Below are 72,089 nucleotides of genomic sequence, written 5' to 3' on the forward strand. Positions count from 1 at the left end.
ACTATAGCTAATACTGATTTATAATATATAGGAAGTTGCTAAGAGAGTAAATCCTGAGTTTCCACCACTAGGAGAAAATACTTTTTTCCTTTTATTTCTTTTTTTTCTTTAAAATTTTATCTATATGAGTAGATGGGTGATAGCTTAACCAATTATATTATTTATAAGATATGTAAATCAAACTATAATACTGTATACCTTAAATGTATATCGATACAGTAATATATGCCAATTATTTCTTGATAAAAATGGGAATAAAACAATTATTCCACATGTCTCATTTGGAAGGTTAATGGGAATTACATAAATAGATAATGGCTTTTTTCTTAAGTATTAAACACACTATTGATGAACCAAGGAAATGACATTAATCATGCAAATAAGAAAATAAAAAGCTGAATCTGCAAAACAAAATGTTAACAATGGGCCACATTTAAGTTGTAGTCATTACATTTTGTGAGCTAACAATAGATTTCTTTTTTTACCTAAGAATTGACAATATTATTTTTCTTTTATGGTGTGAAGGTCCCATTATATTTTTATAATCACTTTTTTCCTCAGTATAGTTACTTTTCTCATTTCAAGGTGTTTGTAAGTATTAGATGAGATAATGCATGTAAACTATTCAGAAAGACGCCCAGCCAGGTATTAATGTCCAATAAGTGCAACTTCGTGTTTGTTTACTGCCTTTTTCACTCACCAGGATACGGGCACCATTAGGAGGGAGGCTTTTATCTGCTTTAAGTGCTTGCTCCAAGGAAATAAACCATCGCCAGGCAAGTATTAGGTACTCAAAAATAATGTTTACTTAATTTAATCCTGCACATGTTGTTTATCTTTTTAAGAAAAAAAATATTTCACTCTACTGTATTTTCCTTTAGCTTTCTTCATAATCAGTAGTGATGTCTATGGTTGCATTGATCTCTAAAGTAACTGAAATAAAAAAATCAGCCATGCCTCAAAAGCTCAAAGTGAAGAAAGATTCCCCCGCCCCTGCCCTTGGCCACCGACGTGGAAGACAGTGATGAAATTAAATCAAGCGCAACAGATGGCCTAGGAAAGTCTGCACATGGCAATTACCCATTCTCTGGACAGTTGGACACAATGATTATTTTGGCAACACCTTTTATGCTTCCACACTCTTTTCTTACTGATATAACTTGTTTCAGCTTCCATGTTTTACAAATTGGCATCAGGAATTCACTAGAATGAATACATGACTCTAACATGCCCTTCTTCTGCTACCCTCTCACACCCACTCCGTAGATAATTTGATTGAGGAGAAGTTAATTCAGTCACTTTCATTGCTTTCTAAAAGCATAAGGATGGTGGATGTTCCACCCATAAGTATAATTTATCTGCGAAACACAAATAACTTAAAGGAGATCTTCCAGTCCCCAATATTTTCTGTATCATCCTTCGAAAATTTTGTCACAATTACATTTGATCCTTAGTAATATAGCTACTCTAAACCAAACACTTTTATATTTTCCTCCTAACTAGTTTTAAATCTTTCTCTTCCACTGAGCATAATCACAAAAATACAGAGCTTCACACAAACATCCATATCTATTAAAGCAAAGCAATAAGCAAATGAACAATAACAAAACAGAATGAAAAAGTAATTTTTAAAATATTTTCCAGAATTATCAGCCTGACGGCCCAGCCTAACTTTCTGGGGTGCTTGAAGTGTTCGAGCCTGCATACTAATAGCTTTAGATAACATAAATACAAAGCTAGAATGGCCTTCTCTGGCCAGCTAGAATTATAGTTCCTATTCATGATGCTTTGCAATTTATAGTATTTTGGGGAGTGGGGCCAAGGGACAATAACAATGTTGAAATGTGAAGTTTTCATTCTGAGGGAAAGAATTAAAAGCTGGAGAATCAGAATGTTCCTTGGTCTTCCTACAAACACACATGAAGAACTGAACATTTGTTTAGTAATTAAAAGTTTCTGAGGAAACATGACGCTGTTTTGTAACATTGTCTCCCAGTTTATTATAGGTTTATGTCACCAATCGAAAAAAAAATTGGAAGATAACACATGATGCTAGTAAGAAATGTTTATATTCCAGGCACCTCACCTTGTCAGTCTAGTCCTTTATTCTCCAGTAAAACAACACATTTAACGTTTGTTTTCTAGGTCCTCATCAATCCTGGATAGAATTTTCTGTATTCCCTTTGTAAGAGGAATCCTTACTTCTTTTATAGCCCTTCTTGTCCAGCTCCGTGCCATTCTTTAATATTATTACTTTTCCAAATTTCTCAAAGATTCTTGATTATGTGCACTGGCGAAGATATTCAAAACCCGTTTTTCACTGTGATGTAATGAAACTTGATGTTCACCTGTGAAACTCATTCTCATGGGCAGTCCCAAGGTTATGTAAAATTCCTCAGTCCCACACTGTAAAGTCATTGCTTTCTTTTGGTTAAAAAAACAAAAAAATAAAGATAGGGGGTAGAAAAACTCAGCATCATATAGATTTTAGTTTACTACAATTTGATTAATAAATAATGAGTCTAACAAACACACAAACAACTATTTATTTTGTGTACTTTTCCCCTGAAAAAGGATGACTGAAGTTTATGTGAAAAAAGTAACATAAAAGAAAAGCTAAGAGTTCCTGAAAAAGAACTATGTGGGCATATTACACCAACCAAGGATTTGAAAATGCTATAATTTCTCTAAGTAAATACTGCTACAGGTATAAGTCTGGTTGGATCAACCAGTGAATTACAGTAAAAAATCTAGGCTCAAGTGCATATGAAAAATTTAACCCTTGATAAAAATGCTATCACGAGGCGAAAATGCCGAGACAAGGAAACAGATCACAAACGAAAGAAATGGAGGACAAAAAGCGACTGGATATAGAGTTCAAAACCACACTTATAAGGTTGTTCAATAATCTCCTAGAAAAGGCCGTTAAAATAAACTAGACCTATGAGGATATGAAAAGGGATCAACTAGAAATAATAAGGGATCACCAAGAAATAATAAGGGATCAACAAGAAATAAAGAATACATTGTCTGAAATAAAAACTATTATACAGAGTCTTAAAAACAGAATGGAAGATAGCAAGAATCAAGTCAAAGATTTGGAACATAAAGAGCCAGAAGACACTCCTCCACAGAAGCTAGAAGGCAAGAGAATCCAGAAAGTTGAAGATAATGTAAGAAACCTCTGGGACAACTGCAAGCAAACCAACATCAGAATTATGGGGGTCCCAGAAGAAGAGAGAGAGCAAGATACTGAAAACATACTGAAAGAAATCGTGACAGAAAACTTCCCCCACCTGGTGAAAGAATTAGTATTACAAGTCCAGGAAGCGCACAGAACCCCAAACAAAAGGAATCTAAAGAGGACCACACCAAGACAAATCATAATTAAAATTCCAAGAGCAAAAGACAAAGAGAGAATATTAAAAGCAGCAGAGAAAAGCAGGTAGTTACCTATAAAGGAGCACCCATACGATTGTCAGCGGATTTCTCAACAGAAACCATGCAGGCCAGACAGGAATGGCAAGAAACATTCAAGGTGATGAATAGCAAGAACCTACAGCCAAAAATACTCTACCCAGCAAAACTATCACTCAGAATCAAAGGCCAGATAAAGAGCTTCACTAATAAAAAAAAAAAAAGCAAAAGGAGTTCATCACCACCAAACCAGAATTATATGAATTGCTGAAGGGGGTTATTTCGGAAGAGAAAGAAAATAAAGATAAAAATTATGAGCAACAAATACGTAACTATCAACAAGTGAATCTAAAAACCAAGGGAATTAAAAAAAATCTGATGAACAATATTAACTGATGAATATAATAGAATCAGAGGTATGGGAAGAGAGTGAACTGACAATTTTCGGGGAAAAGGAGAGTGGGGGGTGTGGGAAGAGACTGAACATAAACTGTGCACCTATGGATGAAGACAATGGGGGGTGGGGAAAGGGCAGAGGGTGGGGTGGAATCTGGTGGAAGGGAGCAATGGAGGGGGGGAAAATGAGGAACATTTGTAATAATATGAACAATAAAGATTTATTTTTAAAAAAATGCTATCACCAATCATTGGGGCAAAGGTAGACTTCTCAAATAAGGGGTGCTGGGAAGCTATGATACCCATTTATAAAAAGATAAAAGTTGTGACCAAGCTGTGTAGCTCTGTGGTTGAGTATCAACCTATGAACCAGGAGGTCATGGTTTGATCCCCAGTAGGAGGTGAGCAGGTGGCAGCCAATCAATCAATGATTCTCTCCCATCATTGATGTTTCTATATCTCTTTCCTCCCTTTCTATCTGAAATCCATAAAAATATATTTAAAAAAGAAAAAAGATAAAATTTGTTGCACTATACACAAGAATAAATTCCAAGTGAATCATAAATCTAATGTCAAAAAAAAATGAAATCATATCCATACAACTAGGAAACTGAATACATTTCTCCATGTGAGGAAAGACTTTCTATGACTCAGATCTAGATGTAGTAAAATAAAATTTTGTAAGCTAGACTATATAATGTTAAGAAACTTATTTTTATATGAAAAAGAAAAATAATATTTATCAAAGTTGCAGTATATATGACATGTGTAAATTGAATAGTTTTGGGGTATGATTAAAAGTGTATCTTTTTGGCATAAAAATAAAAATGCTTTAGAACATGAAAAATTTTTTTTAAATTATTGTGGTATTTATGCAACTCTGTGAGTATACTAAAAACTATTGAATTTTACAGATTGAACTGAGGGGGTTAATTTTAAGTGAATCATATCTTAATAAATTTATTAAAGTCAAAGTGGATATCATCTTTCTAGGGGAGAAAATTGGCAAGACTTTTCTTAAACAAGTGGTCAAAGTTAATATCTTTAACAAGGAGTCAAAGTGATACCCTGTGAATTCAGGTAAATTGATCTATAAAGGACATAATATCACTTATACAATATCTCTGTCAAAATACAAAACCTGAATCTAATTATAAGAAAAGCCACATTGAAGGAGATTTTAAAAAACATCAGCCCTATACTACTCAAAGACATCAATGTCATAAAAGAAGAAGGCTGAAGGTGGGACTATTCCTGGTTAAAGGAGATTAAAGTGATAATATTAAATATATTTCACAGTCATAGAATAGATGAGAGCGGAAGCAAATCTATAAAGGACTTTGGGATAAATGGTGAAATTGAAATTAAAATATATGTCAGATAATAATTAATAGATCAATATTAAATTGTCTGAAGTTGAACATTTTATTGTGGTCTTATAAGGAAATCTCCTTATTCTTAAGAGATATACAAGAAAATGTTTCTGTATATGACATCATGAGTCAATATTTTTGCAACTTACTCTCATATATCATAAATTCTATTAAAAGAATACACATTATATGTAATATAATTACACAATCTGTAATAAATAATCCACACTCTCACACAGATAAATATATATTTGGAAAAAGGCAGAGACAGACAGTGAGAGAAAGAAATATGTGTCAACCAAAATTAACTTTAGACTGCAGTCCTATATAATAAAAGCCTGATATGCTAAATGTTCAGTCATCTGATTGTCCATTCAACCAATCAAAGCATAATATGCTAATGATATGCTAAGGAATCTCAACAGCTTGTTATGACGTGCACTGACCACCAGAGGGCACACAGTAAAGTGGCTGATCAGCGCACTGACCACCATGGGGAGGATGTTCTAACCTGTAGTTTAGCTTGCTGCTGTGGTCCAGCCTATTGGGACTGAGTGAGACGGGCCTGATGTGCCATGAAGCCTCCTGTGGTCCCTCCCCTGCTGGCCAACCTCCCACACCCCTCCCAGGCCCTGATTGTGCACCGGTAGGGTCCCTTGGTCTAGCCTGCACCCTCTCACAATCCAGAACCTCTGGGGGGATATCGGAGAGCCAGTTTCAGCCTGATCCCACAGGCCAGGCTGAATTCACGGGTGCATGAATTTATGCCCTGGATCGCTAGTGAATAATGAAAAGCATTTCTTTAACCTAAAAGGAGCTATAGCCTGGGAGACACAGATTTTAAAGTGTCTCCCAGGCTATATAGGAGGCCACCATTTAAAGTGAATGTTTCCTCTGAGGATCTCAATTAGGTTCATTTTATGTAAATGAGGTATCCAATTTGTGCAGTTCTGACTGGACAGGACAGATCTCAGTCCTTTAGTGGAAAGACAAATCCAGAGTTTCCCTGCAATGGTTGACTTAGAAGACAGAAACAAGCAGGGCATGTGTGGGAAGCCAAGGTTCTTCCTGGTATGCAGAGTGCATGAGATGCCCCTGCCAAAAAACGGCCACTAGACTCTTTAATTCATAAAGCTGGGCCCATGGTTGGCCATGGGGAGTCCATCTCAGCAGATAAATTCCTTCCATATATGATAACATGTAAAATCATGAACCCAGGAGGAGCTCATACTTGTACTATGTCTATTTTTTGGTAAGTTTTAAGTTTATTTTTTATTAGAAGTTTAAAATGTGTATTGTTATTTAAGTAAATAAGAGCACAATTATTAAGGATGGCATGAAATGTATTCATAGACAAAATATTTTTAAACCTTTGGTTTTCTAGTTGCTTCTCTTAAATTACTTGCAGTAAATGCCTGATCAGCACATAGAAGATGATCAAACACTGGCACAGAACCTCTGGTCTAGGAAAAAGTTGGCAAGCATCCAAGACTTCCTTTGGGGCCATGCCTGGGAGGGGTATTTCTTTTCCAGGGAAAATGACTGCACCATGGCTGGTTTGGCTCAGTGGATAGAATGTCAGCCAGCAGACTAAAGGTCCTGGGTTTGACAGACCCGGGTTGTGGGCTCCATCCCTAGTAGGGGGAAGCAGGAGGTAGCTGGTTAATGATTCTCTCTCATCATTGATGTTTCTGTCTGTCTCTCCCCTCTGCCTTCCTCTCTGAAAAAAAAAAAGTTTCAAAAAGAAAAGAACTGCAAATATTGTTTCAGTTATCACACATTCACTTATTAAAACTGAATTTTTAAAAATATTTTATAATTCTAGAAGTTAGATATTTACGTATTGGTTAATGAACACAAGAACCTACATTCAGAAGAAAACAAATTTAATGGACTTAGCAGAATGTTAGTTATCTATTCTGAAAATGAAAATAGTTTGTTGAATTTTTGTTGTTGTTGTTGAAAGCAGCTTTAAACTTGCTTCTTAAGTTCTAGTGAGTGATTTCCTAAAATTCAAACTCAACTTGGCTGACAAAATGGTTCTAGAAAGTTATTGCTTGGACCAAATCTGTTTTTCTATTCCCTGAGATGACATCCAGCCAAAGCATTAGTCACTAATAAAAGCAGCTAAGTGTTTGTCCATCTGAGTTGGCACTGAGACCTCCACACTCAGCATACTCTCATCCCTTTTAGAAGTGCATGGGTCATACACTGCTTATGTACCTAAGAGAGGCTGTTAGGGGCCAGAATATGCATCCCAGACTTACCTGCTTATCTTGGTTCTATGTAACATATGCCTTTAGCGTACATTTTTCCATTAGGGAGTAAAGGAAAATGTTTGCGTATTTTGAGATTCTAGCATGAAAAGAGCACCTCATAGCTGTTCTGTTTCAAAGTTTTGGGAATATGGCATTCCCCCCAACTCCCCCCCTCCGCCATCCTCCTCCCTTCTGATAATTCTACCTTCGCCTCCACTGATGCTTGTTTGCATCTTGGCAATGCCATCTGTCACTGGTTTGGAGCAGTTTGATTTGCTGTTATACTGCAGAGAAAATGTAAATGGATCCATTCTGGAACTTCGTACTAGCAGTATTTTAAAGACGCCTGATGAATTTCAAAATCCTTTACTTATTTTCCCCCTTTGTACCATCATAAAAATAATTGTTTTTATTTGATGATATATTTTATTGTTTCTCTCAAAGGTAATAGGAAAAACCTGACATGTATTTATTTCTAAAACCTTTCTTAAAAACCACATGTTCTGCCGAAACCGGTTTGGCTCAGAGCGTCGGTCTGCGGACTCAAGGGTCCCAGGTTCGATTCCGGCCAAGGACATGTACATTGGTTGCGGGCACATCCCCGGTAGGGGGTGTGCAGGAGGCAGCTGGTCGATGTATCTCTCTCATCAATGTTTCTAGCTCTCTATCCTTCTCCCTTCCTCTCTGTGAAAAATCAATAAAATATATTTAAAAAAAAAACCCACATGTTCTCATTCTTATTATAAACTACCATTTTACCATCACCTCACCTGTCACAATCCCCTGTGTGATGCTCTGGGAAGTCTCTATATGTAGAAAGTACGTCTCTAACTCAAAAGCATGGGGAAGGCATTGAAAGTATACATATCAATTGTGAATGTAGTTATTCTTGGGGTTCTTAAGTGGGATAAAAGGGAGAGAGATCAGAAAGGGCTTTCTGATACTTATCCTGTTGTTTGGTAATACTTAGATATTTTACAAAGAAATTGCTGTTTTATTATCATTTTTAAAAATTAAAAACCACACCCTCAGTGGGGGTTATGAACAGATTGTTTTGACTGTGATTTCCCAGGAACTGTAGGTCTGTATTCAATGCACATGCATATCATTTGGTGTAGGTAATATGCCATTGCTAAAGGAACAAATTCAATGGCACATGTCATAATACCCTATGCAAGAACAACCTACATAACAGTGTTAGTTTTGATTAGCATAAAGATAATATGTATGATTGTTTGGTTAAGAGTTAAGACTCTGCATATATTTAAACGTGATAACTCTAAAAAGTGTTAAAGTGTATTACATAGAACAACCCTATTTTTTCTCCCCACGCATACTATACTGTCTTAATTTTCCCTGAAAGTCTCCCTGAGGTTTTTCTCTACAAATCCACTCTCTGACCCTCAGGTCAGAAAATGAAGCTCATATTTCATTCCCGGTAATTCTTCCATGCACCAGCTTTATGGCTCCCACCTTGAGATGCCATTTCCAGAGAAGCTGAGTTATTATAGACCAAATGGAAATAAACTTAGAAATGTGTTTCTCACAATATTTCACAATTCCTAATGTAGGTGCAGACCCTGATTGATTCTGAAAAATTGCCATTAAAGTTCAAATTGAATGTGAACCATGGAACGCTTCCCTTCACATTAGGAAGATCTATCACAGCTCTGCATTTGGCAAGCGGTTAATTTAAAGCTGAGGTCTTAATCAGTTGAGTTGCCATTTGGAGATTCATAAAGAATGCAGATATGAATTTAGCTGGGATCAGTCTTTGTAGTCTTTCCATACCACAGTATAGATGGACTTTTTCTGGAACATGTGGAAATGCAGAGAGAGGTTTTTGTTTTTTTTTAACACTTCCTGACTATTCTTATTTTCATGTTAACATTTTTGAAGTGCAGTGGTATGGACACAGAAAAGTGTGCATACTTATCTAGTATACAGCTTATCTAACTCTAGAGTAGGGGTGTCGAACTCAATCAGAGAAGGGGCCAAAATCTAAAATCCAGCCTAAATCGCGGGCCGAATGGTTTACTGAACAGTCATAAACTGACAATGTCATAAACTGACAGCGGAGTGCAGTGATGACAGCGCGGTGCGGGCCACATTGCAAGGCCTGGCGGGCTGGATTTGGCCCGCGGGCCTTGTGTTTGACACATGTGCTCTAGAGAGTCGGTGCATGAAATTCATGCACTCAGGGGAGGGGAGTCCCTCAGCCTGTCCTGCACCCTCTCACAGTCCAGGAGCCCTCAGGGGATGTCTGACTGATGTGGGGAGCAGGCCTAAGCTATTAGTTAGACATCCTTAGTGCTGCTGTGGAGGCAGGAAAGGCTCCCACCAATGTCACTGCACTCGCCAGCCTTGAGTCTGGCTTCTGACTGAGCAGCACTTTTCCTGTGGCAGCAGCGCACTGACCACCAGGGGCAGCTTCTGTGTTGAGCATCTGCCCCCTTATGGTCAGTGTGCATTATACAACCGGTTGTTCTGCCATTCGGTCGATTTACATATTAGTCTTTTATTATATAGGATAAGCTCAATGGTTTTCACAAATGAGCACTCAAGTAACGGACACTCAGATGAAAAAACAGACCATTAACAGAATCCAAGTTTGATGTCGTCTGTGTCCATGCATGGATTTCCAGGAAGCTGCCACCAAAGGTCTCAGATGCTTTCATATCATCCTGGACACTTCTTATGAGAAAGCCTGAAAGACATAGGCAGAACCTACTGCTGTCCCCTGCCAACAGCAATGCATATGATTGCACCTGTTTGCCCCTGCTGCAAGTAAATGTGTTTTTTTTCCTTCTCCCCAGCCTATCCAATTTACTCGAGTGTCTCCTATTGCAGAGTTAAAATAGAAAGCTGCAGGCATTGGCAATTGGGAAATGCCATTGTTAGGCTTAAATACCCCTGCGCTCAAATAATAGGCTAGAATAAAGGGTGGGATTATCTTCACCCTTTCTGAGAGTCTCCAAAAGCTGAGAGGAACAAACATGATTTAACGTTGCATTGATGGAAAAACTGGGGTGTTTGATATCAATTGCAGGGATTCAGAAAAGACTCAAGTTTCTGCTTGGCTTTTAGATTTTTAAAAATGATATTTATGCTTTTTTCACTATGGAAACTCAGTATTCACAAATTTTGAGAGAAAATATGATGAAACCCATTGTCTTACGTTCCTGTTTCAATCTTATTTCATCTATGCCCCCCACCTCCATTATCCACTCTTTATGGATTACTGATATAAATCTAAAATAGTATATATGTTTATCCATGAATATTTATTATGTGTATTTAACATTTCTTATTTATCATGTCTAAAACAGGTATAAAAATAATGCCTTAACAACCAAATATTTAGGCAGCATTCAGATACTTTATTGCATAATTATTAAAAGCTTTTTAAAGCAGAGTTCTGATAAGATTTGCATATTGCAATTGATTGATAACTCGTTTAAGCTTATTTTAATCTATAATTCTCTCTCTCTCTCTCTCTCTCTCTAGCAAATTAGTTATTGAATATTCCAGTGGCTTTCCACACTATGGTTTTCGCTGATTGCATCCCCTGGGATTTATATAACATGCTTCTCTGTTCCCTGTTACTATTAGACTGAGAAATTTTGTAATGTGGTACTTTGTACTTCCATCAGGAGATATATAGTCCACTTTCTTTCCTTTTGAGATTTTAACTGTAGTTGATAATTGTTTCTCTTATATTTACAAAACTGTGATATTCTGACTTTTATTTTTAATATGGAATACTCCCTTTCTTAATTTTATTTTTTTAAATTTGTAATTGCAGGTCCCAGCCCTGCCACTAAAAAGTTGTGTAACATCCGGGATCGTCACTTTCCCTATCTGTGGGTGTGTAACTCTGGCAAGTATCTTGGGCAGTTAGTGAGAATGTGCATAAAACGCCTAGCAGACTTTGTTGCATGTTGTAGGAACCCAGTCTGCTAGCCTCGTTAATATTTACATCTCCCAGATCCAATATTTTCACACAAATAATCCAGTTAAGTGCTTTGTCAGGAGCCATATGGCCTGAGGAAGTAGGATACAAGAGAGAATCCTGTTTTTAAAGGCAAATACAGTTTTGAAAGTGCATTTTTAATGATCACTTAGCTGCCAAGTAGAAGAAAATACGGTGCAGCCAACATGAACTTTGGATGTTGCATAGAGAGAAGATGAGCATGCGATAGTGATTCAGTGCCTGAACTGAAATGACAAAGCTTGTTCTTGCTGTCCTTTGTCTTACAGCTATAGGAAAATACTAGCATATGAATATTCTCGGGAGGCAAACATTGTGCAAACTGATCTAAGATATATATTTTCAGAGTTTCTTAAAAAAATTCTCTCTCTCTCTCTCTCTCTCTCTCTCTCTCTCTCTCTCTCTCTCTCTCTCTCTCTCCATGAAGAATTTGTCCTGGAACAATGGATTGGATTCCATGGTATATAGAAAGAATATTTTATATTTCAGTCTCTCTGCTATGCTTTTTCTTTTCTTTTTTTTCATTTTTCTTTCTTTTTTTGCCCTCTTCTGGATGAATAGATTTCAAAATGCTAGTTTTTATATGGGGTACTATGGGAGTACAGAGGGGGTGATGAGAAATTTGAGATAGCAAAACAACAGAGCTATAAAGCTAAGAAATATAAACTTTGAGTCTTTTGATAAAATCTATCTTAAGCCTGAAAAAAAAATCCTTTTTGCAATTGGAATTTTATGGAAGCTTTCAAGTAAAAAATGGGTGCTTATACAGATGGCTAACTATGTAGGTGAGAATTTGATCAATTCAAGGTCAGTATCTCATGTCTCTTAAGGGCTTATTATTTTCACATGTTTTCATATCCAGAAAGCACATATTTAACCCAGGTTAGTCATTTTATATATACTTGCCCTGATTTTCTCATAAAAGGGTGAATTCTTGGGTTGCTGATAAACAGCTGAAAGGTGGTTTTAAAATACACTAAAAAAATTGCTGGATTTATAGTTTCAAATTTAAGTTAAAACAAACATGAATGTTATTATACCTATTATTACCCATGGTCTCTTTGTTATGAGTCCCATTGATTCATTAATTTATATCTGGGGTTGCTGATTTTCTTCTTCACTGGCAGGCCAATCCCCTCCACTCACAAAAACAAAGGTCAATTTTTAAGTTATGCAGTCAATATGAGTTGATCTTTGGCCCTCCAGAATCTGATCACCATTTCCACGTTAGATTATTTTAAATCCTTGGATTGGCACTAGAGAGAAAAAAAACAATTATCTATGAGATAAGCATGAGAGGTTTAGCTTCCCTTGCAGCTTCATGAATGGCATAGATCTGACTCCCCTGATCAGTTTCCCCTGCCTTGGATTTAATTGAGAATTAGTAAATTTAGGACACAAGCCATGGACAACAATTACAGTAATAGCAGCAGTATCTCCAAGGATCCAGAGATAGGAGCAGCAATAGCAGAAGCAGTAACGTGAATATTTGGTGCCAATACTGGCAGAAGAGAAATCTGGCATTTTTGGTAGTAGCAATAACATTGTTCTCACAGAGCTCATATTTGATGTGGCATCAGTTCTGTTGCTAGCCACTGCATGGTTCCTCCTTTTTCTAGTCATTTTCTAACCTGATTCTCTAGCCTTTCTAACTTTTTTGGGGTATTACTCATTACCTTCTCCATAAATATTTTGCTTAAATTAGCCAGTTCATTTCCTCTGCATGAAACAAAGAACCTTAACTAGCATCTGACACAGACCCTCAGGGAAATGTAGATGATCTGAGATTGATTTTCTAGACAGAGCTGAAATGAAGAACTCATGTAGTATTTGGAGTTAGTAGGGGGAATTCTGTCCATCTTTAACATGCAATGGAAACACAAATGTATCCTTGGTTAATTGAACACTAATCATCTGAATAGAAGTTATAATAACTTTCAAATGCATCTAAACAACATTAACTATCTAAATTGAAAACTTGGCATAGCAAACCTACATTTTGGTGTCAGTGAAAACATTTAAGTGGCATGAATTCCATGGGATAGAAGGTAAAATATAATATAATTTTAGCTCAACAATTTCCTCAATAGGTTTTTGTCTTTTGGTTCTAAGAAAATGTAAATTGTGTAATTTTGTTGTCATTTACCCTCATAAATAAGTTTAACAGGCATTCAAAGAAAGTAGTAATGCCTTGAAGAAAGTAGGTGTACCTAAGAGGCACCAGAAAGACACATTAGAAGAAAATTTGGAAATAGTAAAGAGTATTCAAAGAAGTGACTACATAAAAGACATAATTATGACCATGCACATATTCCCATCTAATTCATTGTTTCTCTGCATGAGAAAATAAAGAACGATTACAAGTGTTGTTGGTTCTAGAAAATTTCAAAATGTTATTCATATATGACATAATAACTTTGAAAAATTTCAGAAAATTAAGCTGTTCAGTTCATTGATCATCATGATTAGCTTGGGATGAAACCAGGCACCTTGTTGACAAGCAGAAAGTGTGGAATATATTTGAAAGTCTGAATGAGGCTACAGTGGAAGCATAAGATGATTTGGTGAATGAGTTGAGAAATAGTGAAACAAGATAGATCATGGGTCAAGGAGCTTCTGCTAGAATTGGTCTTTAAAATCTTCTGCTGTGAATAGCAGAACACTATTGCTACTGACCTCCAACCTCTGGAGAATCTATTGACACAAAGCAAAATAATAATGTCTTGATAAGTAGCTTGGATTTAGAGAGATGTCCTGGGAGCTGCTAGATATTCTGTTATCAGCACATAACCAAGAACTGGAGAAAGACATTGTACTACAGTAGATGCTCATTATTGGCCTGAGAATAAAAGAAAAGTGATTTGTGGATACTAAAGCCATATCCTTAAAAGGATCTTTTCATTATGCAGAGCATTTAATTGCTGTTGAAAGTGACCTGAATCATAACATGACCATTTAAAATATAATGAAGGCTGTTGATTATTTTTATTTTATTTTTTTCTCAATTTTTTTTATTAAGGAATTATATGTGTACATACCTTAGTTAGCTTTATTATTATTTTTTATTTATTTTTATTTTTTATTCCAGCCATCCCATTTCTGTAATTTCAATAAAAGAGAGTAGAATGGCCTGGATTTGACCTTTCACACTGCAGGCTGTTACAACCCCTCTTTTACACAGCACCCTGTCAACGCCCCAGAGGACAGCAGCATAAACTCTACCTCCAGAACAAATGTTACCATGATTTTCAATGATTATAGATTAGTATGATAATGTAAGCTGCCTGGAGCTTTTCTGACTATTTTTTTATTAGGTGACTGAAACTAGATCCAAAGGCATCTCATATTCACGGATAGAGAGATGACAGATAACATCCTCATTTAAGGTGAAGGAGGAAATCCAAAAACTTTGGGAATGGACACATAGAGCACATTTTCATAAACGATTTCTGTCACTCCAGTCACATTAGTAGGCAAATAATCCCCCCAAAATGTGAGAAGCACAGTTCTGTGTTTTGTTATTCCTTCTTTAGTTTTTATTTAGTTTCATTTTTCCTACTATTTTCTAAAAGGCATAATGAATGATAAGGATGATCATTCTTTGTGTAGTTAGAAAAATCAAGGCATGCTGAAGTCAGATGAAAAGGAATGTAATACATTTCCTCAGAGAGTCTGGTGTCCGGGCTGGGTGCAGTCACTGATGAAAGCTTGACTTGCTCCTCTTAGGGGAACATGATAATGCATTTCAGTTTCATGGGGGATGGTCTGTTAAGCTAACGTTGCTTTATTTTGAGTGTAACTATGCGAAGAAGGTTTTGTATGCTGGACAGCCAAACATAACAGATGCTTGCGGGACAAACAGGTAGATGGTAGTGGCCATTTATCATGTCCTTTGTGACAAACATCTAGCTCTCTTTTTATGGATGGGCAATTCCTTATCTGGTGAGTATTAGTGGAGACAGAGCCCGCCTCTCACCATGGAAACTGACAATGGCAGATATTAGTTTTCTCAGGGCATGGCATGAAATATTGTTTCTGTCAATCCAACTCACTGACTCTGAACTTGAAATTGGGAGACAAGGACAAAGAACCCATTATAGAAATGTGCAGCATCAGGGACAAACCCTTCAGGTGTAGAGGGATGAAAGAGCGGTGTTCAGTTTTCACATCCTCAGTGGAGTCATTATAACCCAGGGTGCCTTGTGCTCTGTGGCAATTACAGCAGTCCCCTCATTGGATTGGTGTTAACTGATTCTGACTGTGGTTTTATCGATGTCTCCCTCGCTTGTTCCTGCCAAATTTTCCACGCATATTTCTCTAGCCTTTCTGGAGTTGCTGTGAGTTATATTACACCATTGTGACAAATTCATTTTTCTTTTTAAATATGCCAAAATCAATCTCTGTAGCTAGCAACTAAGAACAATGACTGATTTGGGGTAATGCAAAATGGCATGCAATCTATGACAAGACGATAAATGGGCATTGTTAATAAACTGTTTAAAAATAGAAGTCTAATTTGTAATCATATGTGCTAATCTTGAAACTAACATTCTTTACTGTTAGTGTCCAGAACCACTCACCAAGCAAACAAGTCACAATTCCATTAGCCTGGTAAAAAGCTGTATGGAAATAAGATGATATTATCACCAAACCAGGTGAGAACTGGCACTGGGAAAAGCACAATCTGAAAGAAGTTATGGCTATAAAGTGAAAACCACAACTATAGGACTAAGACAAGTATGGGGGAGGGGATCAGAGAAAATATCCTGAACTCCATACCCTAGGCCTCCGGTCTCCTGTTGGGCCCTCCCATGGCCAAACCGAGGATCCAAATCAAAGCTAGTGATCAAGGTATCTACATCTCTTTCCCATGAAGGAAAATAAGAGCAGAGAATAGACTGGAGGAATATATCTTGAATAATGATCAATTTACTTTTAAAAATGAATTATGAGAAGTTTATTATATTTTTGTCTCATTAATTTATTACATTTATTTTTCCCCCATGTAAATACATACTAATCAGGGGGGGGAAAAGTCCAAGGAAAAGTTAATAAAAAGTATTTCTAAAGTACATGAAGAATTTTGAAAGTTTTATAATTAGAACATATAATTGCTGTTTATAATTAACATTGGTCCAGGAATGAGCAACAGAGTGATAGCATGAAGAGGATCATAAATCCTTTCATCAGCAAAATAACAATAACTGTTGAAAATTATTTTAAAATCTCTAGAATTTCTCCTAAGAGCATAGCAAATTGAGAATGATTTATTGAAGAAAATCCACTAAACTTAAGAGCAAGAATAGGAATAGACTCTAGACTTGGAGGATTGTAACTCACTTCCTGCCTGCTTGCATCTTAGCATTATGGAAATGCTACTGTAGGTGGAAAATAAGAAAAGGAAAAATAATGAGATATTGTTTTCCCCCTCCAGATTCCAGTAAGGGTCTTTAGTTTCATCCTTAGGTGAGGCATTTCTCAACCCCCTTGTCTTTATGATAGAGAAGCTCTATTCTATTCAAGTGCTTCTGAGAGTTCTGGGCACCCTTTTCCATCCAGCTACCCACTCTTAGAATGGGAGCTCTATGTCAGGTGCACAGGCCAAGAACACTGGGTCCTAATTACCCTGGCTAGGCTTGCTCACAGAGCAGAGTTTTCATGCTTAGAGAGGTGAGTTTAGAGGGTCACTACTCCTCCTGACTAGTATCTCACTCATAGAGTAGGGTGTCACTCCAAGAGCTTCCTGCTTTCCAGGTTCAGAACATTGGTAATAATTTGTGACCAAATGAGTAACAACAGCTCTGTAATTCTCCACAAGCAGACTGACTTTATTTGGCAAAAAAGCACAGAGAATGTCAGGTCTAACATCACAAAAAACAAACAAACAACAACAACAACAAAAAACACCCACAACAGTGGACATTATAGCTATATATAATTAACAAAAGACTACTGTTTTTATAATAACAAGATACCTGACATACCAGCTAGTTTAGCAGATAAAACTGGATAAAGAGGGAGCTAAGAAGAGCCTTTCTGCAGTCAGAGCAAGCCGGAAACATTAACCTCAAAGTCTACCTAGAAAAGAAGTCCTAATGTAATACTATAAGATGGTCTAAAAATTTACATCAAGACATTATTGAAACTAAAACAAATCAGCTAGTGACTAGAGCAATGGATTTCAACTTTTCTAATGCCAGGACCCTTTAATACAGTTCCTCATGTTTTGTTGACCCCGAAACATAAAATTATTTTTGTTGCTACTTCATAACTGTAATTTTGCTACTGTTATGAATCATAATGTAAATATCTGTGTTTTCCAATGGTCTTAGGTGCCCCTGCTAGCAGTCTTAGGTTCTATAGCAGGCAAACTGCTGCTGTAGAGCCTAAGACCATTGGAAAACACAGATATTTACATTATGATTCATAACAGTAGCAAAATTACAGTTATGAAGTAGCAACAAAAATAATTTTATGTTTCGGGGTCAACACAACATGAGGAACTGTATTAAAGGATCGCGGCATTAGAAAAGTTGAGAACCACTGAATTAGAGGAAGTGAACAGCTGGGTGAGTTACCAATAAAGGCAGATCAGGTAGTATTTCATGGATTGCAAACCAAGAGAACAGGGGCAGCTACCCTTACATAAAACAAAATAGATTCAAGCCAAAAAACGTAGCAAGAGGCAAATATCATTATATAATAGCAGGAGGTCAATTCCTCAAGAAATGAACAATCACAAATAAATATACACCAAACCATAGAAAAACATACATTTATACTAAGAAAATACTTAACATTTTACTAGTTCCCTCCTTAGTTAATGAATTAAAATCTTTGACACCAGAAAGAAAATAATAACAGCTTTGAAGAGAGAAATAGACAATACAATGGTAGGAGGGGACTTCAGTATCCCTCTTTGAGCAATGACAGAAATTAACAAGGCAACATTAGTCTTGAACCATATTTTAGTCCAAATAGACCTAGCAGACATATTCAGAACATTTCATTCAATAGCAGCAAAATCCACATTCTTCTCAAGCACACATGGATATTGGTCAGGGTAGAGATAAAATAGGCCACAAAACAAGTCTTATTATTTAAGAAGTTCAAAATCATACCATGTAATTTTTCTAACCAAATAATATGAAACTAGAAATCAATAACTGGAGAAAAGCTGAAAAACTCACAACTTCTTGGAAATTAAGAGCACAGTTTTGAACAACCAATGAGTCAAAAAGAAATCAAAAGGGAAATAAAAATATATTGAAACAAATAAAAGTAGAAACACAACATATCCTATAGGATGCTGTAACAGCAGTTAGAGAAGTTTATAGCAATAAACTCCTTAAGAAAAAAAGAAAAATCTTAACTAAACAACCTAACTTTATACCTGAAGCTACAAGAAAAAGAATGAATTAAACCCCAAGCAAGCAAAAGAAGAGAAATAAAAATCAGAGGAGAAATATAGAATAGAAAAACTATAAAAAAAAGATTAACAAAATAAAAAAATAGTTTTTTGAAAAGTTAGACAAATATTTAGCTAGACTAGAATAAAAATAGAAAAGACTGAAATAAAGATAGAAAAATGAACAAGTATAACCACAAAAATAAAAATAAAAAGTTAACTAGAGATTCTGTAAATAATTATCGTCCAACAACTTGGATTACCTAGAAGAAAATGGATAAATTCCTAGAAACATACCACCTAACAAGTCTGAATTATAAAGAATTAGGAAATCTGATCAAATCAATAATGAGTAAGGATAATGAATCAGATATCAAAAACTTTCCAACAAAGAAAAGGCTGAGACCAGGTGAATTCCTCAAACAGTTAAAGAAGTAATGCCAATCCTTCTCAAATTGATTTTTAAAAAAAATAAACAATATAGAACCTTTCCAATTTGTTTTATGAAACCTTCAATACCCTGATGCCAAAACCAGATAAGGAAACTCTAAGAAAAAAATTATAAATCTAATTTATGTGAATGCAAAAATTCTCAACAACGTATTAGTAAACCAAATTCAATGACATATTAAAAGGATCATATCCTATGGTCAAGTGGGATTTACCCCTGAGATACAAGAATGGTTCAATATACACAGATCAATTAATGTGATGTACAACATTACTAGACTAAAATATAAAAACCATATGTTCATCTCAGTAGATTCAGAAAACATATGTCACAAAATACAATATTCTTTTATGACAAAACCCTTGGGCAACATCATACTCAATGGTGTGAAGTTGAATGGTGAAACTTAAGGGCATTATGTTGTATTAAATAAGTCATACAGAAAAAGACAAATATTCTGTGATATAACTTATATGTAAAATATTAAAAAGCCAAACTTGTAGCAACAGAGAGTAGAATGTTGGTTACAAGGGGCTGATGGGTGGGCAAATGGGGATCTGTTGATTAAAAGGTATGAACTTCTAAGATGAATAAGTTTTTGGGGTCTAATGCATAGCATGGTGACTATAGGTAGTAACACTATATTATATATTTAAAAAATGCTAAGAGAATGAATGTTAAAAGTTCTCATGACAAAAAAGAAATGGTAATTATGTGACATGAGGTGTTAACTAACACTACCATGATAATCATTTTGTAATATATAAGTATATAAAATTAAAAAATATTATGCCTTAAATGTTCACCCTCTTCTATGGTATATATAGTATATATATGTGTGTAAAAAAGGCTGGTCAATTAGCATTGATATCACAGAAACAAACAATGCAAGAGTCCAACTTAAGTCACCGTCACCAGGAAATGGGAAGGGGAAGGGTATCTGAATGCATGTTATAGCTTTTGAAGAACAACATCAGGAACTGCACACTCTGAGGTAAATATATTTTATTAAAATAGTCCAATCAAGTTAGCAAGCACATAAACAAGCAAATAAACAAACTATAAACCACCAAAACAACACCTGTGGGTTAGATGTGGTGGTGGAGGGTTGTCAATTTTTAGAGTTGCTACAAAAGATATTATATTCTAGTGGCCCAGTGCATGAAATTCATGCACTGGGGGAGAGGGGGTTCCTCAGCCCAGCCTGACCCTCTCCAATGTGGGACCCTTTGAGGGATTTCAGGGGACCAGGCTGATCAAGGGAAGGCACCAGCCCCATTACCCCACTGCTACAGCCACTGCCAGCCACTGCAGCCACCAAGGTGCTTTCATCAACATGAACTCTAGTCCCTTCACTGTGAAAAAATTACAACTTTCTTTAGGCATTTTCAAGATGTATCTTTCATAGGATATGACTTTTTTTCTTTTTATCCTCACCTGAGGATATGTTCCCATTGATTTTTAGAGAGTGTAGAAAAGAGAGGGAGAGACAGAGAGCAACATCAATGTAAGAGGGACACTTTGATTGGTTGCCTCCTGCATGATCCCTGACTATGGGCGCCAGGCTGGGGGACATTCAGGAACCCCTGCACCGCATGCAGCAGTGGCCTCTGGGGTCTCCAACACCCCAGAAGCCAGCAGCTATCCCCCCATTGTGGGTGCTGGGCTGGGGGTATGGACCCAAACCACCACTTGGTGCTGGAGCATTCCCAAATGGCTGTTGCACTATGGTGACACAGGGATGTTCCCGCCCTACCCCCAGTTGCTTGATACCTGCACCCATAGGCTCTGAATGGCCAGGGGGCATTCTGATACCCCTGCCATTCAGGAACTAAGCACACGGGCCAACAGGCTAGAAGCAGCCTAGGTCCAGATGATGTTTCCAGGCCGCTCAGTACCTGCATATGAAAATTAACCACCTTCTTTGTTTGGGTTAATTTGCATATTCACTCTGATTGGCTCTGGGTGTAGCAAAGGTATGGTCAATTTGCATGTTCCTCTTTTATTAGTGTAGATAAGTATTGCATATTATATAAATATATATACAACATAAATATGTAAAACATATATTAAAGTATTTAATGTGTTATAATAAATACATATTTATATTTTATTATTTATTATATTATTTATTCTGTAATAAATAGTATGTTTATATCAATATCAATATAAAATATGAGTATAAATAATAGAACAGTTGCATATCTCAAAGAGCCTCTTTTCCACTTAATAATATTTATAGAAAATAATAATCATTACCAAGAAACAGAGGGAATATGGGTTTAAGCTTTGCTTCCCAGTGTTTTATATCCAACTTTCCTTTTTTTAAAATAGCATTCTAAATTAAATAGTAATTTAGAAATCAGATTAGTTAATACAAGGGCCATTAATGACATATATATGAAAATTATTGTTTTTATTAATTTTGGATCAGAAAGTGTATGAAATTATGTAATGTTATAGCTGGCAGGAATTTTAGTGTTTTGTGATTCAAATACCAATTAGCATAAAATTCAAAAGGTAAATTCTTTGTATAATCCTATATAATACAAGGCTAATATGCAAATAGACCAAACTGAGGAACAACTGAGTCACTATGATGTGCGCTAACTGCCAGGGAACACGTGTGGAACATGGCTGGCATCCTCAGCAGGCAGCAGAGCTTGGAACATGGTGGGCGTCAGCCACGGCAGGATGATGGAGTAGGTGACTGAGGGCACCAGACCAAGATGGGGAGCCAGTTGCTGTCATGGGGAGAGCCTCTGGTAGTTACTGAAAATTCTCTGCTCTGGCATGCCACTGTCCCGCCCGGCGCTTGTACCCGCTGCTGGGGCCAGCTGCAATAACTTTGTGCCATCAGTGGGTGAGAGCAAGGCCATTGCCATCAGTGCATGGTAGCAGCTGAGGCAGGAGTGGGGCTGCTAACAGAGAACTGCAGGCTTTGGTGGGAGGGATGTAGAGGATGGGCCAAGATCAGCCTCTGTGCCCACTGCAGTCTATTGGCACACAGTTCCTTCCAAGGTGCATGAATTCATGCACTGGGCCCCTAGTCTATATTAATAAAAGGGTAATATGCTAATTAAACTGGGTCAACTGGGCATCTTTCTGTCAGCTGATCCTTCTTCCTGACAAAGCCATGGTGACAGGGTTGAGGCAGAGGAAGTTAGGGATGATCAGGCCTGCAGGGGATGGTGGTTAGGGGCAATCAGGCAGTCAGGCAGAGGTGGTTAGAGGTGATCAGGCCAGCAGATAGAGTGGTTAGGGGTGATCAGGCAGGCAGGCAGGCAGATGAGCAGTTAGAAGCCAGCGTTCCCAGATTGGAGAGAGTGCAGGCCAGGCTGAGGGGCCCCCTCAACCCTCATTTGCACAAATTTGGAGCACCAGGCCTCTAGTGTTATATAACAGAGGCTAACACTATTTTTTAAAAAGATGATTTGAAACCCAATATATTATTCTTTCTACATCCTGTGTCTCTTAACCAAGATTGGCATTTGACCCATAGAAGTACCCAATAAATATGTGTTTAGTATTGAAAAACATTTGAAATGTACTAGGGGGGTATGTCTTAGTTTAAAAAAATTCTTTGGTAAATCTCTTTAAGTACAAATTAATGGTAACACTATAATGCTTTTTTCTCTTGAATCAACATTCTCATTTGAGTTTTTTGCAATGTGATAGATATTAAAGAACATGCTATTGATACGCTGGATTTTGAGAGTGAACAAATGAAAAACAAAATAAATCCATATATTTTCTTCTTCAGTCATATATTTGAGAGTCACTTACCAGAGATTTGCTCTCTGTCTAATGTAACTAGTCCTAGTCACATAGACAGTGTAGTACAGACAGCCATTCCTTAGGACTCACCCAGTCCCACAAGAGCACTGCCTTAGCTTCTCAAGCTGCATGATCTTCTGTTGCCACATGTGAAACCCAGCCTGATGTCTGTATGTTTCCGGAAAATAAAAAATGCTCATTGAAATGTGTGGTCAGCAGGCAGCCCTGAAGCAGGAAGGACTAGATTGATCTCTAGGTTCAGAGTCCATTCTGAAAATCAGATAACCAATAAATTTGGCCTGGCAATCCTTTCAATCCCTGTATCTGAGCCTTCAGGATGGAGATAATTTCTCAAACACATTCTATTGCTTTTGATGCCATCTCAGTCTGCACCGCTTTCACTCAGACTAAAGCAAAAACAATGCCAGGCAAATAAGACATAAATAAGTATTAGCTATATAATATTATAGCTAATACTTATTTATGTCTTATTTGCCTGGCATTGTTCTAAGCATCTTTGCACGCATGAGCTCTGCTATTTGTCACAACAAGTGTGAGGTAGATACTATTATTATTAGACTTAGTTTGAAAGTGAAATATGGAGAGTTGGAGTAACTTTTTGAATTTGAATATAAGTTATCTGGGCAGCAGTCTCCTTGCTGTAAACCACCTTGTTCTCCTGCCTTTCCTGCCACTGTATTACCCATCCACCAATTCTGCACCCACAGTGATGCTGGGAGTGCTCTGTGTGCTAATGTCTGATCTAAGCTGTTGCCCTCCCGAAGGCATTAAGCCTGGCACACTAGAACTGGATTGTAGAAGGGCCTATGTGCATGTTAGCCAGCCCTTTTGGACCTCTCATATCTGCAAAAAGAAAAGGCAAAATTGCTTGCTTATTTGTTTGTTTTTTCTGTAAGATGAAAAAATAAGAGTGAAATCCATATCTCATGTCTCATTTGGGCAAGCATTCATACATTCTTTTTCCACTCACTCAAAAATTTAAGAGAAAATAAAAATGTAGAATTTTTTGTGAGGTGATTTCAGTAATAGCTTTTCCTTTCTTTTATTTATCTCTTAGTTTTCTCTAAATCTAATTTTTATATTAAATAAACCCTCTGTATATTTTGAGTTATATATTTTAAAATAGTCCTGAACTCAATGAAATAATATTGAGTGCTGACATTTGCAGCCAGGACCATTTTGTGTGAGAGAAATGCATAAACATATTTAGAATACTGGTCTGATCCTGTGACTAATTCTTACACACTTTGGGGGTATCTGGAATAAAAAGGCTGAGGTCCCAATACAAATAAGAAAACTCAGATAATCTGAGTAACATAGGTTTAAGGCACCAGATTTATTTTCTAGAACTGATATATCCTGATTAATTATAACTAAGATATGTGATAAAGGATTTTGGTAGCTTGAATTGAGTCCTAATTTGCCTTGCATTTGACATATTTTTTCTACTAGAACATAATGCTAATCTTCATTCCAAAAAGTGGCCAAAGTATGATACATTTTGGAATTAATTATGTTTTGGAATTCACATCACCAACATTTCAGTAGCCACCGTCATCAGGATAGATACATAAGAACCATATATCTAGTATAAATTTTAGTTGTATTTAGCGAGATCCATCTCAAACATCATTTCTAAACTCAGAATCTTAGAAAAACAAACCAAAGTACTAAAAACAAACAAACAAAAAAAAAAAAACATTTTTTTTTCACCTCAGGAGTGAGCAAAGAGTGCATTCCCTATGGTTGCAGAGTTCATCTTAAACCTGTGTGATCCTGCAGAGACACGCTGAGCACAGGGAAACCTGGCAGTGGAGACTGAGGGAACCTCATAGCACTGCACTCTCCCTTAGTATTTCCAGAGCCTCTTTTCTTCCCATGACTGATGGGGACAATAACCCGTGGACAGCGGAAGTCTTAGACCTATAGAAGGAAATTTCATTTTAGGTTTCAATGTTAGTGCCTGGCAGATGTATGAAAGCAAATGAAATTCTTTCTTGAAGTAATTTAAATAGATGCTGTGTATGGTCATAGATACTTATTTACCTCTGACCAGACACTGTAAGTAGAGTCTAATAAAGAATCATGTTAAACATTCTCAGTGTTGTATAGAAAATGATAAAGTTTGACATAAGTCAAGAAAGGTGATTTCCATTTGATATTCAGAAGCACGAAGTAAAAAATAGCTCTTAGCCATAATAGAGCATGCATTTCAGTATTGCTGTAAAAGAGACAAGCAAGGTAGAATGGTTCCAATGTCCAATAGAACCATTGATATTATAAGGTCCCAATGTCCAATAGAACTATTATAAGGTCCCAATGTCCAATAGGACTATTATAAGAATTATTGTAAGGTTGGCTACGTGAGGCTCAAAGCAGATAAGACAAAATCAGAGTGGTCCTAGTATCCAGCCTGTTCTCTGTCTCATCTACTTAAACATTACAAGATGGTCTCCCAGAGTATCACTTCATCCCAGATGTTTTCTCACATGACAAGACAGTATCATCAACGATGTGGATAGTCACTACATCAATGACAAAGCAACACTTACTGCAAAACTAATTGTTTACTGTTGAATACCAGGTCAGCTACACATAGTTGCTGGAATAGCAATGTCTGTGGAAACTGATTGTCTACCCCAGTGGTCAGCAAACTGAGGCTTGCGAGCCACATGCGGCTCAGGAGCTGCTGTTTGCCACTCTGTTGACTAATGAGTTTGCCAACCACTGATCTACCCTACTGTGCAAAGATTTAGGACTTATTTCCCAGGCAGACAAATCTTTGTTCGGCTTCTTGACCTGACATCTCCGGATGCTCTCAGTTCTAGACAGTGGTCAGGAAGTCCTGTGTCCTTGGAGTTTCGAGTGGGAAGTAGAGATCATTATAATAGCATTTTCTCAGTATCATATGCTATCATCTTCTTTAGTTGAGTCAGGAACCTTTTCTTAGGATTTAAAAAGTTGTCTTGATTAAGGTAAAATATGATTGTGGGACATTGACTAAATCAAGAGAATGCAGGGTGGGGCAGACATAGTTTTACAATAGTTTAAATGCAAAGTAATGCAATAATTTATAAATAATAATATAGTAATAAACTCTGTATTTTGTGTATTTACAACTATAAATCTATGTGTGCCCCACCGTGTGTGTGTGTGTGTGTGTGTGTGTGTGTGTGTGAGAAAATAATAGAAGCAGTGGCTGCAGTCACAGATAGCTATGCTAAATACTGTTTCATGAATGCATGTTAAAAGATTTCATTACAAATCAAGGCCAAGTTTGATTTTCATCTAATGAACTTGCACTCCCTGCCAGAATGAGTCATTTCATCAGCACATCTGAATGCACAATATATGGCCAACTCAGTTTCTGATAGATTAGTAGGCAATGAGAATACACTGGCTTGATTGGGCTGGGTGATTGCAAATTCCTATTCCTAATATTTGAAATACTATTCCTTATAGGAAAATCATTCTACTTAAGAAGATACTGAGATAGTATTTTAATTTAGTGCTCAAAACTGTGGATCAAACTGGGTTCCGGACTACATTTTATATAATAAGGTCCTAGAGTAGAGGTTCTTAAAACTTTTGAGTCCTTCAGAATGATAAAGAAGGCTTATTAAAAGTCAGATCACTGCCTAAACCGGTTTGGCTCAGTAGATAGAGCGTCTGCTTGCGGACTGAAATGTCCCAGGTTCGATTCTGGTCAAGGGCATGTTACATGGGTTGCGGGCACATGTGGAAGATATGGGGCTGGGGGTGATTGCCAGTTTAAGAGAGTGAGAGAGGGGGTAGGAAGAGGTTGAGGAAACGAGACAGATAGGGGGACTAATAAAGGGGGGAAAGGGTAAAAGTACAAAAAAAAGAGGACGGTTTGGGAGTGAGAGGCAGGAAAGAGTGAACCACATAGATAGGATAGGCTATTTTCCCAAAGGACAGATGTGCTGATGAAATGACTCATTCTGGCAGGGAGTGCAGGAGGCAGTTGATCGATGTTTGTCTCTCATCAATGTTTCTATCTGTCTCTCTCTTTTCCTCTCTGTGAAAAATCAATAAAATAAAATAAAAAAATAAAAAGTCAGATCACTGCTACCTATTCCTAGAACTTCTGTAAGTCTAGGGGTATAATCTGAGATTTTTACACTTACTGAAAGTACCTAGACTATACTTACTAATGCTGCTAGTCTGAGAACCACTACTTTTCAATCACTATGGTAAATCAGCACGTTGGCCTGGGAATTGAAATTGCCTGGAGAGCTTTTAATCTACTGATGCCTGGACCATGTCTCCAGAGATGGCTCTGAGCTCCAGCCTCGGGACTTAAAAAGTACCCCAAGTGATTTAAATATTTAATCAAGATTGATATTCATGCCACATATTTATGATAATCTGCAGTTCAAATATAAATTAGTATTTGTGTATTTGACTTTCATGTTTATTCATATCACTCTCTGTTCTATCAACACAAAATATCATGAATGACTGAGCAAAGACATTGAAAGTTTGCATCCACATCATGCTATTTCTTTTTCCTGGATGTTCTTATTATCATAGTCCTTAAGAAGAAAGGGTGCGAATAGGGTTCATCATTTTCCCCACTGGAGAGCAAGTTGTGCTGCTGTCTCTATCTCTGTCTCTATGCATGGATGCTTTTAGTCACCACAAATTCATAAAGGCAAGAAGAGAGAGGGCTGTCCTTTGGGAAAATAGCCTATCCTATCTATGTGGTTCACTCTTTCCTGCCTCTCACTCCCAAACCCTCCTTTTTTTTTTTTTTGGTACTTTTACACTTTCCCCCCTTTATTAGTCCCCCTATCTGTCTCCTTTCCTCAACCTCTTCCTACTCCCTCTCTCACTCTCTTAAACTGGCAATCACCCCCAGCCCCATATCTTCCACATCAAAACAACAGATGCTTACTCCCCCGTTTTCCCAGGCTGGGTTCTTGTTCACTGAGACAAGCCATATTAAGATTATCTGTTTCTTGTGATGTTTAAGGTCACATTTCTAAATAATAACATGCTGTTGTCTGAAGTTTTCATAGTTTTTTGACATTACATATTGCATTTTCTGTGGAATACAAGAGTTTAACTTTTTATAAGACTATTCACAAATAAATCACTACTTTCCTTATCATCCTCTTAATATACTTAGGTCAACATTGTTTTTTCATTGAACATATATTTAGTATGTGTTATGAGTATATAATTATTATTCATAGTCTAAACAGATTTAATCACATTTATTTTATAGTAAAACATTTCCCCCCTTGTGTTTATAATTGCCTCTTTTTGTTTGATTGCTTATTTTCCCATATACCTCTAACACCATATCCCCAAACTCTCCTACATAAGTGTAAATGGCCACTCATCAGATGTATACAGATTCAGTATCTTACAAGTTTTACTTTTCTTGTTTTGTTCATTTCATTTCTCATGAATACCTATTTTCATACCCCATGTCCTTTGTTCCAGTTTCAACTGGAGTCCTGTCAGATTGCAAACCTTGTTTGGATATTGCTTGTATGAAAAACATTATGTTTACTGGGTTAGAGGGATTAAAATATTCTAGGTTGAAAATAACATTCTTTCATATTTTTTATGGAAAATTTTAAATCCCACTAAAGTCTAGCTGCTAGCATTGCCACTGTGAAATGCATTGCCATTCTGCCCTAAGTGTTGTAAAAGATATTTTTCTTCCTCTCTTTATTGAAGCTTTTAAAATACACTTCTAGATATACAGTTAAACTTACTTTTAAATATCTTCAAGCACTACTTTGGATTGCTCTTTACATATAGGATGCTAGGCACACATAGCAAATTTTCCAACTGGGAACTTAAGCTTTTCCATTATGGGAAGTTTTCTTATCCTTACTTATTTTTAAAACTTCTTTCTTTTACTGAAGTGTTAGACTCTGTGGACTAAGTACTTTATTATATTTTTAATCTTTTTTTCAGCAACTTTTTAGTTTTATGGAGAGTTACTCAACTGTATGATCTATATGTTATGCTAAACTGTCCGCTCCTACTATCATATTTACAAGAGATCATTTAAGAAAAATCTTTGAATAGTTAATCTTATAAGATCCTGTTCTTGCTTCATAAATATATTTTTATTATTTCTTTTAGGAAATTATTACAATTCCTTGGAATTTTCCTCATAATCTCTGTTACATGATAATAGTTATAGCTTCTATCTTCCTATTATTTGAAATCTTGCCATTTTCACATTTGAGGTCTTTCCTCCAAAATATCTGGTTATTCTCTTATTTAAAAGAGAGGCAGTAAAAAAAATAGTTTATTGGAAGCCTTTTGTGTGTGGTGAAGGGAAAACGATAAAAAATATTGATAGCAGGGACATAATGTGTGGCAATTGGATGAAACCTATGTATTTTGTGGAAGGTTTCCAGGTGTCAGGATTGGTAGGTTTTATATATTAGGACAAACTGTTTTCCAGAAAGGAATCATGTAGTCTCCTGGTCTAGGGGACACCTTAGCTGCTGGCTTTATGTAAATCAAACAGAGCAAGGAATATTAGATTCACAAGTTGCTGTACATCTTATTAAATATCTCTTCTTGGGCATATTACCACTACTCTCAATTGTCCATGCAGAGATCCTCAATTCAGTCTCCAAAGATAAAACTTCCAGTCTTCTGCTGAATTTGAGGAAAGTCTAAGGATTGAAAAGTCTTTAGGTAACAAACAAATACATTTAAAAATCCCTTCAACCATTCCTCATTTACCTTGCCTGAGTGCACCCATGTGTCTCCTACGTTACCTGCTGGTTCTCTGATCTAAGCTCTCCTTGTACTGCAGCATGAAACTGCAAGCTTCCTCTTGGCTTCTACTTTAGGCAGGCTAAAGTTTCCCTGGCCTGTCCTCTTGGGTTCACTTCCTATTTATCTACTTCCAAAATGCCATAGGTATCTTTTGTTCTGTATCATTTCATATTTTGATTATTTCTTTGGTTTTATGTTGTTGCAAGTCTTTATTATCATGTTAGTGTGGTTTTGGAAAAAGCTAAGGTACTCTACATTCAATAGGATAATCCAAACCTTCCTAGTTTTTCCTTGCATAAAGTATCAGGTAGACAAATCTGACTTGCCATCTTTTCCTGCTTAGAAAGAAGTGTCATGCTCACCTTATTGATCATCTTCCCTTAGTGAGAAAGGTGAAACAAGATTCAGGCTTCTAGAAAACAAGGCTATTTAGGCTTACCTAAACTGAGAAAAATCTGTCTGTTTGTTTTTCTGGTACACACATTTCTAGGTTAGCAGGGTTTCACATTATAATTTTTAAAAATGTTTTTTATTGATTTCAGAGAGGAAGGAAGTGGAAGAGAGTGATAGGAACATCAGTGATGAGAGAGAATCATTGATCAACTGTCTCCTGCACACCCCACACTGGGGATCCAGCTGCAACCTGGCCATGCGCCCTGATCAGGAATTGAACCATGACTTCTTGGTTCAGCGGTAGACATTCAACCACTGAGCCATACAGGCTAAACCACATTAAAATCTGAAGTCAAATTTCCCACTAGTAAACAAGTTTTTGTCCCTCATTGTCCCCTGGGTATATAATTTCCCTAGAATACTAAGACATAAAATTAATACATAAACTATTTGTTGCTAGTAGTGGGCATTTCTCCATTTTCTGTCAAGTACTTTATCTTCTTTATAGATAATAATATATAAATATGTATAAATATATTGTATAACTGTATATTATATATGCACACATATAATTTTAAAAATATAAAATTCAAGAAGGGCATATTGCCAGGTATTAATAATGCACGACCAGATTGCAGCAATTTGGATGCAAGCTTTGTTTATATTTTCCAACTTATTCTGAAAAATAGACATTTCATGCTTAATGTGGGAAAGAGTTATGGAGATACCAAGTTTAATGAATATAACTATTGGTTATTTCCTGATAAGTTTGGAGAAGATAATAATCAGAGAGATTTGAAATTTAAAGTCCCCATCATGCGTTGAGATTAGTAACTAAATTTCAATCAGGAACTTGTGAAAACATGGTTAAAATCATCTTTCTGATAAGTCTGGAGTTATTTCTAACTTCTCTTTTCTTCTTCAAAATTTGAGGAGGTCTTAGGAACATAAAACATGTGGCAATGTCAATCCCTAGTACAAACGGCCTCATTGCTCTGATCTAGTGCAGCCACTAGACTTTAATTTTCCTTAGTGTTTTAACACAAAAGAAACATCTCCTGAGGCTCCTGTTTAGACTTCCCAATCCGCCTCATCAATGTGGGCAAGAAAATGACAACAAGAGGGATCTGCCATACACATTGTTCTGTACACTGGCTCTGTCAGATTGTGTTTTAATATTCCACTCAGCCCAGAAATGAGTTTAACAGTTTTCTGTAGCATAGTAATTTCCAGAATGCATGAGTGAGGTCACTGAACCTTGTGTTTCTCATCAAAGTTAAAGGAATTGTATTAATCTTTTCATTGTTTCTCCTCACATATAGCAGAATGACTGATTGCTTGGCATATTCTCAAGTACTACATGGTGCCAAACAGATGGGGACTGTTCAGGCAGAAGCTGAGTTGGGCAAAGATATACTCCACAATTTTGTGTTTGTGAAGAGAAACAATTGGATGGGTTTCTTTTTTCTATACTTTTGTTATTTGGGTTCTGAACTGGAGAGGAGGAAAAATCATCCTGTTTATTGCACTCTCTTCTATTGATCTGTATTCTATTGAATGAGAATATATTTTAAATTAATTCAATTCTTCAAATGAATCAGTTAATGCTAGAAATAATGAATCCTATTTAAATCCTTTATTATTTTACTTCAGAAATAAAAAAGTATTAACATTGTGGCAAACCTAGGTCTCTTCCTTCAAATTTACTTTCTACAACCCTGGTCCATTCATATATATATATATATATATATATATATATATATATATATATATAATATTCACTATTCCAGGCACTTATCTAAGGCTCTAAAAATAGTGCAAGAAACAAAATGCAGAAGCACAAATCTTTATGTCACTTACATCCTAGTATAAATAAAACTAGCAATAATCAAAATAAAGAAGGAAAAGTAATATGCCAGATGATGCTTGTTATATAGTATTACAACACAGGTTAAGAGGAGTCTGTCCATAAAGCAGAAGGTTTATTATTTTAAATAACAAAATCATGGAAGATATATTCAAAAAGGTGCCATTTGGAAATGAGCAAGTAAAACCTGATCCTAGCCGAGAAAAGGGAATGTAAAGATTCTGAAGTAGGACGCACAGGTCACTATAGCCTTCTTGAAAGACAGCACGGAGCTCATGTGGCTAAAGTATAGTGAGGGGGAAAAAGGGAGAAAGCAGAAAATAATCCTGGTGGCAGATCCTGTGGAGATGCTTAGGCATTTGTAAAGACTTAGATTCTACTCTAAGAGAGAGAGGAAACCTTTAAAGTACTTTAAGCAGAGGAAGGATACCGTGATTACATTTCAAAGGGCTCACTCTCAGCTTGTTTGGGTTCTGTAAAGACACAAAATTTGACTCAGACCTTTTGGATAGCCACCCCCAGGAAGCACTAATAAGATGTGATCTCTCTTCCTGCTGGAGTAATGACAGGGGGTATTTAGTAGCATGTCAGAACCATAGGCCACCACCAGGTGCTAGTGCGGTTACCCATTCATATTGTCAGTGAAAGCCAGGGAGGGAACAAAACCCCTAAGCCAGGGATGTGTGACCGAAGCCTGGGTAGGGAGCAGAAACTGCCACCACTGCCTAACAGTAATGAGGAGCCTACTCCTTGAATGTCAGCAAAGGCTGGGTGAAGGACCTGGATTCCTCCCACTTTTACCACTATTGCCTCCTTTTCCATCGTAGGTGAACTCAGTGAGCAATGCATTCAACCAAGTGGTAATTGTTTTTATCATCCCAGACCATGCCAAGTTAAAAAAGAAAACATAGGTGGCTGAATCAGAGTTTCGTTTTAATTCCTCAGGTCCCCTTTTATCCATATGGCTACTCAAGAGACAATATCACTTAGGCTTCCTTACAGTCGGCAGTCAGTGGAAGAAGGAAGCATCATGCCTAGGATGGGTCATGGCAAATTTTTCAATTTTCAAATTAGGCTAGTGTAGTTAACCCCCTTATTAACCAAAGATGAACAAAAGGAAATAAACTCTTGTTGAGTGAAGCATTTCTCAGGGACCTGAACTATTCGTGTGTGTAGAACATGAGGAGTTGAGGATAGTAGAATTAAACTCTTTCACAGTTGATTCTTAATTTTTTTAAATATATATTTACAATAGACTTTTAGGGAGAGAGAAACATTGGAACATCTATTAGCTGTCTCCTGCAGGCTCCCTTCTGGGAATCAAGCTGACAATTCAGGCGTGTGCCCTGACTGGGAATCAAACCAGCAGCATTTCAGTGCATGGGACAATGCCCAACCAACTAAGCCACACTGGCCAGGGCTTGAGTTGATTTTTAGAAATCCATTTAATTTCATGTTGATTCCAGCAACCCAAGGATAATAAAGGGGTAGGATGTGTCCATCAAGTGCCATGACAATTGATTTACTGGTAGGTGGTATTTGGAACTGGAATAACAGCGAAGCAATAACAGCTGCCCCGAGACTGTTCAGTTTGTTAGAAGCATTGCTCCATGCAATGTGGACTCTGTCACCATGAGGCAAATGGGATCAGTGATGGCACAAGCCGAAAGTTTGGCATGCATTGGTAGCTTTAACATTGGAATCACACAATCTTTAACTGTGTATCTAGTTCCTGAAGATGTATGTTTTTCCATGTCTGCTTTGATGATGGATTCAGGATGAGATGGTAGTGACAGAGTGGTGCTGGCTTGATCATCAACTTGACTGTAGTCAGTTTCAACAGAGAATGGTCCTTACGGTGGGAACCTGCCTCAGTGACCCAGCTTTCCAATCAGCAGCTGTGATTTATTTCTGCATTTCATGGTTCCCAAGGTAGGAATGTCAATATATCTGTCTATGGTCCTCCCAGTGACAGCCCAGATGACTAGATCATTGTCAACAACCCAAAACCTAGTAAATATATAATACTTGGTGCTTAGGAGTGCTATCCTAGGCAAGGATAATAACTTACAGGTTAGCCTTTGTGCTGATGTATCACCCTTGCCACCGTGATTCTTCCAGGGTTGCGTAAAGATACTTGTATTTCCCTATCTGATTCTTTCTGGAGTTTCTTTTTCTGGCTCTGATTGTTTCCTCACATACATACCCAGTTGAAGGCTAAGGGAAGCCCTCTGCATATGTCCAGAGTTCTGTCTTCTTGAACTCTGAACTTTTCCTCCATTCAGTGACACTGCTGGGCCCTGCTTAGCTTCCCAACTCCTCTGTACTAAGATCTCTCTCCTGGCAGTAAACTGGGGAGTCATCAGGCACATTTAGTTCGCCCCCCTGCTCTCCCTGATCACTGTCTCCTGCTGCAATCCTTTTGTGAAGGTCCAAAAGGGGAAGCTCCCCATTTTCTTTCATAGTGGGAGCACTGATGTATGAGAAGCTGCTCCTTAGAAGACCCTTCCTCTGGGAGAAATGTAAGGAAAAGGCGATTAAAGGCTGAAACAAATGTAACGTAGGACATACTCAGAAATAAAAATTGTGCAAAGGCGTGGTTTGTTCTCTTGTACCATTGAGGATCCTTTCACCACATGATCATTTAGGTTGCAGTGTCTCAGTCCTATTTTTTCCCCCAGTTCTAATTCTCAGAATGATAAGCCAAAGAGAATTGTCTGAGTTTTTTACAGCCTCGCCAATGGCAATGCAGGATGCTTCTGTGATTATGAGCTTATTGACCTCTTCATCTGCTTTGCACACACTTTTCTTGGCAAGCACACCCTTTGCAGTGAGGCTGCTGAATTACATTCTGGGCAGGGAGCAATCTCAGCATCACAGCACCCGTTTGATGGACCACAGGCTAAAGATAAATGAGTAGAGAATATATCCAATTTATTCATTGGATTTTCCCATGTAGCTTCCAGCCAAGATCATTTGCAGGGCAAAGCCAAAATAGACACCAGTAACTCACTAACCTTATCCTTCAACTACTGGCTCTTCTCTCTCTCTCTCTCTCTCTCTCTCTCTCTCTCTCTCTTTCAAGCTACTAGAGAGAGAGAGAGAAAGAGAGAGAGAGAGAGAGAGAGAGAGAGAGAGAGAGAGAGAGAGAGAGAGAGTGTGTTATATGTTTTTAAATAACCACACATCTAATTGAAGATCTCATCTCTGCCCCTGTGTTTTAAAGTTCATCTGTTCATTGTCTCTTTTTCCTTTTTGGATGATTAGTCCAGAAGTAAATGTTTTGTTATCTTTTTAAATAGTGAGATGCTTTGGTAAGTTGTTGTTTTCTTGTGTATTTCATACATTTAGCTCAATTTTTGACCAATTTTCATTTCTCAGAGCTACAATGGGAGTCTCTGAGGGATAATCTTAAAGCTCTGTGTGAGTGTGGAAGAGAGAAAGGAAAGCTAACTCATAGACATTGAGGGACTCTTTGCTCTGTAACAGGCTCTCTACCTGCAATTGTTTTATAGACTATTTCACTCAACAACCTTGTGATATTGCAGTTATTGTTCTTAGTTAACAAATGAAGAAATTATACTCAGAAAGACTAAGACTCATGTGCTTGGACTTTTCTCAGTTCTACAAATTCATGAATCTTATATTCTCTCACTTATTTTCTTTTGAAAATTTCCATTATCAGGCACAGATTTCTGTTTTATTTTCATGTAAACTAATATGATTTTATTTTTATTATATTTATAAGCAGTTTAAAAATATAAAAACGCTACATAGCATTCCCATTCAAATTCCAGTTTTCTCCTCTGAGAAACCAATGTTAATAATTTTGTTTTGTATTACTTATATACAAATATATTCAAATACACAAATTTATAATTTGATCACTTTTATTGTGATATATTATTCATCATGGTATTCAACTTGATTTTTAAAATCTAAAACTAAATATTTTTATTTCCTAACAAACATAATATGCTGACTTTTAAAATTGCTGCATAGTATTCCATTGTATGATGTAACTTAAATTTCTTAATATTTCACTGATCTATTGTTAGAAATATCTATAATTTTTGTTGTAAATAATATTGCAGCCAATACCACATAGCTATATATACACTGAGTGGCCAGATTATTATGATCTCTTAATGCAAAATAACCTGCCTGCTCAGTATATATATATATACTGAGCAGGCAGGTTATTTTATATATATATATATATATATATATATATATATATATATATATATATATTTAAAATTTTTATTATTGAAAGTATTACAAATGCCTCTTTTGCTCCAACTCCCCCATGATAAATAATATTGCAGCTAATAATGACATAGTTACATAATTTTTTTAAATGTACAAATTACAAATGTGCAAATGCATTATTCATCTATCCTTTATTTGGCTCTTTCTCCTTTTCCATGTGTAGTTTAATTAGCAAATGCACCATCTAGTAGCTTTGCCAGGTTTACCTCAATCTTGCAGGGAGTTTTAAATTATCCCCTCCTCCTTCCAGCAATTTTGTGCTGACTGATATTGCAGGCAAACATAAAATACCTGATTCACAGCCCTTTAGCTCTTAAACGTATTGGGTGTGTTCCAGTACTTACATTGTCAAAGCAGGTTTATAGAATTATAGAAATAAGAGATTGAAATGACCCATTGGGTCAAATGTTCTATACACCTGCCAGTAAAAAGATTGCTACTTACAATATACATTATTAATTGGATGAACTGGAATGTATATTTTTAGAATCAGTCCTTCCACTCGAACAAAAGAAGAAGAGGTAATTGATGACAACTGGAATACATCCATATGAATGATTTCAGAGTCAGGTAAATAATATGGATATGGTCATCTTATAATCTTAAATAATTATGTTGTTCAATATCATTTTATTTAATTAAAATACATTATATCAGGCTCAGCTGGTGTGACTCATTGATTGAGCAGTCGTCTGAGGCACCAGGAGTTGCTGCCTTGATTCCTGGTCAGGACACATGTCCAGATTGCAGGCTCAATCTGAACATGTGTCAGCCTCCTCTCCCTTCTTCCCTTTGAAGTCAATAAAAACATTTTGAAGAAATTATATCAGTAGAACATCTATCTTTATCTCAGGACACTATTCCATTATTTAAGACTGAGTATTAATAGGAAGAAATTTGCTTTCAGAAGTAAATTTGCTAATATTCTTACATTTTAACTGGGGAATATTTGATAGCTGAAAGAATAAACCATATTCTGATTTCAGAAATAATGACTTAAGTGAATCAGAATGTTGTAACCCTCCTTGTACACAAGGGTACAACTAACATTATATAGATTTTATAAAAATTAAGTGAGGCAAAAAATAAATAAATAAATAAATAAAATTCTGTTCTTAGCACAGTGCTTGACACATACTCAACAAACATGTTTGTTTTTTTCATCATATTAACCACTTTACCATCTAAATTCATCTCAATTCTCTCTTTCTGGTTCTTTTAGTTGTAGCTATGCATTCATATATTAAACATGTATTGAGTTGCAATTATCTTCCAGACATTGTGGTATATAGCACTGGTACAATAGATGGAGAGGATTGTGGAGGGTGATTACCCTGCCCTTTTGGACATTATAGGCTAGGTGAGAAATTGATTCTTAATCAAGGAATCACAAAAATAAAGGGGGGAAAAAGCTAACTGTAGTGGGTAAATGAAATATGCAACATGAGAGTCCAAGGGAATTGAGCACGATTGCTCAATTGTGAAGCTAAGAGTTTGCAAGACAAAGAGGAGAGGAGAGGTCTGAGTGTGCTATACAGAAGGAAAATAATGAACAAATGTATTGGAAGAGGAAGCACTGTACCTGCATTAACTGAGTGAAAGGTGACTTGGCTGGTGAGGAGCAAGGAAGGAGCTAATGGAGGCTGGGGAGACACAAGAATAAGACATGGAATGGAAACTGGCCAGCATATTCCTGCAGTATTTGGGTAAAATATGGATACTTAGATTAAAGAAGACATGTAGTAAAGCATTATTTTTAGAATTGCCCATTCTCCAATTTAAGAAACATGATGTTAAATGCTATAGTAGATATTTTTAGTTTACACCATATGCTCTAAACCTACAAACCTAAATTGTATTAGGGAAAAAACAAACAAACAAAAAAACTCAAAATCTAATTTTAGGAAGGTTCTATCAGTTCACAATAAACCAGTAATGAGTAAGATTAATAAAATGGAGTCTACTAGGAAAAGTGACATTTTAAGATATATTTTTCCCAGTTCCACAGGAAGTTTTTGATTAAGTAGCTAAACTCTTACCTAGAAATAGAAGTTACTGATACAGAAAATCCATGATCTTTAAGAATTATGAAGACAATATTTAGTTATTTTTCCAATGCCCTGCTTCTAATTACCCTCTCCCTTCTATTTATTAATACTTGTGAATTAAAGTATTCTGATGGATAAACATAAAATTTTTACTGCTGATCTATGACAACAGAAAAGATCTGTTTTTATATGAAGAGAAAGATTGGTTCAAAAGAGTTTTAGTCTTGGATATATTCTAGGTGCAGATAACTATATCTTGAGTGATTATTTACCTGAATGCCTTTCCTTAGAATTTCAGCCTCTTTGAGAGCAATATATTTATTTTACTCATATTTGTAATTTTATGACTTAATGTAACACATAATAAAGCAGAAACAACAAATAAATATTTGATAGATAAATGAAATAATCAACAAAAATTGTTTCTATAAACTGAATCATTATCACATTTTAAGCTGTGGCATTTTATAAATTTAGAAGAAGCTCAATAGGCCAATTTATATAATACAACATTCACTTTACAGCTAAGAAAATAGAGAACTAAAAATGTTAAATTACTCCTAGTTAAATAAATTTTAGCTAAATTACTCCTAGTTAAATAATTTTTTTATTAAGTTAGAGAAAATTATTTAAGATGAAATGTGGAAAGTAAAAGTAACAATATTATCATCACCTACTCATTTAATAATTTATTTATCTCAACAAAACATTATGGTCATTATTTTATTATTGAAATGCATTTTAGGGCTACCACATTCAATCAAATGTCAGCACTCCATATAGCTTGAAATGAGTGGCCAGTCCCGTGGGGCACCTTATTCTTTATGATTTAACATGTTCTATTATTTTGACCTGTAGTTTTGTTCTCTGGTTTCATCACAAGATGGTGCCAGTGTGTCTCCATCACCACAGACTATGGATTAACAGATCATCTCTATGTACTTACATTGAAGGTTGGTTTTGGACCTCGTGAATTCCAAGCATCTTCATTTTTTTCTTCCTTTTTTAAAAATGTCCAGTATCCTCACTCAGGCAATTGGTAAATACTTTTCTAGGAGTTTTCTTCAAAGTTCAGATCATTCTATGATAATCCCATGTCTACATATCACTCATGTGTGACTACTGGCCCTAGTGAGCCTCACTCATCCATAAGAACACACACACACAGTATGCACACACACTCAGGATTATGGTCACTATTCTTCATCCAGCCTATGTTCAGAAACATTTCCACCAGTAACTTCTATGTACTGTGTATACTAGTAAATCTCAATTCATCCTGGAGACATCTCACTTAAGTCTAGAGATAAAACATTCTCCTCAAATCCTATTTTCAATGAGTTTCGACACTTGGAAACAAAAGCAAAGAAGCTTAAACATAAACCTCACCTGAGTAAAGACAGTATAATATGGCTACCTACTCTGAAAGGGGAAGGGACAGGCAGAAAATGGAATAACAAAATATGATTTGAAAGAAGAATAGAAATTTCAGAAAAATATCTAAACAAATATGCACAGAATTTCACAGATACCATGCTTTTTGTCCATTGTATTACTATATTCAGGAAGATGGGCCAGATTTTGCTAAAAACAAACAAACAAACAAACAAACAAACAACACCACAAAGCAACAAACAAATAAACCAAAATAACCAATGTCTGCAAATGGGAGAGCTCACTAGCTAGAAAAGTCAGGTAATTAGTTTCTGATAAATAAATTAATTGCGTAATGCCTTAATCACAAAAGTATTTTTTTCAGCTTTGAATTATTAGATTGCAGTGGGATATGCACAATGCTTCACTATTAATATGCCTTTTTTCTGTTAATCCATGATGAAGCTGGATCCTACATAAGGACAGTGATGGGAGGGAGGAGGCTGGGGTAAAGGACTTCTTGATATTACAGTTTTAATCTTTATTTGCTATTTTGCCATAATTTTTTAATATAATGTAGCATGCTTATTAATAATCCCGATTAACTTGATAAGTAGAAGTCAATGACTATTTTAGGGAAGATTTTTTAAAGCAGATTTTACTAGTACAGTAGTTGGCAAACCGCGGTTCGCGAGCCACATGCGGCTCTTTGGCCCCTTGAGTGTGGCTCTTCCACATGATACCACGGCCTGGGCGAGTCTATTTTGAAGAAGTGGCGTGAGAAGAAGTTTAAGTTTAAAAAAATGGTCTCTCAAAAGAAATTTCAATCATTGTACTGTTGATATTTGGCTCTGTTGACTGATGAGTTTGCCGACCACTGGACTAGTACATTTCATAAACCAAGTGTCTGTGTGTCTGTGTGTGTGTATGTTAATAAATGTGATCCAAAATACCATGAAAGCAAAACAAAAAATAAGACAAAACAATTTACCTTTTGCCAAGGGACCTTAGAGTCCTCTGATGTAATTAGACATTTAATCATTGAAACATTTTTAGATATCAAAACCACAGCAACCAAATCATTTTCTGTTCCAGAACATGCCAGACTAGAACAGAAAAAAAAAAAAATGGTAATGTATCATGCCCTGAAGGTGAACAGTGAAATGCATTCACAGTGCTTATAACTAAGCTACTTCCTAGAATGAAAGGAAATGTATAAATTTTCTTAGCCTCATGATGATCATATTAGCTTCAGTGACAGCTTTCTTCTTCCTTAGTTTAGTTTCTCCTAATTATCTCTTCCCCAAAGTACTAAATGATTTTGTTTTACCCATATTTTTTCTCTCTTGCTACTGCATTCTATTTTTAATACTTATTTCAGTAACTTCTATGCCCATTTTTAAAGAATAAAAGTATTATACAGAGAGCTGAGAGGGTAAAATGAAATGTTCTATTTTTATTGGATCATTTACTTGTTCTTTTATTGGTGAAATATTTATTTAATGGCAATTATGAGTAAGAGCCTGCATATAAAGAAAGGTGTGAGATTTATTCCCTGCACTCCAAGAACTGATAGACACTGAATAATTTAGATGCCAGATTTGGATGGATGTTAAAGGTTATCCAGGTCAGGATGGTCAGGATTCATCAGAATCACCTCTACAGTTTTAAAAATGCAGAATCATAAATTCCAAATCTCATACACTAAATGAGTATGAACAGGTTTGAAAAGATGTGTTTATGATGTATGTTAAGTGACTTTGGAATGTCAGAATGACAATGAAAAACAATTTATACCCACGGATATAATACAACCTCTGATCCATTTCTTAAATTATTTTGCTTCATAATATCATGCATTAAATAATAGATTATATTATATTATAAACTAGAGGCTCATTGCATGAAGATTCCTGCAATAGGCCTTTCTTCCCCTGGCTGGCAGCACCAGTTTTCCTCTGGCACCTGGGACCCAAGCCATCGCTCTGGCCATCACTTTCTATCTTTGCTCTGGTTGGCACCTTCAATCTTCACTCCAGCCAGAGTGTCACTCTTGCAGCTCCCTCCACCGGCCTGCCTTCTCCCTCATAGCAGGCATACAGCCCCGCCCAGCTGCTCAGCACCTGCATGTGTGCTGCCCAGAGGCTTGGATTGGATGGGGGGTGGGGCCACCCCCATCTTTGTTGGATTAATTTGCATACTCACTCTTGATTGGCTGGTGGGCGTCACAAAGTGATGGTCAATTTGCATGTTTCTCTTTTGTTAGTGTAGATTATAAAACACACACACATTTATTACCTTTGGATTTAGGAAGTCAAAATATAATTAAAGTTTTAGATAGCTCTGATCAATATAAATTCCTCTTAAACTAAAAAACAAATAAACAAAATGGTCCTCTTATAACTTCTACCAGCTGATCCTTTTTATTTCTCTTGATTCTGAACTGGATTAAAACTCTTGAGCACATCAAAATAATAATCTTGTGTTTTTTCCTCATTTCTTTGTAGTTAAAATACAATATTTCCATTAAACATAAATTTATTAGTATCATTTCATATATGATAACGATAATGATGATGATAAAGAACTAGTTCTAATAATTACTTCAGAATTATTTCAAGGGACTTTTGATTCAGTGGACAAAATTTTTTGTGACAATACTTGGAGTAAAATTACATTTTTACTTCTATTAACTTAAAAATAGTTTATAGATAGTTTACAAGGTATTTCCCCAGACTATGCAAGATGCAGCCTTTTAATGGAAATTAAAAACAAAAAGAGAGACTTAAGATAGTGGAGATAAAGAAAGAGAGGGACATAGTTTTTATTTGATTTTCTATTTACATCCTCACTATGATATTCAAAAATATCTCATATTTTTCCTGTTGCTATCTGTCCCCTAAAATTATAAGATTATTGGAAAGACTCTAAATGTCAATACTGAATCTAAGTTGTTTCCACTGAGTTGAATATTCAAGATTCAACTCTGAATGCTTCAGACAAATGGCCTAGTTTATTGCCTAGTATTTGTCACTGAAATTTAAATAAACTGTGTTCTTATGTAACTAGGAGGAAAGTTATAAAGCAGTAAAACACTAATTATATTTCTAAATTAGTATTGGATTGATCATCAATAAACAGAAACATATTTTTCTCTGATTTCAAATTAGGATATTTAAAAAACATTTATAAAAGGACAAGAGCTATAATGTAGTCACTCTCTTGGGTCTCATATTCTACCTCTTTTCTTTTCTGCCAAAGCTTTATTCTACAATGCCAATGAACTTAATTTTTAAATCTCCTGAGCTGCTCAATTTGCATTTTATTATGTTTAGTTTCTCAAAAGGGCTATGATAATTTATTTTATATAAATGTACTTATATTATTTTTCTGATTTTATTTTTAGTAAACACATTAAAGAGTAGCTGAAAAATAGATAAGATTATAGGGAAGAAAGAAAACACATTATTAATATTCTTACTAGTCTTTTCTTCCACATATGCATTCTTCATTTTTTAACATACTTTAAAAAATATGTAATTCCTATGATATTTTTGTCTTTTAACTATTTTTGAAATCATAATTTTTAATGGTTAAATAATATTTCATTCAATGAATTTGTAATATTTTACATAGCCCCCTGTTATGGAACTTTTCTATTGGCTCCAATTTTTTAATAAGGAAGACATTCAATTATCTTTGTTATTTATTTATTTTTAAAGGGCATAGTCCAATACATGCAATTAGTCAGCCAAGTTATATGCATTTTAAGCCACTTAGTACTTTCTGCAAATCCCTTATCTTTAATTTAATGGTGGTGGATACCGCTAAAATTTATACATGAGATTGCCCACCTTACTACAATACATCTTTCCATATAAAAGCTGGATATAAATTTAATTTTATTTACTGAATGTGAATAAAGGCTCTCTACCTCTTTATGTTTATTAAAAATTTACATTTTCTTGTCTTTTTTTCTGTTTATATCTTGAATCTGGATTCAAAATGGACTTTTACTTATTTTAATTAATTAATTAAGTCTCTAGAAATTATTGTAATATTGTTATATGTGCTGGATTATTTTCTCTCTTCTATGTGCTCCTTTATATATTAGGGTTTGGAAGCCATTGTTGCTTCTACTGAATTAGCATGTGGCCTCCAACAGACTGCAGACGTGAAATGTTACCAAAGGTCTCAGAATGGATTTTACAAATAGCCCACTTTATTGCTGTAGGCAACTGATGTTATGGAGAGTGGTATCTAGTACTCTCTGCACTTCTCTTACACTAAATCCCACTTGCTTGTATTATTATATATATATATATATATATATATATATATATATATATGAACCCTAATATGTAAATCAATCAAACTGCAGAACCAGCAGAATGACCAGTCACTATGATGTTCACTGATCACCAAGGGGCAGAAGCTCAATGCACAATAATGTCTATTATTCATTAAATTCTTAATATATGCTAGACACCATGCTATGTTATACCATTTAAACATCAGAGTAAATATTGTAAAACTTGGGACATTATATTACCCAAAGTTCCTTAGTGGTATAGTTTAGTCACAAATCAAAGGCTGACCAAGTCCAATACACAATGTTCTTAAACTACCCGAGCAACAAGATGCCTTTAAAAATTATTTGTCCCACAAATTAGCAAACAATAAAGAACTGACACTGTTCCAAATTGGCTAAAAATATAGAAATAGACTTTTTTTTTTTTACACTGTCAGGTAAAAGTGAAATGTAGTAAAAACTTATTGGATTTATTTTGAAGAAAATTCATCAAAAATTTTAAAGGATGATTTTTAATGATCAAATAATCAATTGTTATTCCCAGATTTTGTGATCCCCAAAGACCACCAGGGAGCCAAGTCTGATGCAAAAGCAAAAGAGCCTTTATTCAAGCTCCAGCCTGGTCTCTCCGCCTCTACCAACACAGCGGCAGGATGCAGAGAGCCCAGAGCTCTGAAAGTATAGCTTTTTTTTTTTTTATATAGGGTTCAGGGTTGGGTGGTGGGATGATGCTCAGACCACTGAGTTGGCTGGTTCTGATTGGTGGGGTGAGGGCCAGGGTCCAGTTACACTGGGTTACTTCCCTCTGCATTTCTATTGGCTGATTTAAGGGTGGGTTGGGTAATTGATACATTTTACAAAAGATGGAAGACAAATTACAAAACGGAGTCAGTCCTACTCTGCCCTTGAAAGAAAGCCTATGTGCTGGGAAGGGGCCATGAGACCATAACTCAAGGCCTGGCCTGGTGTTAGCACTAATAACTCTATCTGGGGCACAGTCCACGGCCTCTCTGGAAGCATGCTCAAAAATTCCCACTCTCCATCATCCATATCATTTATAGTTTAAGAATATAATATGTAAGCAAAAGTGTCAAAGATTAATCTAGAATCAGATTAATTAAAGCATTGTTTCTTAATTAAAAATTGAAAACCAAATAAAATTCATTTGAATATGGTATAATGAGATCTTTATACAAAAAATATTGTTAATCTATTCAAATTTGAATTTTAGAAAAATATTTGATATCACCAAAAGGTTCAGTGTTTTTAAGAGAAAACACAATTACAAAATGTACTAGTAAACTCAATTATATATGCATTATACATGAAAAGCATATGTATAATGCAAAAACTTGAAGACTACTCTCAAAGCTAATTGTGCTTATCCAAGAATGATGGAATTGTAAATGAGTTTTATATTTTGTTCTCTGGTGTTCCGCTGATGGGATGGGTAATTCGAAATCACAGATGGAAAACAACAATGTTTTGAGGTGGTTTAATTAAAATTTTGTGATTCTGAAACTATGTGTTAAAGATTGTCCTGCTTAGCCATTTAATTCTCAGAAATATATTCTCATAATATTTGATAGATCTTTCCTTCTCCCAACTGATGGACGGAGTATGATGTATGTAAACTGCACTTGCGACCTGGACATTTCTGAGCACACCCAACCAGGCACCTTATATGGACTGTACATTGAACCACCAATCAGCACCTGCTAAGTACCCTAAGCCCCCAATTCCTAAGTACATAAATGCCTACTCATGTGCCTTATATGAAACCACCAATCAGTGAGTGCTGAGTACCCTAAGCCCCACCCCTTCCCTTTCCTCCCCTCAAAAGGCATGTTCACCTCTACAGGTGTTGCTCTTCTCCTTGTGGGGGAGCCTGGCAGGGTCCTTCTCATCTAATAAAGTCTGTAGTCCTGGTTTTCGCCCCTCTGTCTCATCTTTCAGCATTTTAACTTCATCCAGTCCGGAGGGTTTTACACAGATACTATCTTTCCTGCATTTGCAAGGGCTTCCAGTTTATCTGCTGTTTTGGAGAAAGCCTGAACAAGGAAGCATTTAATTTACTGTAAAAATATACTTGGATAGCACTATTTTAAAAGCACCTGCATATTTATTAAATGATTTGATTCTAATACCAAATGTGAAGTATATAGCATAAATATTACAAATAAGGAAGTGTTAACAATCTGGGTGAGGGTATATAGTTGAACAAACAATACAGTATTTGTGTAGGTGTGCTAGTGTCAATTGAGAAACATTATCTTGAGAGTTTGCTCTAAAATCTCTCTTCCACAAAAATGGCCTTCCCACACTCTTCATAAAATTATTATAGGAGAATTTTATATGTGCAATTTACATCCCAGTAAAGCTGTTGTTGTTTTTTCTTGTTGTTGTTGTCTGTTTCTTTTTTCAAAAAAGCCCTGATAATAATGCTCTTGGGTGATTTTTTAGAGTAAGTACGTGTGTTTGAGAAGGAGCAGTTTAGAACATAAAGTGACAGTTCCCTCGCAGATCTACTGCCATAAAAAAAGGCAGAGAAAGGCTCTTGGCTAGAGCTGTGTTATAGGTATATGGGTGCTGCTTCCTGCTTTTTACCTGGGGTGAATCTTTCTCCATGGTCACACTGCCTTTCAGGATAAATTAGGTTCTCAGACTACTGGGAGAGAAAACCCTTGATTGATACCTATTTTGGGCAGATGTAGCAGTCAATCGTATAGAGTAAAAATGAAGCCTATGTAACTTACTGAGATACAGTGAAGGCCAGCTCCTCCTAAGCTGACAGAGCTTACACACAATTACATGGCTGTTATTTTTTAATGGACTTTTATCTTAAAATTTATATTTTGCTTTAATATAGAGGCAGCACAGGTACTTTGCAAATTTAACAAAATTATAAGAATAGAAAACAAAAGACCTTTCTGAAGTATTCAATTTAAAGGTAAAGGCATACAGGCTTTATTGAAAAAGAACATAGTAAATGAAGCATTGGTATGATTCATATGTAGAAGAGGTAAAAAGATTGCAGAGAAGAAAGTCATCTGGTGGGCATCCAATTAAATTGAGATTCTTTCTAATAAATAACTAGAGTGCATATATTTCCTAAGTTTTGGTCAAAATTATGAATTACAACTTAAGTCTTTGTGCAAATTATAACAAAGGCATATTATGAAATATAGTGGCAACCATACTTTGGTAAAAACTGCTGTTTGAATTTTAACCCTTCTAGTTTGGCTCTTGCACCTGATTAAACAAGGGGGTTGGGGGGGGACTATTTACCTTAGCTTTCAGGTGGAGACTTGGAGGCTAAGGCAATTTTCCCTTGCCTGGGACCAGGAGCACAGGAGAGTACCGTATTTTTCAGACCATAGGACACACTTTTTTTCCCCCAGAAGTGGGAGGGAAAAGTCCCTGCGTCTTATGGTCCAAATATAGCCTACACATATACTGTAAAAAAAAAGTTTTTTTACTTGCCCGGCTCTGTGTGGTCTCTGTGTGCTTGCCCGGTTCTAAAATGGTTCTAAATGCTGCTGTTTACTTTACAGGGTTGATTACATGTGTTTATGACTGTGATGTTGGGTTTTAATGCACATAAAATATTTTAGGACACTATTTGTTTCAGAATCTTTTTTTCTTCATTTCCCTTCTCTAAAAACTGGTGCGTCTTATGGTCCTGTGCGTCTTATGGTCCGAAAAATACGGTAATTCCCACTAACTCAGTAACCTTCAGAGATAGAAACTGTAGATAACCTCTGAGCTCTCCTTCTGTGTTATCGCTATTGCAAGATAGGGCCACATTCCAATGTCCAGCAGGATGTGACTAGCAACGACCCTGCTGGGCTGACCCCAGTCTTTAGAATGTAGTCTTTAAGATTTAGAATTTAGAACAAAGGAACATTTCTGTGGTTTGAACCTTTAAAATGGGTTGCCTACCCCTGAAACGGTGCAGTCGTGTGGAGACCACCTGCGTGTGGTGCTCTTGCGTCTGTCCTGGCCAGTTATTTCAATACATCTTTGCCTGCTTTTTAATCAATCATCAGCCTCCAGTGGTCTTATTTTGAACCCAGGGTTCTACCCCACAACATATTAGAAGTTCTAAATTTATCAACTAATTCTTATTGAGCAATTTTTGTTATAGTTATTGAGATGGCATTTGTTCCAACTCACCCTCAGGTGGGAACTTCTGCACAGGTGACTAGGGTCTCTCAGCCAGAGAACTGGACTTATATGGGTTGCCCACAGTACTTAACTAAAATTGACCGAGCATAAATTAAACACAGACACAAGAGTTAAAATGCATGAATCCCAAGGTTTATTTACCAGAGTCCTGGTGGTTTCCAGAAGCCTACGCAGGTCACCTGGAGATCCGCGCGGACAGACACACACACTGGACAGGAACACGTTGCTGCAGCGATTCGGTCAGGAACGAGGCCTCAGAAGTTTGGCTCACAGGCAGAGTGACAGCTTCGCTCAGGCAGAGTCTCACGCAGTATTTCGAACAGGGAGAAGAGAGTGGGAGAGCATGTTGGGTGGAGGAGCCCTTCATGGTCTCTGCCCAGTGCCTCTAGGTCCCTTCTTTTATGGCCATTTCTGGGTGTTTTCTTAATTCCTTCTGGGCATTTCTTAATTCCTTCTGGGTGCAAGGAATAAATCCTCAGTGTGTCTAATCGGGCGCTCTCCAGGTACCTTTAGCCTCAGTTTCCAACTTTTCAGATAAACACTTGTTAGGGCATTCACACAGTTACAACTTTCCAGATAAGCACATGTTAGGGCGTTCACACAGTTAGGGGCTCAAAGTCAGTTTTAAAACTCAAGTTATACAAAATGGATTCAAGTCACATTATATGGAGTTACTTATACTAAGCCTAAAACACATTTCAAATAATTTCTTTTACTTAAAATAAAATCAGAATAAGATCAGAAATACAATTCACACTTAAACTATAAATCACTCATAAAAGTAAATGCTTTCATTCCTATTTTAAGTAACACAAATAATTATTTTTACACTGTTTTTAAATCCTTAAAACATCACACTAATATAACTATAACAGCATTGGTTAATAAAATTATATATTTTAGGTATACAATTCTACAATCCATCATCTGCATATTGTATTTTGTGTTTATCACTCCAAGTCAATCTCCTTCCATCGCCATTTATTTCCATTTATCTTCTTCTACTTCTCCTACTGCTCTTCCCTCTGGCAATCACCATTCTGTTGCCTGTGTACATGAGTCTTTCTTCTTTTTTCTTTGCTTTGCTCTGGGGTCGAACCCTGGATTCAAAATAAGACCACAGGAGGCTGATTAATTAATTAAAAAAAGCGGGCAATGATTTATTGACTGGCCAGGACAGCCACAAGAGCACCACATGCGGGTGGACTCCAAATGACTGCACCGTTTCAGGGGTAGGCAGTCCCTTTTAAAGGTTCAAACCACAGGAATTTTCCTTTGTTCTAAATTCTAAATCCTAAAGACTAAATTCTAAAGACTGGGGACAGCCCGCAGGGTCAGTGCTAGTCACATCCTGCTGGACATTGGAATGTGGCCCTATTTTGCAATAGCGATAACACAGAAGCAGAGCTCAGAGGTTAGACTCTAAAGGTTATCTACAGTTTCTATCCCTGAAGCTACTGAGTCAGTGGGAATCAATCTCCTGTGGTCCTGGTCCCAGGCAAGGGAAAATTGCCTTTGCCTCTAGGTCTTCACCTGGAAGCTGAGGTAAGTACCCAGTGTTTTAATCAGATGCAGGGGCCAGAATTAGCAGGGTTAAAATTCAAACAGCAGTTTTTACCAAAGTATGGTTGCCACTATATTTCAGCTTAATCCCTTCACTTTTATCACCCGCAACCAATCCTCTCCCCTCTGACAGCTGTCAGCCTGGTTTCTGTGTCCATAAGTCTGTATTAATTTTGTTGATCAGTTTATTTTGTTCATTAGATTCACATACTGTGCCGTGCCAGCACAGCCAAGGGTTCATTGAGCCTGCAGAAGGACGATGAAGGATGGAGAAAAAAGACAGACAAGAGAATAAGCTGGGTCTAGGTGGATCTTCTGTGCCTGGCTGAGGCCACAGAACCGATCCAGACTGCAAAGCTGGTGCTTTATTTATAGTCAGAGGTAAACAAGGTAATTTACAATGTTACTGTAAGTTTCACTTGTTTTGGCAGCACTTGCTGCCCCTCCCACAGTCCATTAGCTACCCAGGGAAGATCTAGGGAGCAGCTACAAAATCAAACTTAATTATGCTTAGAGGACTGTGCCCTCTAAACTGGGACTTGTTTGTGATTTTGCCAGCAGGTCAGTCTGAGGCTTAATCCTATAACCACTCCCAACAACATACAAGTGGAATGATATGGTACTTGTGAAGCAGGAATTTTAGGGGGAATTTAGGCAGGCTTAGGGATTTTTTGAATTGGGGTCCATGGAGAAGCATGGGGCTACCTACTGGGAGAAGGTACATTTATTTAACACAAGGAAGCCAGGCACAGTTACATTTCCATAACACAGGGAGGCAGCAACAGGTCTATTTACCTAAGACAAAGGAACTGGAAGTAACCAAGAATGGTTACATTTACAAAATAAAGAGAAGGAAGCCCTTCATTCAGAGAGGAGGAGGGGAGGAGGGGGATGACGGGGGATAAAAGAGCCTCACATGTTTAATGAGAAGTTCAACTTTTGAGCTCAGGAGTTATTATAGTAACCAGTCTAAGGGAATAGTGACCAATCACAGGGGATATCAAGGTACCAGGCTCTTCAGCCTTTATAAGCTGTAGGGAAGAGGAACTCAGTGGAATCCTTCTCCCCCTCCCCACATGGGAGTCCATTCTTTGTCACTCTTCCCTCTCCCCAAATAGGAGTCTGTCTGTACTTGTTCTTTAACTAATCTTCATCTTTGCTATACCACTTTTCTATCCGTGGATTCATTCTTCAATTCTGGAGGGCAAAGAATTTGGATTCCAGTCCAAAAATTTGATATCACTTGTCTTTCTCTGACTGGCATATTTCATTTAGCATAATACTGTGTAAGTCCACCCATGCTATTGTGAAAGAAAAGAGCCACAAGCTAATCTGACAAGCTCAGGGAAGGCTTGCGTGGCAGTCTTGCAAACCCAGAGACCTAAGATAACCACAAAAGATGGTTTGAAAATTAAATATCTAACAGGTTATAGTAGGTAGTCATGTCCCAGATATTTCACCTGACAAAGATCAACTTTGATCTTTTACTGAGCCCCTCTGCCTTCCTGCATCTGAGATAACATATCTGTGAGATGTCTGGGTAACTTGTAACTTCCTTTTTACCCTGGACCCCTCAGGGCACAACAAATGGCCTCCAGACATTCCTCATTGTTATTGTTATCAAGTTAATTGTCAACTGTTAATTACGTTAGAGTATTCTGTATCCATCTCTGTAAAGGAAGCTCATGTCCATTATTTAACCTTTTACCCTATCCCAGAGGTTTCCCTGCTTCGCTTTGTCCCACCTCCCTAATCTATCACCAATGAATGTCATGTAACTCACCAAGTCCCTTTCCTTTGATTGCAATGTATAAATATAGAAATGTAACCCACCATTCTCCGGAGCATTATCTCAATCCGTTGAGGTTCTGCTTCCCGGCACATGTCGACAGTAAGGCTCAAATAAACTCACAAAAAAATTCTTTACAGGTTTCAATGGTTTTTTTTCATTAACACTGTTGTAAAAGATAACATACTCATTTTTACAGCTGAGTAGTATTCCATGTGTAAATGTACCACAGCTATTTTTGTTCCCAAGGCTTTTTATTTTAATCCTTACCCAAGAATATGTTTATATAGATTTTGGGGGAGAGAGAGGGGGTGGGGGAGAGAGAAAGAAATGAGAGAGAGAGAGAGAGAGAGAGAGAGAGAGAGAGAGAGAGAGAGAGAGAGAGGAGAGAGAAAATGTGAGAAATATCAATTGGTTGCCTCCAGTATGTGACTCAACCAGGGATTGAATGAGCAAGGAGGTATGTGGGTATGTGTGGTGACCAGGCACCAAACCCACCACCTTTTGGTGTACAGGAGTTCTAATCACCTGAGCCACTTGACTAGGGCTATACCACAGCTTTTTTATCTACTCATTTACTGATGGGCCCTTGAGCAGCTTCTAAACCGTGGCTATTATAAAGGACACTGCAATGAAAATAGTGCGTATATTATGTTGAATTAGTGTTTTGGGCTTGTTTGGATATGTTCCCAGAACTGGAATTGCTGGGCCATAAGGTAGTTCCATTTTTTTTTTTATTTTTTTTTTGCAGGTAACACCCTACTGTTTTCCACAGCAGCTGTACCAGTCTGAATTCCCACAAGCAGTGTACTAGGGTTCCTTTTCTCCATAACCTTGGGGGCACTGGTTGTTGGTTGATTTATTGATAGTCATTCTGACAAGTGTGATGTGATAGCTCATTGTAGTTTTAATTTAATTTACTTCTCTCCAGGGATTAGTGACAATGATCATCCTTTCATATGTCTGTTGGCCATCAATATGTTTTCTTTGGAGAAGTCTCTATTTGGGTGCTTTGCCCATTTCTTAAATGGATTATGATATTTGTTGTTCTTTTTTTAGTATTGAGTTTTATAAGTTCCTAATAAATTTCAGATATTAAGCCCTAATCAAATGTACCATTGACAAATATGTTCCCCCATTCAGTGGATCAACTTTTCATTTTATGGATGGCTTCCTTTTCTGTGCATAAACATTTAAATTTAGTTAAAATTAAATTAAGATGTAGTCTTATTATAGTTATCAGAAATTATAGAAAAGGTGTTATCAGACAGCCCCTGACTCAGATGCTGAGGGCTATCCCCTTCTTGGTTCTTGTCAGTCTTATAGGAAAGACTTCAGATGAGTGACAGACAGCAGCATTATAGTAAAATGAGTTTATTAAAGAAATAGATAAGTAAATTTATTAAAGAAGGCAAGCAAATCTATCAAAATACATCTGGCATATGAAGCACAGACAGGCTTCTCAGATAATCTGAGACGCATCACCTGTTTGTGAGGTTCGCAGGGCAGGGAACAAAGTCAGAGTCCAGGCCAGTCAAAAGGAAGTTTACTCTTGCATTCCTAGGCAAGGTTCACTGGGCCTGAGGGTAGGGCCGGAAAAGTCACCTGGGTGGGAACTGAGGCACTTTTTTTATACAGATGTTCAGTGAGGGCCACGACCATGAGCTGAGGCCAGGTGGAATTTCTGCCGCTGGCAGGGGTTCCAGGAATGGAGTACTGGTCCATTCCTGCACCACCATTTGCCTGGAGCCCTGGTCCATCACAGGTTCCAGGAAGGGACCTGGGACCAGCATTTGTGTTGCCATCTGTCTGGGGCACTAGTCTGTTATCTGCGTCACCATGGGTTGCATGCATGGCTTCTGGAATTCCTCTGACCTAACACTGTTAATCGTTTAGCTTTTTATACTTTTCTGTGTACAGGTTTTAAAATGTATCTGCTTGATATCTTGGGACAGTCTAGATCTCAAGGTCTCCCTTTTATTTTTTTATGTATTTTCCAGGGTTTATGAGAAACTATTGGAAATTTTATCCTGACAAGCTGTGAGTCTTCTAGTTTAAGGAATGAGGTAAAACTCTGCCTTCTCTCTCCAGGACAGCTGACTTAGAGGGTGAGATAAAACTACCTTCTTTCTTACCTCCTTACCCACTCCTGCTAGGAGGTCCAGGGTGATTAAAGCAATGTATTCTCTGGTTAGGGAGCAGAGACCTTAACCATTGGCTCTCAATCATGCTGGTTCACTTGCTATTTATGAGCTGGCTATAAGCTGTCCAAACTGTTTTGCCTTAATGTTCTTGTCTCAGTTTCCCTATTCCACTTGCTTAAGAATATCCCTAGCTTCTTACTAGTCTGTTACAGTATAATCTGTTTATTTTTTCTTTTGTTTCTCTTGCCTGTGCAGCTATATCAGAAAAAAATATTGCTCTGAGAAATGTTCAAGATTTTACTGCCTGTGATTTCTTGTAGGATTTTTGTGGTTTTGAGTCTAACATTTAAGGCTTTAATCCATTTGAATTTATTCATGTATATGGTGAAGAAGGTGGTCTAGTTTTATTTATTTTCATTTATCCAACTTTCCCAACATCATTTGTTGAATAGACATTCTTTACCCCGTGGTGTGTTTTTGTCTTCTTTGTCAAATATTAATTGACTGTAATAGTGTGGGTTTATTCCCGGACTCTCTATTCTATTTCATTGATCTATATGACTATGTTTATGCCAGTAACATGCTGTTTTGATTACTATGGCTTTGAGGTATATTGTGACATCAGGTAGCATGATTCCTCTAATTTAGTACTTCTTTCTCTAGATTACTCTACCTATTAGGAATCTTTTGAGGGTCCATATACATTTTTGAAATATTTGTTCTAGTTCTGTGAAATATGCCATTGGTATCTTGATAGGAATTGAGTTGAATCTATAGATTGTTTTGGGTAGTATAGATATTTTATTGATGTTAATTCTTTCTGCCCATAAACACAGTATGTGCTTCTACTTATTTGTATCTCCTTCAATTTTGTCTTCAGTGTCTTATAATTTTCCAAGTACAGATCTTTTACATTTCTGGTTAAATTTATTCCTAGGTATTTCTTTTTGAAGCAACTGTAAATGGGATTATTTACTTAATTTTCCATTCTGGGAGTCCATATTAGTATAAAAATGCAATTGATTTCTGGATATTTATTTTTCATCCTGCTACCTTACTAAATTTAGTTATCAGTTTTAGTAGTTTTTGGTGAGATTTTTAAGGTTCTCTATATACAGTATCATGTCATCTGCAAATAATGACAGTTTTACTTCTTGAAATTTATCAACTAATCCTTATTGAGCTATTCTATTATCCTAAATCTATTCTAGGGATTGTGGTAAAGACTGCAAATATGCCAGAAATTGATTTAGGTCCCTGAAATTTTGTAAAATATTGATGGGCACTGTACGAAGCTTTTAAATGTATAAGGATACATGCACCAGAGGAATATAGAATTCATGATAGGCAATCACCACACGTTGAGGCAGTTGAAAGCTTCACCATTACAGACTTCAAAATAGTTCTTAATGGAGACATTTTATTTTTATAGGAGGACAGGAGCTGAAAGGATTGGCTGGCTAGATATTTAATTTAAAAGAAAAAATCTCAACTATGTTTGAATTACTGTAATTATTCACTAAAATTTTGCTGTTAATCTTATTTTAAATAATATATATTGATATTTATAGTTAACCATTTAAGTAAATAACAATGTAAGTTTTTCATAATCTGTAAGATTATCTCAATAAAAGCATACCTTTATTATTGAAAAGATGATTTAGTAGCAAATAAAAATTAATTATGGGATCCATAATCTCACTACATCACAGTTATACATTTTAAAGACCAATATTGTCTTTTAGTGTAGCCATATAGGTTTCTGTGCTGTTTTGTTCCCCTCAACTGCTCCTGTTCCCTATAAATTTATGTGCTTTTTTTTTTCTTTCTGATTTCAGGTCTGAAGAAAAAAATTAGTTGACAAATCAGGAACATGATTATTATTGAAGAATTAAAGCTTTAAAGTCATCTTGGAAACATTAATGTTTGAAGGAAGAAAGCTGATATGCAGAGTTCATGGTTAAGGTTACAATTTCCAGGAACAGGTAGAAGAGAAGTGATTGTCACCTCGTCAGTCAGTCTCACCTGTACCTGCTGCCATGTGACAAGTTTGTGTGTATATGATCCTATCTTTGCCTAATGGTGAGTCATTCTTACAAATATTGGTGTCCAAGAAGTAACAAGGTTAGGAAATACAATAAGTCCTTAAAATGGCAACTTCAACAAGTGACTTTATATAATGCTGTTAACCTTGTCACATTATTCAAATACTATCCAGTAACAATCATTAGTGATTGTCAATATTTGCATATTTATTCCACACTACAGTTACCTTTAATAAGTACTAAAATTTTCATATCTATTGAACATTTTAAAAAATCCTATATAATAAAAGCCTAATATGCTAAGTGTCCAGTTATCCAGTTATCTGTTCAACCAATCAGAGTGTAATATAGTAATGATATGCTAAGGCCACTCAACTGTTCTCTATGACATGTACTGACCACCAGGGGGAAGACACTTTGATTGGTAAGTTAGCTTGCTGCTGGAGTCCGGCCGATCTGGAATAAATGAGATGGGCCAGACCCGCCCTGAAGCCTTTCTGCAGTGTCTCCCTGGCTGGCCAACCTCCCGTGTTCTTCTCTGGCCCCAATTGTGCACCAGTGGGGTCTCTTAGCCTGGCCTGTGCCATCTCACAACCCCCCCAAATGCATGAATTTCATGCACTGGTCCTCTAGTATAGTGTTTCCCAACCTTCTCTCATGATGAGAATCACCTGGTGGAGTTGTTAAAACACAGATTCCTGAATCCCAACTAAGAAGTGCTAAACTAGAATTTTTGGGAACGTATAGGTAAAATTGGATACCTAACTTAATGCTCTGTATATAACATCTGTGTTAGAGCACTAGTTAAGTATGCAATTTTACCTATATGTTCCCAAAAATTCTAGTTTAGCACTTCTTAGTTGGGATTCAGGAATCTGTGTTTTAACAACTCCACCAGGTGATTCTCATCATGAGAGAAGGTTGGGAAACACTGCTCTAGTATATCTATAACACTTGGTAAGGGGTGGGACAAATCTTGCAATTAAGAATAACACAATTTCAGAAATTTCCAAGAATTTATGAGATTTCTAATTTCTTTTACCCAAATTCTAAATATTGATATGTCAATGGAGGAGAAAAGGGCTTAGAGACAATCTTCTTTGACTCTTATTTCACAGGAAACATTGTAAATAACAACATTCAAGAAGTTTACTCTTGACAAAGTTTCTAATAATATATTCCCATGCATCATAGGGTTATTTTTCTAACATAATTTTATCTCTGACTCAATTTGAGTTCATTTCTGTGATTCAGCAAATTCACATTACTTCTACAGATGTACACGAATGGGGAGATTAATTCTTGATCTCACTACTCTATTGCCATAAACATGTTTCATTACATGACCTTAATCTACTGGAAGCAACATGAAGATCTAAGGAATAGTTTAATTTATCATGTGATATATATGTTTGATTAAAATATCTAGTTATTTTAAATGTGTTTTTTTTTTTTTAATCATCTGTTTGGAGTTTTCAACATGCTCAATCCATACTTTATAAAAGGTAGACTTAGAAATAAGCTAAAAGAAAACTCTAAGAATTATAAAAACATAATGCTTTTTGATAAGTGTACTAGAATGATTTATCACTCAAATCATACTACATTTAATATTCTTGCTTGTCTTATTAAAATTACACTTCATTTTTTTCCCCACATTTCCATTTTCAAAGCCCTAAAGCAATCTGTTTTCAGAAGAAGGTCAAGGAGAAAGAATGCTGTCTTCAGCATCATTCTGATTTCCAATCTAAAATTACTTCTGCCCTGAATTCTAGAAAACAGTTTTTTAACTAACAAAATGCTGCATCTTGTAAATTTGCTCACACCCTGACTTGTGTGGCTCAGTTGGTTGAGTGATGCCCCATACACTGTAAGGTCACGGGTTTAATTCCTGGTCAGGGCACATGCTCGGGTGGCAGGCTAGATCCCTAGTAGGGGGTATATAGTACACACCCTAGAGATGGTTCTCTCTCATCAATGTTTCTTTCTCTCCCTAAAAGTCAATAAAAACATACTTTAAAAGTTTATCAGATACCATGGTCACATTTCCAGTAAATATTAAAAAATTAGAGAAATTGTGAGACATTGGTAACATAAAATGATAGTTAAAAGTGTATACTGAATTTTTTTTAAGTTTCTTACGAGATATCAGGTTTTATGCTACATTAAAACAATGAAAGAATAGGAACAATTTTACTAGAAGTACACAGAATATTCTAAAAAGTGATTCAGGAAATCAATATGACTCATTGATTTAATAAAAAAGCATGTGACTTTCTCCACCAGATTAATGTGTTCTTTCTTAATCTCATCAACTAAAAACTAGTAATTTTATGGAATAAACAATCGACTATTTGTCATGAATACTGAACAAAGAAAAGCAAACAAAACCTCTATGAAATACAGCCGCTGTGTTTATTTGGAAGCTACAGAGTAATGAGAGAGGTGAGAACATGGATTTTCTGAAGATACCTGCAATGTGCAAAAATGGCCTGCATGATACACTATGGGCCCAACTTTTAAACTCAAAAAAGCCACATGATAGTATTCTGAAGAAAGCAAAGTCAGAGGAAAATGTGAAATCAAAGAATGAGTGTCATAAAGCAGTTTACTGTACATAGTGGTTTATTTTATTATCTAAAGTAATCCCAAGAAGTCTTCCAGGACAGAACAATCATAATACACTGAGTAGCCAGATTATTATTATCTCTGAACGCATAATAATCTGGCCACTCAGTGTATATTCTATATAATAAAAGGCTAATATGCAAAATATCTCCTCAACCAGGAGTTCAACCAGCAGGCAGGCCAGTCAACCGCCCATGTCCATTCCCCCTGGCCAGGTTGGTCAGACCCCATCTGTGCAAGAATTCATGCACCGGACCTCCAATATATATATACTGAGTGGCCAGATGTGTTCAGAGATTATAATAATCTGGCTACTCAGTGCATAAGGCATTTTATTTTTATACTCTTTTATATATATATATATATATATATATAATTGATTTTTTTACAGAGAGGAAGGGAGAAGGATAGAGAGTTAGAAACCTTGATGAGAGAGAAACATCCATCAGCTGCCTCTTGCACACCTCCTACTGGGGATGTGCCTGCAGCCAAGGTACATGCCCTTGACCAGAATTGAACCTGGGACCTTTCAGTCCACAGGCCAACTCGTTATCCACTGAGCCAAACCAGTTAGGGCTAAGGTATTTTAAATAACCTAAAATGTTAGATGCATATAGGAAAATAAATGCCTTACTATTGCTCTTAAGATACCCCAAGTAATCGTCCAGAAAACTAGCAAGGGTGCTCATTCCATTTGCCCTTGCAGACAATTCCACAGTCTATTTTTATTTATATTTTATTAAATTTATTGAGATGACATTGATTAAAAATTATATAGGTTACAAGTATATAATTCTATAATACATACTAGTAATCTGCATATTGCATTGAGTATTTACCACTCAAAGTCAAATCTCCATCCATCACCATTTATTTGATCCCCTTTACAGCTTTCCTACCTCTCTCTGGTAAACAACTTTTTGTTGTCTATATTTATGAGTTTTGTTTGTTTGTCTTGTTTGTTCATATTTTGTTTTCATTTTATATCCAATATATGAGTGAAATCATGTGATTCTTGATCTTTTCTGCCTGACTTATGTTGCTTAACACATTTTCAAGTCCATTCCTATTGCCTGCAGTCTACTCTGTCATCATGATTCTCAAGGCTCAATGACCATTTTACTCAGCTAACACACAGTTACGCTGTATCTCTGTCTCTTCAAACCAGTTCCAGAGTGAGGACCGGCTTATTTAAGAACTTAATATTGATTTCTAGGTTATTGTAAAATTAAATCATGATCTCCCCTTGTCCTTGAAATTATTTCCCTTAGTGGTTAGGCGTGTACACTGTGTGATCCTAGCTAAATTATACAATCTTTATGTTCCCAAATGCCTTCATTTTTAAAATAAGGGTAATAAAACCTTTTTTATTTGGCCATTATGAAGATGTAGTAAGATAAATCTTCCAACGTTTTCTAATAATATCTAGCTCATCATAAAAATTAAATAAATATTCAGTAATCACTGTTGTATTATCATATTTGCTAATGTCATTGTCCCCAAATAATGGTTGCTGGTCAACTGTGGTGGCCTGGAGAAAAGATCTTGTGTCGTAAATTTACCAAGGATCTATGTTTAGTTATTCATGTCCGTCTCTTGAAGCAGATAGACAGTGTTTGACACACACAGTGAGTTCTCAATAAGTATTATTTTTAACAGAACAGAACTTTACTGTTTGAACCTAAAACATAATTGAGATGGTAGGCATTTTAGATTAGCTAGAAAGAGGAGGCAGTAGATTTATTCAAGGCTACAACAAATGAAACAGTGCCCAAGATGGATGTCAGAGAGTGGGCCACAAAGGTTTTAGCGCCTGCAGCAAGTTGATGGGCAACGCTAGGGTGTCCTATTCTACCTGCTGTTAAGACTTCATTCTCTTCCCAGGAGCATGGACAGTTGGGCTCCCTGACAAAGAGGAAACTAGAATAAAAAAGGTGACAAAGAGCTTGGAGAGTTCAAAAGTAATGGCAGTGAAATGTCCATGATTGAAAGTGCTCCAAGTTATTGTAGGCCATCGGGTTATCTCCTGTCAGTAGCAGAGGGTAGGATGTGCATTTTCTCATCTCCATGGCCAGGAGTAAACAGGTGCGTGTTCTTTGTGAATGAGAAATTGCTGTTTCTGAAAGAAAGCCTCCAGACAAGTGTGTCTTCTCATTTATGCTACAGGCAATAGCGTGGCCAAAAAACTATGCATCCAGTGAAATGATCGGCACTGGCCACCAGGTGCAGGGGCAGAGAAAGGACAACAGATTATCTGTCAGAGTTAGGGGTTAAAACTCTAGTAATGGACCTACAGATTAATTCCTGGCTCTATCACATCTACCTTTGTAATCTTGGGAAAGTTACCCGGGCTCTAATTTTTTCATATGTAAAAAGGGAATAATATGGTATCCATCTCACTAGGTTATTATGAAGATTAAACTAATTTATCCCTGTAAAATATTTAGAAGAGTGACTGTCTATAACTCATTAATTAATTGCAAATGAGAGTAACTTTTACCTTTCTCAAAAAAAAATCACCTTCTAGTAGTTTGGTAACTAAATATCAACAAGTCAGCCCTAACTGGTTTGACTCAGTGGATAGAGCATCGGCCTGCGGACTGAAGGGTCCCAGGTTTGATTCAGGTCAAGGCCATGTAGCTTGGTTGCAGGCACATACCCAGTAGGGGGTGTGCAGGAGGCAGCTGATTGATGTTTCTCTCTCATTGATGTTTCTAGCTCTCTATCCCTCTCCCTTCCTCTGTAAAAAAATCAATAAAATATATTAAAAAAATAAATAAATATCAACAAGTCAGGTAATTAGGTAGATCTCTTACTTTATTCAAACCTAAGGAATATCAGTTAGCCAACCTGTACCAAAGGTCTAATTTGGCACCATGTAAAATCTGGTTCTGTATCTCAATTTGCTGGTTAAGTTTGAGGAACTATGCCTGGGGGATAGAGTTTTCAATTTCTTCCACACCTCCCTTCTCCCCTAAAATAGATATATTTGAGTAACTCACCCACCCCTATAGAAGCAGTAGATTTAGCATTGCTGATGGCTATGAATTAATTACTGGTATAATCCACCACAATTAACTAATAATAATTATTGAGATGATCATAAAAACATTGACTCACGAATCTGAACAGTGCTTTATGATCATGGAGTTAAAAATTAAACTTCCATTCTTGAAAAAAGGTGCTTTTTTTTTTTTTACTCCTCACTGAAAGGCTTCTTTCCCTTTAACTTGGAGGAGGACAGTCTGGAGTGGAATCCTGGTCCTGAGCCATTTGCTTGCTCAGAGAGTGAGAGTGCTAAAAACAACTCAGCACCAGGGCCTTGATGAATGTGCTGCGCCAAACGCATGGTGCTTCATGTAACTCACTCCAGCCACTGTATAAACATCAGGCCCAAAGGATAATTTTAGCAACATAAATCGATGCGAAACTTCTTTAGTTCCAAAGAACAACACAATTAATATAGATATTAATATTTATCGACCTTGGCTTCTCTTGAATTTATTATTTTGTGGCTGGGCCTTAAAAATGTCTGGAATTTGTAATATCAATATCAGTATCTCTATCTCTATCTAATTACAGTGGATTCTGAATACTTAGACCTCCTGTATGACAAGGCTGAGGCTTTTCATTTTAGATTTAGAATATCATGATGTCAAAAATAAAGGTAACTAGGCATATAGAACATGTAATCCCCAAATAGATGACAGACAATTCAGTCCAGCACACAGAGAATGTATTCCCTAAGTGCTAATTAGAAGCCTCTAGCACACAGAAGGCAGAATGATCGCCAGAGGAAATGTGGTGGCCCAGATAGTACAAACAACGGCTTTGGCCTGAGGTACACAGGCAGCATGCTGTCACGTTTTAGATCACAGGACAGGAGGCTCTCAGGAGTATGGCATTTTTGTAGCCTTTCACTCATGCGATTTTAGTATATTATGACTTTTTAGAAGGATATCACATCCCAATGGAATCATTTTAGAAAAGAGAGGGGTTATAACTTTACATGCCCGGGGAAATAGAGAGAAATATGGTTTTAAATATTGAACATCGTGTATTTTTACATTACTAAAAAATAAAACAAAATAGCCGTGTATGTGTATGTGTGCGTGTGTGTGTGTGTCTGTGTGTGTGTGTTTGATGTGTGCACAACATAATAACAGCAACTGGACACAGGTCATGCCCCTTATTTGTGTATGTTTATATATTACTTAAGAGCCTCTAATGTATAATAATAGATGACAATAAAAATTTGAGATTAATAAAGGAAGCAATTGAATGATGAAGGGAGGTGCATGTATCCTATTTGTGGTTGTTATTCAGAGAGACAGAAGATAAAATGATAATTACTTTTATTTTTTAAAATATATACACTAGAGGCCCGATGCACAGATTCATGCACATTGAAAGAAAATTAATTAGAAGAAATATTTTAGAGGTCAGGGAGAAACCACAGAAGGCCTCCAAGACCTGTCCAGCCCCTCTTGCCCACCCAGTCCTCATCAGCCAGACTTTAGCAGCAAGCTAATCTGCTGGTCAGAGCATTTGCCCCCTGGTGGTGAGTGCATATCATAGCAACTGATTGAATGGTTTGAACAGTCACTTAGCTTTTATTATATAGGATATGAAAGGTTTCTATTTATGGCATTAAACTTATTTAAATACTGGGTAATCAGTACTTGATGCAATATACAGATCTTGTAACAGAAACCCACACCTAAAACGTATATGTTCATGCTGACCAATGTCACCCCAATACATTTAATTTAAAAAATTAAAAATAGCCAAAACCGGTTTGGCTCAGTGGATAGAGCATTGACCTGCGGACCGAAGGGTCCTGGGTTCCATTCTGGCCAAGGGCACGTACCTTGGTTGTGGGCATATCCCCAGTGGGGGGTGTGTAGGAGGCAGCTGGTTGATGTTTCTCTCTCATCGACGTTTCTAACTCTCTATCCCTCTCAATTCCTCTCTGTATAAAATCAATAAGATATATTTTTTAAAAATTTGTTTAAATAAAATAAAATAAAATAAAAAAATAAAAAATAAAAATAAATACTCTTTAAATAAATTAATTTATAGGGCTAACAGCTACCATCTATAGACTACTATATTAACAGAAGTTATTAAAAATACACATGATCCAAAAGAATTAAGTAATGTCATTTTGATATGTGTATAGAATTCTATTGCTTTGTAGAATATAGACAACAGACTAGACACATGCACAGACATCTTAAACTAAAAAACAAAACAACCCTCCCCCCCCCCAAAAAAAAAAAAAAAAAAAAAACAGAACTAAATTATCTATATGATAAAAGCATAAGTGTCAGTTATGGCAGAACAACCAGGATGACCGGTCACTATGATGCGCACTGACCACAAGGGGGCAGACAGTCAATGCCGTAGCTGCCCACTGATGTCAGTGCACTTCCACAGTGGAAGCATCACTCAGCTAGAAGCAGGGCTCATGGCTGGTGAGCGCAGCAGTGGTGGTGGGAGCCTCTCTCACCTCTGCGACAGAACTAAGGAGCAGTGAGCAGAGCAGTAAGAAGGAAGGAGACAGGCGGTAAGGAGTGAGGGGTCCCAGATAGTGAGAGGGTGCAGACCGTGCAGAGGTGCCTCTAATTTGCACCGGGCCTCTAATTTGCTATAAATCACATATACAAAGCAGTGCTTCCCCCTGCCTCGGAGGGTGTATACTCTTTAAAAAATATATATATATATAATTGATTTCAGAGAAGAAGGGAGAGGGAGAGAGAGACAAAAAATCAATTATGAGAGAGAATCATCCATTGGTTGCCTCCTGCATGCCCTCCACTGGGGATTGAGCCTGCAACCCAGGTATATGCCCTTGACTGGAATCAAATCTGGGACCCTTCAGTCCGTAGGCTGATGCTCTATCTACTGAACCGAACCAAGTTGCAAGATTTTCTTTTTTATTGATTTTTTAATATATATTTTATTTATTTATTTATTTTACAGAGAGGAAGGGAGAGGGAGAGAGAGCCAGAAACATCAATGAGAGAGAAACATTGACCAGCCGCCTCCTGCACATCCTCCACTGGGGATGTGCCCGCAACCAGAGTACATGCCCTTGACTAGAACCGAATCTGGAACCCTTCAGTCCGGAGGCCAATGCTTTATCTACTGAGCCAAACTGGTCAGGGCAATATTTCCTTCTTTAAAAGGCTGAGTAATATTCCGTGTCATATATGCACAACTAGGGGCCCGGCGCATAAAATTTGTGCATGGGGGTGTGTGTGTGCCCCTTAGCCCAATCCCTTGCACTCTCTTTAATCTGGGAGCCCTTGGGGGACCCCTCTCCAATCCAGAAGTTTGTGTCTGTCTTTGAAATCATATGAGCGAATTGTATGAGACCCCAACCCAGTTTGGTATGGTGCTCACAAAATAATAGAGGTCGCCCCCCCCCCCCGCTTTGCTCCATTGGTGGACATTTCCTAGAAGTTGCAGGATATTTTCCCTTTATTTTTTTTCCAACACTCTGACTTTACTTATGTCTCTCAGCTTTGCTTTCCCTCTATCCCCCACCTGCAAAAGTAACTTCCTCTAGGCTCACTTTGCTACAGTGTTTCCCAAAGTGTGATACGGGTACCCCCAGGGGTATAGGAAGAGTTTGGTGGGGGTACGCGTTTGATGAGGATATGCACTGCACCATGCTTAACTGTGCCTAATTTTTCGTTCTCATGAGTATGAGGGGTACTCAGCGTTACGAAAATTATAGAAGAGGTACACATATGTCAAAAGTTTGGGAAACACTGGTCTAGGAGATCCCACAATGCCTCGGCCACCAGAACTACAATATGATTCCCAGCATTCCTGGTGCTCCCTGCACTCTTGGTTTCCACTTCAGGAGCTGCAGAAACCAAAAGGACATAGAACTCCAGCCGCCCACAGGCTGGGCTGACAGGATTGTACACTCCAGTAGTGTCCCAGGGATTCCAGCCGCTTGGCAACAGTACACATGAAACTGGCTACAGGCTCAGAGCAGGCAGTGTCCCAGGAATGCCCACTGATGCCAGAGCAGGCAGGCAGGCAGGCATCCCACCCCACCCCTAGCCACTTGGTGCCTGCACTCATGCATGCTGCCTTCAGGCCCACCATCTTTGTAGGGTTAATTTGCATATCACTTCTGATTCGCTGGTCAATTTAAAAATTTGTCTATTATTAGTACAGATATTTTCTTTATACATTCATTTGTAAACAGACACTTAGGTTGCGTTCACATTGTGGTTATTTAATAGTGCTGTAATAATCATAGGAGCACTGATATCTCTTAGAAAAAGTGATTTTGTTTGTTTTGACTATATACCCAAAAGTGGGATTGCTCGTTTATATGGTGGTTCTATTTTCAATATTTTAAAAAATCTCCATACTGTTTTCCATCATGGCTGTATCAATTTACATATATATATATATATATATATATATATATATATATATATATATATATATATATACCAATAGTCTACAAGTGTTCTCTTTTCTCTACATCTTCACCAGCATTAGTTATCTTTTTTTTATTTTGATTCTAGATATCCTAACAGATGTGAGATGACATCAAATTGTGGCTTTAATTTGAATTTTTCTGAAGGTCAGTAATATTGAGTACCTTCTCATGTACCATTGCCCATTTGTGTCTTTGAAAAAATGTCTGCTCATATCTTTTGTCCATTTTTAAAAACCAGATTATTGATGAGGTGGTCTTTTTGTTGTTTGTTTGTTTGTTTGTTTTGTGGGTGTTTTTTTTTTGCAATTGAATTCTATGAATTCCTTATCTGTTCTGAACATTAACCCCTTAGTAGATATGTGGTTTGAAAACCTTTTATCCCCTTCCATAGTTGCCTTTTCATTTTCATTTTATTGTTTTCTTTGCCATGCAGAAGCTTTTTGTTTTGATTTATCTCTACTTATTTCTTTTTGCTTTTATTGCATTTGCTTTTAGTGTCTAATCCAAAATCAACTGAAAGGCTAATGACAAGGACCTTGGTTTATATGTTTTCTTCTAAGAGTTTTAGATTCAGATTTTACATTCAAGTTTTTAATCCAGTTTGGTTGATTTTTGTGTATAGTAAAAAATAGAAATGCAGTTTTCTTCTGAATGTTGTTATTAAGCTTTCCTAACAATATTATTGAAGAAACGGTCTTTTTCTTGTTATATATTCTGGCTCCTTTATTTTAAATTAATTGATTATATATGCATGAATATTTTCTAAGTTCTCTAGTGTGGGCCATTGGCCAATGTGTCTGTTTTTATGTCAATATTGTACTGTTTTGATTACTATAGCTTTATAATACAGTTTGAGATAAGGAAATTGATCCTACCAGCTTTGTTCTTCTTTTTCAATATTGCTTTGGCTATTTGGGGTCTTTTGTAGTTCCATACACAGTTTAGGAACATTTATCTACTTCTGTGAAAATGCCATTGAATTTTGATATAAAAAAGAAATTTTGATATGGATTAGATTGAATTTTTTAGATCATTTTAGCTAGCATTCACATTTTAACAAAATTAATTCTTCTAATCCATTTGGCATGGTGTATCTTTCCATTTATTTGTGCCTTATTTCATTTCACTTATCCACATCTTATAGTTTTAAGTATACAGATTTATGGTCCCCTTGTTAAATTTATTTCTGATGCAATTGTAACTGGGATGTTGTCTTTTGATAGTTCATATATAGAAACACATCGGAGTTTTATATTTTGAAATTGGATTTTATATTTTGAAACTTTACTAAACTTTTTTCATGAGTTCTTACAGTCTTTTGATGACATTTTTAGGGTTTTATATATTTAGTATCATGTCTCCAAAAAGAGATTTTACTTTTTTTCCAGTTTGGATTTTTTTTTTTTCCTTCCTAATTGCTCTGGCCACGATGTCCAATATTTTGAATCAAGGTAGTGAGAGTAAATATCCTTGTCTTGCTCTTAATTTTAAAGAAGCACTTTTCAGTTTAACATTTAACATTTATCATTAAGAATGGTGTTAACCATGGGCTTGTTATATATGCCCTTTATTATGTTCAGTTACATTCCCACCATACCCAGTTTCTTGAGAATTTTAATCTGTTAGAAATTTTTAATTTTGTCACAAGATCATTGTGCATTTATTGAGATGACCATATGAATTTTATCCTTCATTTTTAAATGTGATATGTCAAAGTAATTAATTTGTGAATATGAAACCATATATGCATCTGTGTAATAACTCCCATTTGGCAAAATAGACTTTTAATCAAAGACTATAACAAGAGGGGGGGAAAAGGCCATTATATAATGATAAAAGGGTCAGCTTATCAACAGGACACAATATTTGCAAATATTTTTGTATCCTATAGGAGCACTTAAGTAGACAAAACAAAATTAACAGGTGTGAAAAGAAAAACAAACAGCAATACAATAGCAGTAGGGGACTTCAGTATCCTACTTTCAGCAATGGAAACACCATCCATCAGAAAATCAAGAAGGAAATATTAGCCTTAAATTGTATAGTAGACCAGATGGACCTAACCTACATATACAGAGCATTCTAATCAACAGCAGCAGGATACACACTCTTCTCAAGCACACATGGACCATTCTCCAAGATAGACTATATGTTGGATGACAGAACAAAGCTGAATAAATTTAAGAAGACTGAAATTGTTATCATCATAATCAGCTAGATCATTAATATTACTGAGAAGAGGAGAACAAAGGGAGAGTCAGACATGTTTGAGCATATTCAGCTGGGAAGCAGAACCTATTTGTTTCACTAGGACCTACAACTTCACACTCCATGGAAGTGCAGCACTGTCCATCCAAGAGGATCATACCTCTCCCTCCCACCCTCCAGTACCGGATTATAGAGGGAATGGAGGAAGGAAAAATCATGTACAGTGAGGTTGGGGTGACTAAGGGAAGGGGCTTGCCTGTCAGTCTGGCCGGGGAAAATCATTGGCTAGGAGGGTGAAACCTCTCCAAGCACAGAAAATCCTGGAAAGTTAAAATCCCCAGAAAGAGCTCCCTCTCTCTCGTTCCTTCTTGCTTTCTTGTTTCATGACCCATACTCACCCATGCCTTTGCATCTCCTCTCTCCATAGTCAACTGGCCTTAAGCAGCTGCATTGCCCATGAACTTGTGGATCCCACATGAAATGAACTGCAGCTGGGAAAACAGAATAAACTAGCCAGATACTGGACTGGAGTGAACTTTAGTATGGAACAAATTTCTGGGCTGTGGCCTTAGTTCTGGCCTTGCTGAAAACAAGATTGGAGATTTTTTCATGGTGGAATGGAGGGATTTGGGACCTTGGAGGAGAACCCCCTTAATTTTATATCATCAAGAAAACTTTCCATAATATTCCATCTTCACTTCCACCAATAACAGAATATCAATTGTCTTTTCTGACCACAGTGGTATAAAACTAGAAACCAGTTACAAGAAGAAAACTGGAAAACCCCCAAATATTGAAGATAAAACATAATACTGAACAAACCAATGAGTCAAAGAACAAGTTAAAAGTTAAATCCCAAAATATCTTGAGACAAATTAAAATGAGGACACAGCATATCAAAACTTATGGAATGCAACAAAAGCAGCTCTAAGAGGAGTTCACAGTCATAAATGCCTACATGAAAAAGCATAAAAATATTTTCAAATAAGTAACTTAATATTATATCTCAATAAATGAGAAAAAGAAAAACAAACTACGTAAGCCCGAAGTTAATAGAAGGAAGGAAATACCAAAAATCAGGGTAAAATAAATGAAATTGAGATTAAAGTTACAATAGAAATGATAAATAAAACTAAAAGCTGTTTTTGTTTGAAAATATAAATAAAATTAAAAAGTCTTCAGGAAGACTTACTAAAAAAAAAAAGGTCCTTTAAAAATTAAAAAAGAAATATGAGTCATTACAACTGATATCACAGAAATACAAAGGCTCAAAAGAGGCTACCATGAATAATTTTTTATCAAAAAATTGGGAAATATAACAAGACATTAATAAATTTATAGAAACATACACTCTACCAGGACTAAATTCAGAATAAATAGAAAATCTGAATAAATTAATTAAAAGTAAGGAGATTTAATCAGAAATCAAAAGCTTCCCAGTAACAAAACAAAACAAATCCAGGACCAAATACTTTCAATGGTGAATTCTACTAAACAGTTAAAGAATACCAATTCTTCCCAAACTCTAGTGAAAAACAAGAGAGAAGGGAATACTGCCAAACTTCCTTCATGAGGCCAGCATTAGCCTGAAACCGAAGTCAGACAAGGATACTATAAGAAAATAAAATTACAGGCCAATATCCCTAATTAACATAGATGCAAAAAGGTCTTCACAAAATATTAGCAAACCAAATTCAACATTACACTAACACAATCATACATCACCATCACACAAAACTTGTTGTAATTAAAATTAACTTAATATAATATAATTTGACCCTATACCAGCCTCTAAGTGCTTAAAAAAAAATCTTGACTATTTGTCAGTGTATCAAAATTCAGTATGTAGAAACAGAAGGAATGTTCAGAATGAAAAAAAGAAATAAAATCAGAATTTAAAAAAAACTTGTCTACATATAGCACAGCTTTCAGTGATTACTTAATTGTAACCTCTCATTGACTTTGAGCTATTTTACAACACTTGGTAGATTGTAGGTCACTGATAGACATGCACATTCTGTCTTACCTGGTAGAGGTTCAATTATCTTCCCTTTTATCCTGTAGAAAACCAATCTTGCAACCAGTTACATATTCATTTCCCTATCTATAAATGGGTCTGTTTCTAAAGGGTCTTTGAACCTGTCATAACATGTCTGATTCCCTCACTAAACGACAAATCTTTAAAAATATGTTCATTTTTTTATCGCTACATGGAAGTCATACTTTTATTCTTTTCTGAAAATTTTCTTTTAAATAGACAAGGAAAACTTACTTCTAACAAAGAGCAATTGAATAGTTATTCAGAGAAGCAAAAAGACACAAGGAGGAAAGTATGCCCCTGTGATCAAGAGAGGAAAGGTTTGAGGAGGGAATTGGCCCATAACTGAGGGGTGTCTGGTAAGTTGAAAGAGTTTATAAAAGGAATCTATTACATTTGTCCACTGAATAACCATTGCTATCTCTGCAAGAGTATTTTCATAAAGTGATGAGGTGATCAAGTACAATATAGAATTTTGAAGAATGCATAAAATGTGAGAAAGTAAGCAGCAAAAGGAGACAGTTTTATTTCCTGCATTTTTCTTTTGAATCTTACTTTTCTGTAACTGTAAAAATGATAAATGATCACTTTAAGAGCTATTGAAACTCCACACAGAATGGATCCAAGGTCTCGTGTCACCACTTGAGCCAAATGAAGCAGAGACAAGGTTGAATCATAAATGAGCATTTATTCCAATGATGCTGGCAGAGTGGAAAGAGCAGCAGGTCATCTTAAAAATTCTGCTCTAACATCCCCTACTGGCTGGCCGATCATATATGGATGAATAGGGAAGAAAGGCTGCATGCAAGGTGGAAGGGATACAGGCTAAGGGCTGCAGGATCAGTGGCCCCTGTGTCTCCTTCCAGGTTCTTGAAGTTTGATAACAAGGTGGTTAATCTTCTATGATGTTCAAAACCAGCTCTGCCTGTTCTTGGGATTAGAGAATGGTCAGCATTTCTGAGGAAAACTCCAAAAGGGGGTCAGGGTCCAGGAATAGCAACCAAGTCAAAGTGAGTCCTCTCCTTGCTCTGCTCTCAAAATATATTTTCTGAGTAATGGACCCATCTGGGCTCTGAGGCATCTTACCTTTTTACAGCACTATTTTTCTTTTTGCAACACATCCTCCAGCTTCCCAGGGCCTGTAAGAAAACCTCTTATCTAGATTTAGGAGGTGAATAATCATTAAACAACCATGATTTTATTCTATTAAGCATTGTTCCTCTTTCACTATCACATCACATCTTTTGTGGTCTTCCATATCTGCCAAGTCTTTATATTGGTCTATCAGGATTCTGTATTACTTCTCTATCTCATATCCCTTTTTCAAAATTTATTGATTAAGGTATTACATATGTGTCATTATCCCCCCCCCATTACCTCCCCATTCATGCCCTCATGCATACAAGTCCTTTGGTTGATCTCTTCCCCTTACTCCTACCCTCTCCTACCTTCCCTCTGAGTTTTGATGATCTGATCAATGCTTCTTATAATCAATAAATATATATTTTTATTTTAAAAAATATATATTTTATTGATTTTTTACAGAGAGGAAGGGAGAGGGATCGAGAGTTAGAAACATCTATGAGAGAGAAACATCGATCAGATGCCTCCTGCACCCCCCCCCCCCCCCACTGGGGATGTGCCCACAACCAAGGTACATGCACTTGACTGGAATTGAACCCGGGACCCCTCAGTCCGCAGGCCGATGCTCTATCCACTGAGCCAAACTGGTTTCAGCTAAAATATACTTTTTAAAAAATTAGCCATGAGTCTGGCCAGTATGGATCAGTGGTTGAGCATGGACTTATGAATCAGGAGATCAAGGTTTGATTCCCAGTCAGGGCACATGCCTGGGTTGTGGGCTTGATCCCTGGGGCTTG

General features: G+C 36.6%; 1 long non-coding RNA gene across 1 annotated transcript; it reads right to left on the minus strand.

The window, feature by feature from the left end:
• Positions 1-6,039: 6,039 nt before the first annotated feature.
• On the minus strand, positions 6,040-48,751 carry LOC311628633. Its single transcript, XR_014796036.1, has 3 exons — positions 48,465-48,751; positions 10,038-10,151; positions 6,040-6,906 (listed from the first exon to the last, which is right to left on the minus strand). It is a non-coding gene; the product is annotated as an uncharacterized lncRNA (long non-coding RNA).
• Between the last annotated feature and the right edge of the window lie 23,338 nt (positions 48,752-72,089).

The sequence above is a fragment of the Pipistrellus hanaki genome, assembly GCF_964339955.1.
Source record: "Pipistrellus hanaki genome assembly, chromosome: 9".
NCBI classification, from domain to species: Eukaryota; Metazoa; Chordata; class Mammalia; order Chiroptera; family Vespertilionidae; genus Pipistrellus; species Pipistrellus hanaki.